General features: G+C 43.7%; 1 protein-coding gene across 1 annotated transcript; it reads left to right on the top strand.

Annotated features, from left to right (window-relative positions):
- Positions 1 to 369: 369 nt before the first annotated feature.
- On the top strand, positions 370 to 30,045 carry SPARC (secreted protein acidic and cysteine rich). Its single transcript, XM_063120895.1, has 10 exons — positions 370 to 481; positions 16,689 to 16,749; positions 19,024 to 19,074; positions 20,496 to 20,580; positions 21,456 to 21,577; positions 22,892 to 23,012; positions 24,733 to 24,866; positions 24,983 to 25,131; positions 27,073 to 27,221; positions 29,252 to 30,045. Exons 2-10 carry the CDS (start codon positions 16,693 to 16,695, stop codon positions 29,278 to 29,280), a joined length of 897 nt encoding a protein of 298 aa, XP_062976965.1. The 5' UTR covers positions 370 to 481; positions 16,689 to 16,692; the 3' UTR covers positions 29,281 to 30,045.
- Positions 30,046 to 60,948: the final 30,903 nt, after the last annotated feature.

The following is a 60,948-nucleotide window of genomic DNA, read 5'->3' as shown; positions in this document are numbered from 1 at the left end:
GAACAGGAGCAACCATGCGGCCATCTCCCAAAGCTGAAAATATTTTTTGGAAAAACCCAGGAGAAGAAAGTAGTCTCAATGGAATCCTGAAACTGGCAGTATCTGCCACAAATGCTGCAATCAACTCTTAATCTCCATTTATTCCACTTTAAAGACTTCTCTGAAAGGGCCGTGTTTCTCCCTCTGATGCTACTTGATTGCTCTGGTCTATCATTTAGCTTTTGGCTGCTGCCTCAGAATATATTTCGAGAGAAGGGAATGGTGGTGGGAGGGGGGGGGAGAGAGAAGGTGAAAGCCAGCCCACTTGTAGAGAAAGAAACAGATATGGAAAATAGAGGAGGAGAAAGAAAGACAGCCAAAGAGAAACCCAACCCAGTAACCCTCTGAACGGTTTCCTGTTGCCACCTTCTAAGACATTTAGATTCCTTCAGACCCTTGAGAGAGCCTGAAGTTTTCTCAGCTCCACCGCCTTGTCCTCGAGGTATGGCATTAAATCCATTCTTTTCCATTCTCTGCTTTCAGTGATTTCTCATTCCTCAGATTCCTCTCTTTATTACTAAGCAGCCTGGTCATAATTTGAAAAAGATCCTAACTTCAGCATCTGAATTATATAAACAGGATGAAAAAGGCAATAGTATTGATGTGTGGGGATAGCCTGTGTCTTGTTGACTTTCCATTGCTGGGTATTCCTGAGAATTTTGCTTGTTCTGCTTTGCTTCTGTTGTACAATTCAAAAACTATTTTTTCCCTTATAACCTTATTATCAGCATGTTAATAGTCTTAGTTCTACAACATTCAGAAAAATGGGATTTTTGTCGCTTATTTCAACATTTTCCTCTGCTGTGTGTGTATTTATTTGAAGGAGACTATAGTAATTTTTGGAGGAGTACAGTAATTTTCAAGCAAGTAGTTACTCTGTCTCTAGGATTTCACAATTAATTCACTCCTAATTAATTAGGTTTGGCACATGGAATGCACCCTGTCATTGGACACTTCAGGCTATAGAGCTTTGGAGGAACTGAATTTGTCAAGTGAACTTTATCTTAGGGAATTTAGCCCAGCCAAAAGTCCATTGCAAGAAGAAAGAAAACATAAACGTGCTCCCACCGCCTTCTCCATCCTTACTTCTCTCACTGTTTTAAGGCTGACAACTTAGCAGAAGGAGAATCAATTTCAAGCGAGGATATTGTGAGCCCTTAAAAAAGGACAAGTGGATGTTCAGAAGAACTCTACTGCCTTTGAAGTTAGCAGCTGGCCTCGTACACTTACCATGGAGAGTGGTTTAATTGCTTCCCTTCGCGGAGCAGTGTTTTACTTCCCAAACCTTGCAAGGACAGTTAACGTCAAAACTGATGTTGAAATTTAAGTGCCAGCATAACTTCTATCTGGGGCAAAGAGAAAAGAGCTCCATCTCTCTCGAGCACTCTCTTCTCCAGTGACAAAACATAGAAAGCAAATAATGCAACAGATGTTTAGCTAGGAATTCTTAGTAAAGTTGAAGGGGAGGGTGTGTGTGTGCTGGGATTAAAGTAAAGGCATGCACCGTGCCATGAACTGGTTCAAACAAAGCCATTGTCTGCCACATAGGCAGAGGCAGGAGATGGCGGCGGCGGTGGGGGGAAGGGGGGGGAGAGGAGAGATATCAACTTTTCAAACTTTTGCCAAGCCCCGCCTACTGGGGGGGGAACCCTCTTCTCTTGTATGACTCTCCCACAATGGAATGTCGGCTTCCATGGAAACCCTTTCAGGGTCTTCTTATTCAAGAGATGAAGGGCCTTGATGGCCTAAGATGTGGAAAGGGAAGGATATGTTCAGCTGGAGCGCTTTTCTTTTTGCAGCATTTATGTACTGGAAAGTTCAAAGGTTGATTTTGAACGACTGCTGGCTTGGCTCTGTGTTGCCCTACTACGCAGCATCCAAAAGGATATAAAACGGCATAACAGAGACTTTTCTTTTCCCCATATGTTCTCGAGAGATGTTTCTGCCTATTATTCCTAGACACATTCTGTCCATCTGGATCACAAAGGTAGCCTTAGAATATGCACAGTATTTCTTCTTCAAGTCAGCCAAAATCTTCTTTTTGCTCAGTATCATTAAGCCCCAGAGCTTAGAGCTCCATCACACCAGTGGTTTAATGCTCTCTTGCCACGTCTGGTATCTGGTATTGCAGCACAGGACTCACATGATGTCGTCCCTGTCCTGCACCCATCTCACCTCTTTTCCTCCATTTTGCGTATTCTTTTGGTATGGGGAAAGACTGGATTATTTTCCCCAAGCAGATTTAATGTGCCCTTAAACTTCCATGTATTGCTGTCCTTTGTTGGGGCCAGGGGTCACCAAATTCTGCCTCCCCACCCCTAATCTGTGTTTAACACTTCAGCTCCATCCTAGAATATATGAGGTAAAAATAAAGAAAAAGTGGCCCTGGAGCACAAATGAAGTATCTTTGCCAGCCTTCTCCAACCTGGTGCCCTCCAGGTGTGTTGGACTACAATTCCAGCATCCCCTGACATATCCAGTGAGCACCAGCTTGGTGAAGGCTGAACCATAGCTTGTTTCCCTGCCACTCGGGGTTACGTTTACAGCTTCCTTGAGTCACAACGCAAAAACAAGCTCCTTCCAAGCAGCCACTGTTTTTAGACCTGTATATCAAAAGAACGGCAGTTAAGTATACACAGGCACACCGAGTCATTTATGCCAGATGTTATACTCAAATCTGTTTATGTCTTAAAACAAAGGACTATGATTAAGCCAACTTGCCTTTAATTGACTGTGCAACTGGTAGCTTTGTCATTCTTTGTAACGAAGAAGGGTGTTGATATCTTTTTGGACTATGAGTGTGTGTGTGAGAGAGAGGGGGGTGGGGGGTGTTGTGGGGGGAGAACTGAAGTTTCACAGGTGGTGACCCTCTGGGCTTCCATCCAATCCAAATTTCCGGCCACTTTCCTTTTGGGATGCAGTGCTGGGAGTTGACAACATGACTGTTGAACAGCTGGACTCACTTTTATGGTGCCGCTGAATCCATAAAATAACCTGACTAAATTTAGTTGGAAAATTACAGTCAAAGCAAGCCTGACTTTCCGGCGTTGGATGGGTTTGGCCTAAATTCTAACCCTCTAGTGGTAAATTTGTTCTGGCCTGTACCATTTCAGTGTGCAGGAGGAGAACTTGTGTAAATGCATGTTTGCTCCCCATTACAAAAAGGTGTCTTGCACATAGAAAGCTAAGCCTATCTGGGTGAGGTGTTCTAGCCTAGCCTTCTCCCTGACATGCTCTTTTTCTATGTACAGGGAACTGCTTTTGTATACAAGAGCATTCAATCTTGTAAGCATTCAATCTTCTGAGTCAGGCCCAGTATCAGCAATCAGGATGATTTGGCACATGCCAAGGCCAATGGACCAGCTGTTCGGGGGGAGGACACACCACCGACCAGGGACATGGGGAGAAGAGTGCCGCCCCTCCTCGTACAAACTTGCCTAACTCTCACAGCTCACAAATCCTGAGCAGGCACAGCTGGGCCAAGGTACCCTCCCATTGGGATACAGGGCATCTCCCCACAGGCCCTTGTGGTGATGATGCAGGGAGGGCTGCAGCACCTGCAAGGAGCAGGGGCACAACTCCCTGGTGTACCTTTCTGCGCGTGAGCCAAGACAAGAACGTTGGCATTGTGTGGGCCAAAAGGTGGCCACTCTCCTGTTGCTGGATATCATTTTCATCAGGAAATGGGACATCATCCTAACAAGCCCCCAACAGGAGGAATAGGAGGAACAGAAGCCAACGTGGCTTCTTTTCCCCGCCCTGCACAACCGCCATTTCCCTAATTAGCCACGATGTGGCATGGGTTATCGTGTCAGCCGAACCTGGCGAGGTGTGTGGCAGAGGTGGCTTCTAAACTGCACCACAACCCCTACAACAAGCCATGGTTGTGAGATGGTTTGGAAGCCACCCCTGCTATGCACCTCACTGGGTTTGGACAACGCGATAACCCGTGCCACGTTGCAGCTAATTAGGAAAACTGCAGTCATGCAAACAGCACAAGAGAGGCAGGGAAAAGAAGCCACTGTGGCTTCTTTTCTCATGATTTCCTGATCCTGGCCTATGGGTTGGCAGCAGGCCCATTGGGTAGAGACGTAAACCTGCTACCAGTCCACACAGAAACCCAGCTTGCCCTTCATAGCCCATACATTTTAAAGGGACCTGAAAAATAGTGGGACTTAGCACTGCCCCATTTGCAGGCTGAGGGCCAAAACAGACATTATTTTAAATCTGTATCTAGTAGCTAAGTCTCTTCCAGCCCCCACTGCCTCATTTTTACTTTGGAGTAAGTGCAGGTGACCGGATCTGGACTGTAGTGTGGAGGTAGGGGTGCTTTTAAGATCTGGATGGGGTGTGTGTGCATCTACTCTAGAGTAAAAATGAATGAAAAGAAGTCATAGCTGCTAGATACAGTCTAAAGTAATGTCTATCTTGGCCCTGAAGTGGTATAGTCAGGGTCAGGTTTACCACCTCAATGAGAATTATGCCCCAGTTCATTAAATATCACAATGGTGCTTGCAATCTGATTTTATTTCAGAAACGATTTAGAAAGCGTTGGGCTTATGCAGCTAAGGACTAGCAATGAACAGCTCTGCTAGATCATAATCCCGATGTTATGATTACATAATACTTCTTTTTTCTTCTTATCTGTGCCTTGAAAATTGCTTGCTGCCTTCCTCTGCCCTTAAGCAATGGATATTTTGACAGGCCAATACCTGTATCATATTTTCTCCTGATAAAGCACCACATTTGATACAGAAGAGTAGATTCGGAACAAACTCTTCTTAAAAAAAACACAAACACTCAGCAATAAAATAATACTATATCTACAAAGCACTTCACACAGAAGAGCCCATTGCACAGAAGGGGAATGGAAATCTATTCCCATTTCACAGAGGAAAAGGTAAGATATTAATGTCACAAATCGAATCTCAATCATGGCATTTACCCAGCTCCTCTTTGCCTTTACTATCACACCATTTAGCCAGTGTGGCCACCGAAATATGGCGTCACTCAACAGCCTATAATCTTGGACAAGTTGTTTCATTGTCTTCTTTTATGGTTTACTGCATTTGCCAATCTTTCCAGAGTTCTCACATCTGCCTCTGAAAATCCTAGTGTTCTAATCCATAGGAAGAAAAAATTCTGAAGTCTTGTCCATCACTTCTGTTGCTTATTTGAACATAAGAAGATTCATTCTGGATCAGACCAAAGACCTATGTAGACCTGCATCCTGTTTTTACAGTGACCAACCTACAGGAAGCCCTTAAATAGGATGTGAGTGCAATAGAACCCTCCAGCAAATGGATTCCATACAGCATGGACGGGCAATTTGTGTCCCTCTACATGTTTTGGCCTACAGCTTCCATCTCATCCCTCATCACTGGCTATGCTAGGGTGACCATATGGAAAGGAGGACAGATCTCCTGTATCTTTAACAGTTGTGTAGAAAAGGGAATTTCAGCAGGTGTCATTTGTATGCATGCAGTACCTGGTGAAATTAATTTTTCATCATAACAGTTCAAGCTGCAGGAGCCCTGCCCTCTTGGCCAGATAATTGGGGATAATTACAGGACTATTTATGTATTTATTTTATTATTACATTTATATCCCACCCTTTTTCTTCCAAGGAATGCAAGGTAGCCTACATTATCCCCCCCCCTCATCATTTTATCCTCACAACAACCCTGTGAGGTAGGTTAGGCTGAGTCAGTGAGTGGCCCAAAATCACCCAGAAAGCTTCAAGGCAGAGTGGGGACTAGAACCCAAACCTCCCAAGTCCCAGTACAGTACTCTAAACACCATACCACACTGGCTTTTGTAATGATTACTGAGATAATGTACATGGATTTGCTAAATACTAGCTAAATATTATAGTTACTACATATCCTATGATCCATGTTAGTATACTGCTAATTGATGCATTATTTACTGTTCCCAGAAAGAAAAGGCCCAGTATAAGCGAGCAGACTGATGATTGTATATTCACTGACAGCTTTTAGATGCAAGAATTGGCAACTGGTAGCCTCCTGTTTAATACCCCCATGATGCCAACCTAGAAAGAGTGGTGGATAGGTTGTGAGAAAAGGGGGTGTGGGTTGGGGTTTTGACCCATGGGCTCTGGCCTGCTCCTCAAAGTAGCCCTGTAAAGACACTTGCAGAGAATCAGGGCAGAGTTGGAGGCATAGAAAGGGTAAATGACCTAATCAGAAGTGCCCTTTCAATCTGTGACAGAGCACAATTTGGAATCCAATTTTCCCTCAAAGCTTTTCCTGGATATTGAGACATGCTGATACAAGTGTTCCAATCTTAAAACTATTGGCCAGACAGACATTATTTTAATGGATGTCTAGCAGCTATATCTTATTTTATTTTTTACTCTAGAGTAGGTGCTGGGAGCCCAGTCTCGATCTTAAAAGACCCCACAAACCCCAAGTTAGGATTCCATTTCAAATCAGGGGCCCTGCGCCTATTCTGAAGTAAAAATGAAAAATAACGTAGCTGCTGGGCATGCATTTAAAGTAATGTTTGTTTGGGCCCAAAATGGAAGATGAATGCAGTGCACTTTAATATGCAAGGGGGAGGGATAATAAGTTTAGGAACATGAACAAAAAAGGATAGCAGAGAAAACGGAGCTTACAGACATTTAAAGGGCAGGAAATGAAAATTAGTCTTCCCTGGGGAAAGGCAGAGAAAGCAGCTCATGCAGTACAGAAGAAGTAAACAATGCTAATCTTAGTGAGCTGAGAGAATAGAAGCCCTGTTACAGAAAGAAGTGCATGAGATATAAAGCTGACAGAAGTCCGCTGTTCTTGACACCTGCACCAAATCCACCTATATGGCCCATAGAAAACATCGAGAGAGTATATATCCTTTTAAGGTCATCAGTAACTCAGGTCATTATGAGTTTCACTTTTTATTCACTCAGAATTTTAACACTTAATTTTAACACTTAATTTTAACTTAAATTTAAATTTTGCTGTTTTAACTCTGTATTTTAATCTTATATCAATTTTGCTGCGTAGTTTTATCCTGGTTGTGCTTTTTATACTGTATTTTGTATTTGTGCTTTTAACCTGTTGGTTGTTTTATTATGGTTTTAATTTTTGTGAACCGCCCAGAGAGCTTCGGCTATTGGGCGGAATAAAAATGTAATAAATAAATAAATAAAATAATAAAATAAATGATGATGGTGGTGGTTGTGGTGGTCACTATCATCATCATCATCATCATCATCATCATCATCATCATCCTCTGCAGCTTGACAGTGTTGCATATGAAAAAAAGAAGGTGACAGGTGTATGTGTGGATGGAGTTCCATGCATTAAAGGCAGCCTAGAAAAGTGGGTGGAATTGGCCAAGAGAGTGGAAAACCTTAGGGCCATGAGGTGGTAGATCTGGAGAAAAAGGGTCGTGGGCAGGGATGCTGGGGAAATAAGGATCAAGATTGGGTGAGTTAAGGTCATGGAGGGCCTTAAAGACATTTGTCTTAAGGGGGCACTGCGGAGCTAGCCCTGTAACTTCCTGGGGAGAAGAGACATCTGCTAATTTTTGTGAACCGCCTAGGGAGATTTGGCTATTGGGCAGTATAAAAATACAATCAATCAATCAATCAAAGTCAGGGGTGCTTGAGCCTTTCTTAGCTTTATAGCGGCTGGCAATATCAGGCCCATAGAGATGAAATTTGTTTTAGAGTGGGGACTGACTATTATGCTGTTCATTGCAGCCTCTAGACCACAGGTGTTGAACCTCTTCCAGCCAGAGGGTTTTGGAGAAGCTCTCAGAGGGCTCATTCCAGCAGTGGGTGGGGCAAAAGGGGGCAGGGCCAAAATACCAAAACATAACAATGTGTTTTAGCTTAAAGTTCTTACTACCCGTAACTAAGCCTTAAGTCAGGAGAAGCACTCCAACCTTTTAGAATGGGGTGGGGGGACAGTGCAAAAGCCATGAATCTACCAAGATCAGCTCATAGGTGGCTTTTTCATCCATAAAGCCAGACCACTCATGGAGGGGTGAATGAAGGGATGCCGTCAGGGGCCAACAGGAAACAGGAAAAGCCTGCATATACATGTATATATCAATGATTTAATTTAAAACACACCTATTTGGAGCAGTATACTTTGTACTGAGCCAATGGGTATAATACTGCCTGCATGCTTGTCCTTATTTCTCTACAAGTAAAGGGAGAGGTTAATATAAGGTTTGTATAATGCAAATTTAGAAATAATTACTTTTAAAAACACTCCCAGTAAGGTGGTCATTTGTCCTATATGATGGTTGGTCAGAAGACAACCCTCTGTTTACAAACAGGGCCAGCAGCTGCAAGGGCCCTAGTGTCTGGTAGGACCCACAGTTAACACCTCTGGGGCCCACTTTTAATTCTTTGTCCCTGGCCCCGTGCTCTGAGGAGCCTCAGACAGCTGACTCTGGCTGCCATTTTAATTTTCCATCATGCTCCTGATGTAGCATTGCTCTGGGGAGCTGTGCGGAATTAAAATGGTGGCCCTCAACCATCTGACTCCACTCAGAGCACTGCTGTTGGCTGCCTCCATGGTCATTGCCCATCAATAAAGTCAGCCGAGTGCACTTTTGCCCAAGGTCCCCTCAAACATGGAACCAACCCTGCCTGTCAAGACACCAATACAAATGCCTCAATCTGGTTTGCGTATTCCAGGTCTGAGCCTTAGCACTGAAAGACACATTCTAGGGCTGAGTCCATGTCAGACCTGCCTGTGGCTCAAATTAAGCCCCAGACAGCCTGTCTTGGGTCCTTCCTGTCCCGGCCCCCCAACACCACTGTGTGCCACTGTGAAGCAGGGCCTGACTACAAGAGAATCACACTTACGTATTCAACAACTTGATTTCCAAGCATCAAGGAAACGGAGGCTGGAAGCTTCCATGCCAGTCCTCTTGAAAATAAGTCGGTTAATGAGGCTTTTCTTTACATTCTGTTTTTAAAATAAACTTGTTTCCTGTCTCCAGCGACAGACGTTTATGTGTAAGGCTTGTTTGCTCAGAGGGTTTAGCCGTGTCCCTTCTACCTCCAAGCACAACAGTGGCAGCGCAGAGTGTTTGCTGGCTTGCTGTCAGGTGGACTCAACAACCCACAGCGCAATCCCAAAGGCTGGATGAAATCTGATCTTCTCTGGCCCAGGGGGAGGGGGGATGCTGCCGGGATCGTGGTCCCACTATTGACGAAGGGTATTTGAAGGGGTGTCGTTTTCTGAAGGTGCTCACACACACCCTTGACAGCCCTCACTCAGAGCTGCCGATTACCATTACTGTACCTTGTACACAGATGGAGCTGGAAAGCAAGGCAAAGAAGGAGCCCTGCTAGGCAAAGCACACAAGAAAAACCCTTATAAATCAGGGAGGAGGGGAACGGCCAGATTCAGCTGTACTTTTCCACCCCAGAAATGCCCTTTGAAAGGGGAAGGTCTGTTGACCTCAGCTTCAAGTCTTGGCAGTGGCGGAGGATGCTTTCACCAGCCTCCAGAACAAATAAAGGAGAGAGAGAGAGAGAGAGAGAGAGAGAGAGAGAGAGAGAGAGAGAGAGAGAGAGAGAGAGAGAGAGAGGAAGGGACTTGGTGTACTGAACAGGAGGAGGGGAGGCGGGGTAGGGGAAAGGACTGTGTGTGTTAGCCACTGGCCAAGCCAGAGGGAAATGGATCCCCTATTCTAGATCTACCCACTTCTCACCAGAAAGCATCTGCAACAACGAAATGTCAGCCAGGTCTATAATTTGATGGAAAACCATTCTGCGTGGTTTCCATTCAGACCCTGTTAAAATCCATAGGGGTGGTTATGTTTCACTTACCATCCTTCATCCAACCTGGCGCCCTCCAGGTATGTTGCACTACAACCCCCATCATTCTCAAACAGCATGACTTTTGGGTGATGGGAGTTGTAGTCCAACACATTTAGAGGGCGCATTTAGAGGGGGAGATGGCTTTCACTGTTTGTGCAAAAGCATACCTTGCAAAAGAAATCAAAACTGAGCCAATTCTCCAGACACCAAGCCCCCGTCTTGATGGTGGCGCTTTAGTGCTGCGAGGCCTCCGGCTCCCGCACTTATGTTCCTTCCTGGCATTTGCACAAGAAAGAACACAAGTGTGGACTTTACGCCGCAGCTGCCCACTGCGCTGAGCACTGGGAGGGATGGGGGAGGGATGAGGTGGCCAGAGAAGGACGAGGAGAGGGACGCAGGGTGCCCGAACCACCTCTCCTCCCTCTGACCTCCCTCTGGCTGCCCGTTCTCCCCCCACATTTTTTTTTTATTATTATCTGTATCTGTGCAGCTTCGCAGATAAAAATTTAAAAAAATCGGGGGGAGGAACGTGCCCTGTTCCTCTCTTCTCCCCCCCCCCCCGCATTTTTATTTTATTTACCATGGGGCTCCTGGAGGTCCACCTCCTTCCCTGTCCAGCCAATGGCAACCATTCAGGGGGCGCCATCGGCTATGACACGCCTCTGCAGACAAAAAAGTTGGGATAAGTGCCTGACTTTTTCAGCAGAGTTTATGGGGTTTGCCCCTGGATGGCTTCGCAATGGCAGCTGCATCATGTAGATGACCTGCCGCTACTGCGAATTTACCCCGGGGCAAACCTATCGTTTAGATAAGCCCTAAGGCTGTGCAAGGCCACCTTTAGAAAGTTCCAGAGTAAATATTAGTGAAAGACTGCTACACTTAGCATAAACAAAGGCTGAACTGAAAATTTCGGAGATGCTGCCCATTTGTAGTTTGTCATAGAAGTGTGAGGAGACACGTTCATATTATACTGTGGGATGGCAAAAATTCACTCACCATTGTTTTAGATTTCATGTAGACATGAAATATGCAGGTTAGTGACTACATTTCAAAGTTCAAATTTTGAAAGTCTTAAACTGGAGTTCAAAATTTGGTATTATGTTAACTGGTGACTTTTCTGGTTTGGGGGCAGATTTCATCTTTAAATGAATAAGGCTTTAACCCTGTGCATGCTTTCTTGTGGAAAACTCCAGTCAACTCAATAGGACTTATTTTCAAATAAATATTCATAGGATTGCACATCAAAGCTTAATTCCACCCCTACCTCTTGCAAGATGAATTGATCTTCAATATTAAACAGAGCATTTGAAATTTAGATCTTTTACATTTCTCTTCAGTATCATTTATTCCGAAAGAAATGCATCTTTGTAATATTTTGAGTCCTTGCTCTTCAAGGAAGTAGAGACATGTTTGTTATTTATCGTGTGATTTGTTTGGTACTCCAGTAATCCAGCCTAGTCTTAGAGCTCATGTTTTTAGGAAGGAAATATTCATTTAGATTAAAAATCATTTGTACTTTACTTTATCTCTGTCTGTGAGTTGCTCATCCACCTTCTGTGAATTGTGGAACTTCCTAGGTCACTGTAGGGCAGCCTTGCCTAACCTGGTGTCCTACAGATGTTTTGGACTTCAACTCCCATCAGCCCTAGACAACATGGCAAATAGTTGGGCATGCTGGAAGTTGTAGTCTGGCATCAAGATTGCTGAAGAGACACTAATACCTCATCCTAACTTACAATGGGCTCCTCTAAATGAGCAATTTATTGCACACTCATGAGTGGCCACTCACAGATGTTTTGGGGTCAGTTTCATGATGTCATCAACAAACAGGACGTCTCCTGCAGAATCCTCTCAAAATCCCAGGCTAAAAAGAACCACTTTTAAAGTGGTAATAGCTGGGAAACAGCAGGATCTTCTACCACTGGATGGTGCTGTCTAAATAGAACTCAATGGAACTGAACGGAAGGGAAATATTCAATTCAACCCCCTTGTCACTCTCTCCTCTCATGTAAGGCAGCCCAGAACAATTGCACCAAAGAACCAGGAAGCAGAAAAGTCCCGGGTAAACAATGCAATTTCCCTTAATGTAGAGCTGCTCAATTTCAAACAGGGGAAGGTCAGGCTGAAGACAAAAGTAACATTTTAGAGCAGTGGGGCCATTCTCAAAGTACTTCACTATATTCTAAGACGTACCTTTTTGCTCCAGGATCATGATCTGAAAGCTTGCAGCATGATCTTGGTGCTCACGTTATCACCCCAAACCATTATCAGAGCAGCTTTACACTGTAAATAAACCATTCCCTTTTGTAAAATTCACAAGGTGAGGAATGTACAGATAAGGCATCCATCAGATGCTTTTGCAAATAAAATATGGACAGCCCAGCTGAAATGTCAGAGAGGCAAGACCAACAGCTGAGCCCGTGTTTGATTCACTAATACGCTGGTCATACATTTCAGTTGAGGAGCCGTCAAAAGCCAAGTTTATTTATTTATTTATTTTGTATTATTATTCATTTAATTATTTTCAAGCCGCCTTTAAAAGTGGAACCCACTAAAGATGGCGTTCAAGATCTTTAAAAATACAAATCAAATGCAATAACAATTCAATAAATACATATTAATGAAATAATAAAAACAGGAATTACCAATGAAATCAGCAGCCCAAGAAATATGGAAGGGCCAGCAAAAATAGGTGGGTCACTGCAGCTTTCTTGGAGACTTGCAAAGAAGGGATCAGACAAACCCCCAATGGAGCAGAAGCTAATTGCAGAAATGCGGGCCCAGTATTGAAAAGGCCCTGTCCCTTGTATTCTCCTGTGTAAGGCCTAATCTACACCAAGCAGGATATTGCACTATGATAGCAGTATATAAAAGGCAGGAGCCACACCAAACAGGATATAGCACTATGAAAGTGGTATATGGTGAGTGTCAATGGGCCCCAACAGTTGTCAGTGCACTTCAATATAAAGCAGTAGTGTGGCTCCTGCCTTTTATATATCGCTTTCATGGTGCAATATCCTGCTTGGTGTAGATTAGGCCTAACTGTTCCTGGCAGCAGACAAATAAGACACGCTCTGCTAATTATTTCAGAATGTGAGCAGGCTGGTATGGGAAGGTGGTCCTTCAAGGAACTTGTCTCCAAACTATTTAAGGCACATACTACACCTAAAGTATTTGCTGTCATATTTTTTTGTTTTTACATTCCACCTGTCATGTAAATCTACTACCAGCAGGGAAGATAATTTCTGAACAAATATCCAATTCTTACGTACGTATTGGTCTCATATTCTTATGAATACAAAATCCACATCCTTGTGGATTTCCTTTCCTTGTTAAAAGAAGGAAGTGATTAATGTGCAATAGATGCTATCTCAACAGTTACAGAGAGACACTGGGTAATATAATTGCACGGCCATAATTCCAAAAAGGTGGGCTTCGACCCATCAGTATCCTGCAAGTGGATGTTTCGATTGTCAAAGCACTCCCTCACAGAATTCGTGTGTTATTTTGATTCTTGGCTGCACACTAGACATAACAGACATTTCTTCTTCCTCCTCGCAGTTCATTACCATTTTACACTGACGTAGATATCCAGATTTTACAAACTGCATGCAGAGGAGATAGCAGCCTATAGAGGAATTGGTCCTTTAGAACAGCAGTCTGCCCAGAGGAGGGGCAGGAGTCAAGGCCCAAAGACCCTCTAAACATGAGATTAGAAGCCTCCACAGCTGCCACCTCTCCTGTGTGCCAGACTGCAGATAAGCAAAGAATTTCATCTCTCAGGATTTCCTTAGTTTGTTTTCCCAAGACTTTTTGGCAAGGTCTCAGCTGGGCAATGATGGGCAAGCCTAGATACTATTGCAGGAGTTTGAAAGCCAGAATTTTGTACCAGCAGCTAAGAGGGGCTTTGACCATGACATAATACGGATAACAGGAAGCACATGAAATTCTGACTTCCTTTTTTCCACACTTATTTGTATTGTCTGAAATTGAACTTTGTATTTCCCACAGTGGTCATATATACAGAGGTTTTCTACACAAGGCATTTATTGTATGCTCATCATTTCTTACTCGCAGTTGTTTATGTGACCCTCCAATTTTGCTTCTGTTTTTAAAGAGCACTTCTGGCTAGTTTTTTTAAAAAACAAAAACACAGGAGAAATGCAATATTATTTGTAGAAAAGCCCATAAACTGTGGAAATGGAAATAAATAGCGCATCTGAAAACAAGGGAAGATGCAAAAGTGACATTTAGAACATTGCAGAGTGGAGAAAGGGCAAGAACTGCAAATCAATTCACAAACATCACATTACATTGTATTTAATGTTGTTCCCTGCCTCGATCCAGAGAGAGAGGTGGGTAATAAATAAATATGTTATTATGCACTCTAAATTACTGTGAAGTTCAAAAGAGTAGGCAACCTGATTCCCTCCAGCAGTTTTGCACTATAACACCCATTGTCCCCAACGACTAGCCACGTTGCCTGAGGCTGATGGGAGTTGTAGTCTAAAACTTTCAGAGAGCACCATGTTGCCTCCTCCTTTGAACTTCACGTTGACACTAACATTTTGTATGTTGGAAAGCTTCACTAAAACCTAAAAAGAAACAGAGTACAATTGTGAGAATGGGAAAATATTTCTGCTTCTAATAAAAGGTGGTTTTCAGACAAACAGATTCTTTGATGATGATTCCCCTGGTATCCTGAGAATAAAAGTGACTTAATGGATTCTATTTCTTTGTGCGCTGCTTTACAAATCAATGAGAACAATTGCATGATGAAAACAAGCCCATGAGTTTGGAGATCTCAGGTTTCTGAACTCCATCAGTTGATACCAGAGATTCTTGGCTGGATTACTGAATATGAGGAATGAACATTTGTGGCTCAGAAGCCAACAGGGCCAGCCCTACCATGAGACAGAGTGCAGTAGTCATCTCAGGCAGCAGGTTGGGGTGCCCTGAAAGGGCAGCAAATATTTAATTATTTACTTTGTTTTTAATTGTGTTTCTACTGCCAGTGATGGGGAGAGGTGCTGATGGGTTTTTCTTCCTCATGTACCAAAATAATTTTATGGGCTTTGGAGACTATTCACCTGACTTGGGTAGGTATGTGAGGTGCCCTTTGCTGCTCTGCCTCAGGCAGCGTAATGTCTTGGGCTGGCTCTGGAAGCCAAAATACTCTCCAATAACTGTGCAGATGCAAACATTAGTCCCTCGCTGCTATGCATCACATTCTGTTCCACCCCTGAAATATTTTGCGAGTACTGACAAGATTGTTCTTTGCCTGCTCTCCTGGGCTGGTCTCCTAACATAAGGACATAACATAGGAAGAGCCCTGCCGGATCAGACCAAAAGCCTATCTAGTCCAGCATTCTGTTTCCAATGTATCTAACCAGATGTCTTTGGGAAACCCACAAGCAGGATATGTGTGCAATAATCCCCTCCTGCTTATGTTACTCAGCAACTGGTATCCAGAAGCAAACTCTCTCTCTCGTACTGGAGGTCATATGTTGCCATCTTAACTAGTAGCCATTGATACGCTAGTCTAATGACAAAAGAATGTTCACTACATATTGAACTGCAGGAGATTACTGAAAATGTGAATACCCACACTCCCTCCGCAGCCTTGGGATAATGCTCTGTAGTATTGTGGCTATCTTTAAAACTCTGCCATTTTTACAGGGCTGTGTTGTTGTTGTTGTTTTTGCTTTGATTTTAATCCCCAAGATATTAAATTATTTTCTCGGTGTATGTTATGCTCATTTCTGCATTAAAATCCAACTTGTCCATATAGCCGGTAAGAGAAAACCCATTTGAGACCCTATATTTCCCCCCTGCAGTGCCCAAAATAGAGAGATCACACTACTATAGATACTTTCAAATGAAAGGGTATTACTTATGGCTGCCAGGTTCTGGCCTGGGGACAGTGTCTCTGCCTTTAAATGTACAGAGGTATTGAGGGTCTCCAAATTGCTTCTCCTGCCCTATTTCTGTTTGTCAAGATTAAAGTCCTGCTAGTCTCAGTAGGTCAGTGGACAGGAGGATCAGTTGAAAAATAGGATGGACGTCATGATGGATGCAGCCTCACAGTAGGTTTCTCCCAAGGCAACTAAGATCAATGAGATTTACTTAAGAACATCAGAAGAGCCCTGCTGGATCAGACCAAGGGTCCATCTAGTCCAGCACTCTGTTCACACAGTGGCTGAACAGCTGTCAACCAGGAACCCACAAGCAGGACACAGGTGCAACAGCACCCTCCCACTCATGTTTCCCAGCAACTGGTGTATTGAAGCTTTAGTTAGCAGCTCTATGTATTTTTAAAGTGCAGGTAGGTTCTCTAAGGGAGCAAACTCTAGGTATAATCCTGCCATCAGTTATCTTCAACAGGGTTCAGCCATCAGCTAAAGGCTCAAGTCATTTTAAAGATTTCCATTTCTTTTTCTTTTTGGAAAGTCCTAAGAGATCATCAGTGCCAGCACTGTAGAAAGCCTTATGCTGAGAAAATAGCCAATTCAATTCCCATAAAATTAATGTGAACCAATATGGGGTAGTGTAGTGGTGAGAGTGTGATACTAGGACCAAGACTCAAATCCTCGCTCAGTCCTGAAGCTCACTTTGTGACCTTGGACACCATAACCTAACCTACCTCATTTTTGTGTGTAAGGGGTGGGTGGGGAATCACATATGCTGCCCTGAACTCCTTGGAAGAAAAGTGGAATAAAAATGTATTAAATGAAAATAATAATCTGACCGTCATACAATATAATACAATACACAATCTATACTTTCCCATAATTGTAAAAAAACAAAACCCAAAACCAACAATTCATTTCTCTCCTCTTCACAGAAAGATGCGTGCTTGGATTTTCTTCCTCCTCTGCCTGGCAGGCAAGGCCCTAGCAACACAGGTAAGAATTATACATAGCCTTAAAAAATCTCGCTTTCCTAAGATGATTTACCCATTTGGTAAATCATGAGAAAGGTGATAGTTTCAGGGTCAATATACACAATAGAAGCTGTCTCCTTTGGACCTGCAGGGTTTTGCACCCTTCCCTGAATCTCCAAGCCAAGTAGAAAATTTCTGCCTGTCATTCAGCTGACCACAGAGGCCCTGCCCAGTTAAGGTGGCAACCAAATGAACAACCGATGGAGTAGTTAACTTCACATTAACTGTGTAATGTCACGTTAACTGGGCTTCTGAAAGTTGATATCCCAAACATCTGAAGATCTACTTTCTCTCACTCCTGCTCTAAAAGACAGCTTGTTCCTGGACATTTTTCCTCAGAAATATGTCCCACTATATTCTGTGACTCTTACTTGCAACTATGTGGAGCCCAAGGGTTGGTGCACACATAAATACCGTGCAACGTGTCCTGTGTGAAGTGACCCTCAGGTTACAATCCTAAGTGGTCCGTGTCTTCCAAACACATGCAAAAAAGAGCCTTGCATTATTTTTCCACATGATGGCGCACGTCAGTCCAGCATCCACCCTTTATTCCTGTCCTCCTTTGTATACCCATGCAGGGGGAATATCATATGTGAAGTCACCCTAACCAATGTCACCACAGGCAGATCAGACTAGACTGAAGCAGTACAAACAGCAGCAGGAGGTGGAAACTCAGGAACTTGCTGTGTACCTCAGAGACTGGAAATTGGCGTACTTTGATTCCTAATATGCTCTATTGGCAATATGCAATGCGACACTACCACTAATGTAAATTATGTTGTGGTAGCATAAACAACCTCTAGTACAACACCAGTAGCAGTTGCTAGAGCGATGAGTTTCCCTGGAAAACCCATCCTGCTAGCAAGCGCTATTGATGTTGCACTAGAAGTTACTTACATGAGTGGTAGTATTCCATTGGATAATTCCCTATGTCTTTAGCACAGGGGTGAGCGACTTTGGGATGTCTGGGGGGCATTTTTCCCTCCAGATCTTCATCTCCCTTGTACTACACCCCTCCCACCACAGGTGCCCAAAAAGGGGAGGGGTGAGAAAAAAGGGGGGAAATGAAAAAGAGAATGGTGTCCAGAGCTGCTATGGAATGCCCAAATGGTCAACATTAGTTTGTTTACATGCTAATTTTGACTCTTTGGGCTCTCCGTAGCAGCTTCAAATGCCTTTTTTTTTGCCAAAGAAAAGTTTTTTTAAAAATGAGTGGGGTCCCCTGAATTTCAGGGGTTGGGGAGGCTATATTGAAGGCTGCAGGGGCTGCACGCTTTAGCAGTGGCACAATAGAGATACAGTACCACAGCTCCCACCTTTCTACTCAGGGCCAGCCTTACTAGTAGGGAGAGTGAGGCAGTCGCCTCAGACAGCAGATGCTGGGAGATGGCAGCAAGCAGTTGGAAGAGAGAGCCATGTGCCACGCAGCCTGCCCAGTGTCCCCTAAGAGAGCCTGTTGCCTCTGGGTGAGGTGGAGGAAGCTGTCTCATAGCTAGAGTCAAAGAAAGATTCGACTGCTAGTAAAGTCAGCTTTTGTACTTGAAAGTGGAGGGAGCGCCATCTTGTTCTTTGTCTCAGGCAGCAGGCCATTCCAGTTTCCACCTAATGAAGGTGCTATGTTTAGCAATAGTACAATAAACATAAAGTCAAGAGATGCACCATTATAGTTTCTACCTTATTTCTCAAAAGAAACTCTTGCAGAGTTATATTTATTGGTTAGATTATGCCCCACCCTTCAAATACACTACCAGAAGTTTAAAAAACAAAAGCACACCATCACCACACCACCACCACCATACTAAGCATCTGTACAAAAGCGGGGGCGGGGGGGACTCAGTAGGCACAGCCTTCTTTACCACCATGCTAGCCACACACACAAACCATTGTTGACTTTCTGCTTATTAAAGACATGTTACCTCTATGAGGAGTAAAGGTGGCAGACCAAGGCCTGCTTGTCACCAGCATAGAGGGCAGCGTGGTGGTGGGGTGTTTTGTTATGTCAGGCCAAGGATGCTTGAAGGCCTTCAACTCTGGCTGTGTTGGCCTGTAAGGAATGAGATAAGGGAAGGCAGCATTCCAAAACAAGGTGGTGAGATACGGAACTCCACTGACTAGGAGAGGGCCTACTTGGTCCAACTGTGGCAAAGGGAAGTGTATATAAAAAGTGGAACACTTTCCTCCAGTGCCCTGCCAGAAGCATCCATACCTGAATTCCTTCTTTCTTCCCTTCTTACAGCAAGATGCGCTACCAGATGAGATGGAAGTCATAGAGGATCTTGCAACAGAGGTATGCAGTAACACAGCATGGACTCCCTTCTTTTTCTCTTTAAAGTGCTTTGTGGGAGCAGCTGGCAGACTTCACTTTCTGAGTATGCAAGCACAGTTTTTATCCATTTCATCACAGGTTGAGAGACTGCAGATGCTGCTGCTGGAAGCAAATGGACAATCAGTATCTCTTGGCCACAAGTCCAACCTCTTTCTGTCTTTTCTCTCAGGCAGGCCTGGGAGGGTGGGAAGAACACAGTTTGCTCCCACATCCTTGGGACAGTGGGGTCAGGATCTATGTAAGGATCCACACTTGGAGAATGTCCAGGTTCGCATGGAACAACAACCCAGCGGTGGTCAATTTGCGGCCTTCCAGATGTTTTGGCCTACAATTCCCATCACCCCTAGCTAAGATAGCCAATAGTGAGGGATCATGGGAACTGTAGACCAAAATACCTGGAGGGCCACAAATTGTCCACCACTGGTTAGGTGAGCGCAACAGTATGGTGGGGCACACTGCCCAATCAAGTGGGTTTAACCCTGAGTTCCAGCTTTGGTTTGTCTCTTGCCCAACAAGCCAGAATCCCTGGTTTGCACATCATGCTAAACAGTGTCACGCCTGCAGTTGGAAGGATAAGGTTGCATGCACTAGCATGCTCGCTCATTCCAAGCAACCCAAGGTTTAAAAAACCCTGGGCTGTTGTGATGTATGAACTGGGCCAATGGGTTTGCTATTGGTCTCTCTCTCTCTCTCTCTCTCTCTCCGTATACACATACTTCTTCACACAGCACATAGTTAAACTATGGAATTCACTTCCACAAAATGTAGCAATGGCCTCCACTTTGAATGGCTTTAACAAAAGATTAGACAAACTCATGGAGGGTAGGACTATGAACAGCTACTAGTCTGGATGGCTATATGCTACCTCCAGTATCAGAGGCAGAATGACCAGTTGCTGGGAAACATGGGTTGAAGGGTGCTGTTGCACTCATGTCCTGCTTGTGGGTTTTTGGTGGGCATCTGGTTGGCCACTGTGGGAACAGAATGCTGGACTAGATGAACCGTTGGTTTCATCCAGCTCTTCGTATGTTCTTATATCATACACCTTTCAATCATTCATACACACACACACACACGTGTATATATGATAATACAACAACATGTGGGAGGAGAAGTGGCAACATTTAATTCTTCCCTACATCAACAAAACAGCTCAAGCTTGGCCCTGATTTCATGACAAGAAACTAACCAATTGTCACTAACTTCAGCATCACCAGCTAAAAGCTGAATCAATTCCCTGATGCTTGGCTTCGTGGGCTCTTACTGATGTGGCGGTGTGTCTCTTTAAATTGTATCTTCTAATGTCTAATGTCTTGGGTATGAAAGATCAGTCACCGATCAGAGCACAACTGTAACTGACCTTATTCCATCTCTCTGCTCAGGAGCCTGTGGGGATCAACCCAGTGCAGGTGGAGGTTGGAGAGTTTGACGAGCCCACTGAGGATGTGGAGGAGGTCATTGCTGAAAGTAAGTGCTTTTCACTCCCAGTACTTAACACATAACTATATAAAATTATTTTATGTGTAATATAATGTGTGCATGCAGGAACACATATTTTATACAGGGGCAGATATTGGGGACCTGAAATTGGCATTTGTTGCTATGTAATGTGTTAGGAGATCCTTCTTGCAAGAGCAAGATAACCACATAACTTCAAAATGGCACAGGAAGAGAACATACACATATAACATATATGGCTGTTCCACACACAAAAAAGTTGGATTTTTTAAAAAAATTCTGAATCTTTTAATAGGAGCACTATTTCAGATTGTACACAGACCACCAGTGGTCCATGAGTTCCATTCAGCCCAATATCTCCATTGGATGGTTTAAACTGCAAGTGGCATTGCTTTAAAGGACCACAGATGGAAGGAAATGCTGTGCCCCCCTCCCCCGCACACATTTCAACCAAGCAGTTATTTCACAGACATCCACTTTTTAGGCTTTATTAGCCAACTCAGTGGGAAAGACTTGAAGGACATCAGACAGTTCTATGAAGGCACCAGGTAGTGAGAAGGTACCGTTCTAACAGAAGAAATTGCTGCCATGTACTGTACAACTTAATAGCCAAATATTAGCTGAGGGGCTCTGGCACTTTCCTGGTTGCTCCAGCCAGTGGCAAAGGTAACTGGCCTTAACTTTATATGTCTTACTCCATAAACATTCTTGTTAGCATCTCCTATGCCTGATGAGCCAAGCAAACATCGAGCTGGATGGCCCAGGCCCTGCCGTGGGTAAAAAGGTGGAGTTCATCTCTCCATGGCTAGTCTTCCAGGTTCTTATGAAGCACTGCTGACACCATTTTGGCTTCTAAAACAACTTTTCTGGTCTTTCTTGCTTAGACCCCTGCCAGAACCATCACTGCAAGCATGGCAAAGTCTGTGAAGTGGATGAGAACAACACCCCTATGTGTGTGTGCCAAGATCCCTCCAGCTGCCCAGCCAGCACTGCAGTGTTTGAGAAGGTGAGAAGCAGGGATGAATGAATTCAGGCCAGTACTGCAAACAGACAAAAGCGGAGGCCTCAGGGACACACTGATGGCTTAAAGCCCCATTTTTGCTAGAGGTGGAGCAGAGTGGTTACTGCATATCTGGGGTGGCTCTCAGTAACAAGGGCAATACGTAGTTAGAGTGGACAGGATTAGGTGTAGGTCACATAATTATGTACCATGCTGGTATAATACCATGTGCAATGCCAGCAGTACCTGCCCCAGTAGGGGGGGTGTTGTGAGTATGGAACCCTGTGATGATATCCAACCTGACCATGTCAGTGGAAACTGCAGATATTACTGGGAGAGGCATGGGAGCAGCAACAATACCATTGTAGGAAATGCATAAACATGACTTCAGTTATAGGTTTAAACATCATTCAGTTTAGAAGGTCCAAGATGATCCAAATAGATTTGGGAGAGGAGGGATGTATGCTGCCAAAAACATTACATCAGATTCTTGAAGATTTGAAGCTGCCCAGTTGCTTTTTTCATCTGGCTAGGGAAATTTGTCCAGCCAGTTACAGATAGTGCAGTAAATTGATCACTGGAGGAGGGTATTGAAGGAGGAGTGATTCAATTACTTCCAACCTTGCTGGACATCGGCTGGTGTCAACTTTGCCTTTGTTGGGCCAAGTCATTGAATGATCAATGGTGGGACAGCTCCAGGAATTCTAGGACAAGATGGATTTTTCTGGACCCATGCCAATCAGGGCAGGGTTAGGGATTGAGCCCACACTGGTTGCTCTGATCAATTATATAATCTAGTGTTTGTCAGAGGGAGAGTAACACTGCTCATTCTCCCAACATGACAGCAGTTTTTGATAACCATTGACCACCAAGTCTTTCTTGACTATCCAAGACCAATGGGTGTGGGAGGCACTGCTTGGCAATAATTTTTCTTCCACCACTTGGGTCATTACCAGAAAGTAGCAATGGAGGACTGCTACTCTGTCTCCTGGGATTTATCCTGTGGAGTACTGCAAAGTTCCATCTTGAACCTGGTACTCTTTAACATTCTGCGTGCAGCTGCCGGCAAAGATCACTGATCAGTTGGGGATGCACCTGGTTCTACTTTTTATTTTCTTCAATTCTAGAAGCAGCAGTTCAGTCCCTGAATAAATCCTAAATGCTGTTATGGCCTGATGAGGATTAATCGGTACATGACCGGCATTTAGCTAGCCTAGGCCTGAAGGGTTGTAGATTTGCCTGACCTGGATGGGAGAGAGTAGAGTCCATGCTACACGGCAGCACTTTTTCCTCTCTAATGCAGCTACCCTTTCCCCAAAGGTATGCGGCACTGACAACAAGACCTATGACACCTCCTGCCACTTCTTTGCCACCAAATGCACTTTGGAGGGAACCAAGAAGGGACACAAGCTCCACCTGGACTACATTGGACCTTGCAAATGTAAGTTTTCATGTTCACCCTTAGGATGAGGAACAATCCAATCAGAAAGTAACTCATCAAGCAGAGCCTATATCCAACCAAAAGCACTTTGATCTTCCAACAACTTAGTATATCTATCTCTAACCATCCGCCTGATCTGAAGTGGTATGAGACAGCTTCTAATTAGCAAGTATTTCCCTGGCTTTTTCATGCCATGGCTCAAGGTATCTTCAGCTGCTCCATCTGTTTGTGGAACACACCGTGGCTACAACAATTTCCTGTTTCCCGGTGTTCCACTATAGCTGTCCTGTGTGACTAACAAGCTCCCAAAGTTTGAATGTGGCAGGAAAACATGTTGAATAAATCATAAACATCTTCCCAGCCAAACCTTTTGAGCATGCGGGACGGAGTTAGACGAGGTCAGAACTCAAGAATGTATGATCAAGGCGGCTTTACTAGGTTAGATGTTGGCAGGATATTTTTTTATTTTTGGCTTTATGTGGGTCCTAATTTTAACGCAAGAAGCAGTCCCTGCACCCAACATAAAGAAATATATTAAGACACCACACAGATACATTGGACTATAGAACAGTGGTGGCTAACATTTTGGCAAGTATATCACTAACCAAATTAAACCTACACCTTTTTTTTTTTTTAAGCAACAGCTTAAGTAGTGATCCCACCACTGACGGGTGATTGAATTAGATTAGCCTTCCAGTCTCATCATTCCCCGTCAGCATGCCCAGATTGAGGAAAGCTTGAGATGAACAGCTGCTTTCCTCCCACCACGGGTTTTGATATCTATGACCTGGGGACTGTCTATGAGTTTTAAAAGCCCTGTGGTGGCTGCACAGTGGTGCTGCTTCAGTTAAACGATGCAGCTGCACCTCACAGCCCCCTGAAGCTGCGCATTGGAAAAGTCGGGGACTTACCCTGACTTTTCCCGCCGCAGCGAGGTCACTATGGCTCTTCCACTGTCTGACCTCGCTCCGTCATTGTGCCAGGGGCATTCCTGGGCAGAAGGCAACCTCTGATTGGTCACCAGAAGCTTGGCAGGGGGCAGCCTAGCAAGCCAAATGGCTGGTGGAAAGTCTGCACTGCCTCCTCCAATTAGGATTACTCACCACCACCCTGTAGCAGTGATACTGCAGGGTTAGGCGGCAGAGTGGCGCCAACAAGACTCTGTGAAGGCATTGTCCTGTTTGGTCAAATGAATGGAATTCAAGGGGTCTCTCCGAGACTAAGGAAAGTAGGATACTCTCGCCTGGAAGGTTAGATGCAGCTGCTTGGGGAAGATGTTAAACCTGTAGTATTTCTCGTTTGTTATATAAAATGGAGGGGAAATGTGAAATGTAGTTGTCTGAAGTTTCTGATAAGCCTTAAGCTAATGCAGAGTGCAGAAATTCAGAGTACAGAAATAATGCAGCATTGTCTTGAAGAGATTTTGGGGATGTTTATGTGGGAAAGACTAGACTGACCACTTGCAGAGTGGACCTTTTTGCAGTGTCAGCGATAGATATAGATGTATTTAAATGGGAGAATAGTTTTAACTGAAGTCGCTGTAAACTGCACCAGTTGTGTCACGGTCTCACATCTGACTTTGTGCTATATCTAATACTCTTTCTGCCGTTATTAGGCAGGGTCAAGGGTTTCTTTGCAGTAGGTCTTTCTATGTCTGAATACAGTAAAATGACTTGTCTTTTACTGTGAGTGGACTGATGGGCCTCTGGTTGGATTTCAGTCATTCCTGCCTGCCTCGATGCTGAGCTGAGTGAATTCCCCCTGCGTATGCGTGACTGGCTGAAGAATGTACTGGTCACCCTGTATGAGCGCGATGAAGACAACAACCTGCTGACTGAGAAACAGAAACTTCGGGTAAGTTCTTCTTTGCCTTCCCCAGGATGAAGCATGGACATCGTTTTTCTCCAGGGGAGGCTCCAAGTGCAATTCCAGACTAATTTAAAAAATGCAAACTGTGTCTTGCTGAACAGGTGAAGAAGATCCATGAGAATGAGAAGCGCCTGGAAGCTGGCGACCACACAGTGGAACTGTTGGTCCGTGACTTCGAGAAGAACTACAACATGTACATCTTCCCTGTGCACTGGCAATTTGGTCAGCTCGACCAACATCCCATTGATGGGTACGTCCCTGTGCGCTTATCAAGAAGACAGCTTTGTTTCCCCGGCCTAGTGCAAACCCTAGTATAGCCAAGTCAGATTTCCATTAGGTCACAGGCAAAAGTCTTAATCTGATACCATTTGTTAGCCCATAGCCAGCGACGGTTGACATAGCAACCTGGGATAAAGGAACCAAGTCCCCAGTCTATCTTTGATGTTCAAAATACATAGTCTGTACGTGACTTTGCATTGTAAAAAGGAGATGCACTGAGCCTGGTACGGATTGTGGCAACTTGTTGACCCTGGCAGATGGGTACCTTCACTTACTACACGACTGTGACACAAATCTAGAGTTTGGCTTCCAGCATGGTAAAGACTGCATCCTTCAGATTCCCAGGATATGTAACTTTCATTAAAAATAAATAAATCTTATGATCTCAGGGTGAAGGTAAAGTCTGCTAAAGGCCCTGCTACATGATGGACACACAACCATTTTCAATCAGAGGGCTGATTACTATTTTGGAGCCAGTGGAAGTGGGCACGGCTCCTGGGAGGACCCCAGATGGCAAGATTGGGAGCCCAGGAGGGCCAGATTTGGCCCCAGGGCCTGGGGCTCCCCACCCCTGGGACAGAGGGTGCACTGCAGCCTTATAGATTCAAGTTGGGGTCATTCTCAGCATTAAATTGCCATATCAATAATGTACTTCAGATCTGGATAATGGGAACTTTGGTAGGAAAGGAAGTCGCTGTCTTTTTTTCAGTTTCTCAAGTAGACAGAAAAGCTTATGCCCGACAGAATGAGAGATCTTGGGTGTCGCTTGCTGAGGCTTGATTCATACATTAACCAAGTGCTGCGAGTGCTGCTTCCCAATGGCTGCAACCATCCCAGCTACCCTCGTAATATCTGAAACGGGGGAAATCATGACAGAAGGATAGAACATATGGAAAGTTCCTAATTCATATCCACTTCCTTTCATAAAGTGGCATGGGTTGCAGATGCAGAAAACTGGAACCAATGTTTCTCAAGTAACATAAAAATCAGGCCTCTGCCCTGTACAAAAAGAAAGCCTTGCTATGAGAGACACAAGAGGAGACAAAATGGCTGATCCCAGTGGCTTGAATTGCTGCCATGATTGATCCAGCACTCCATAAGGCCAACACACAACTGGCCATTTTCTTAACTGGACAATGAACCTGCATATGCAACTCTTCCAACTGAACAGACGTGGTAACTAGTCCAATCATATACAGGAAGACTATGAGTAGGTGGAAGTAGTAGACCAGAGCGAGGGGATCATTGCCTCGCCATTTCCTACAAGTTCTTTTCATGGCTAATCCTGCTCCAGCTCACTTGTACAGCAATTTTATTCAAGGGAAATGAAGAACGAGATTCTTTCCACTCTGGTGGAACCTGCAGGCTATAATAACTGTCCCTAGCCTGGGTTCCTTTGGATTTTTTTGGACTGTAACTCCCATTAGTCCCAATCAGCATTCTCAATGGTCAGTGATGATTGGACTTTTAGTCCAGAACATCGGAGGGTCCCAGGTTGGGAAGGACTAGTCTATGGCATATAGAGCTGCTCCAAATGAGCCATTTATTTATTGTGTACTCATCATTCCCTACTCACAGTTGCTTATGGTTTACTTTGATGTCAACATGACCCTCCAGTTTCACTTCTATTTTTAAACTACTTTCGGCAAGTTTTTTTCACAGCAGGGAAAATAAGGCATTATTTAAAGAAAATGAAAGAAAACACTTTTTTTCGCTTCTGTCATTTGCTATTCCACTACTCCACATCGCCACCTAGAGCTTGTGTAGTGGAAAAGCAGGAAAGGAAATGCTCTTTGTGCAGTGCTAGGATCTCAATTTTGCGACAAAACCAAAAGTAGACACAGCGGATTAACAGCCTTGTGTAGAAAAGCTCAAACTGGGTGTTGTTGTGACCCTTTGATGTTTCTTTCAGGTACTTGTCCCACACTGAGCTGGCCCCATTGAGAGCTCCCCTCATCCCCATGGAGCACTGCACCACTCGCTTCTTTGAGGCATGCGATCTAGACAACGACAAGTACATCGCTCTGAATGAATGGGCCAGTTGCTTTGGCATTAAGGAGAGTAAGTAGCACACATCCATTCCACACTATAGCTGAGAAGAAGTTGGAGGAGGAAAGCATGACTCCAATTCCAAATATCTCAGGATGGTTCTAGGTGGCCAAGAACACTAAGCAGATGTGTCACAAACAAAAATTCCTGCCCACAAAGTACTATCAATGGCTAACAGTGCAACCTTAGGCATGTCTACTCAGAAGTCAATGCCATTGCTGGGGACACACTCCCAAGTACAAATGTATGGGACTGGAGCTGGAGTATCTTCATAAACTGGCACAAGTAGAGATAAGTTTGATGAGCATTGGGCTTAGTGAACACTCTGGAAATACTTGTCACTCTTCCCACGGCAGTTTTATTTCACTCATAGCCCACCATTCATTCAAGGAGCTCAATTGATTGCCAGACTGTCTCTCTACAAAACGGAGCCAAACCTGCTTCGTTTTAGCAGCAGAACTGGATTCAGACCATCTAAAGCAGGAGTGGGGAACATGTGGCCCTCCAGATGTTGGACCGCAGCTCCCATCAACCCTCACCATTGTTTACACTGGCTAGGGCTGATGGGAATTGCAATCCAACATCATCTGGAGGGCCATATTCCACACCCCTGATCTGAAAGACTCAATATGCTTGTTTGCGCATCATGACAAGACACCCTGAAAATAAACTACGGCAGGTTGGAGTAACTCATGTTACTCCTGACAGATGAGCAGGTACTCTGCAACTTGCCATGGCTCGTTTCTCCCTTAGTTCTCCAGCTGTTCCTGGCATGGGCCCCATGGGACTTTGTGCCACAAACTCTGCAGCCTGTTAGCACTCATTATTTATTTATTTATATTTATTTTGGCATTTTTATCCCACCCGTTAGCCAAAAAGGCTCTCAAAGCGGCTTACAGTCTTAAGACAGTCCCTGCCCACAGGTTTACAATCTAAAAAACATGACACAAAAGGAAAAGGGATTGGGAGGGAGGAAGGGGGGAAAGCAAAGCAAATTCAGGCACTAGATTCTTAGCAGAGCAGTTTATTTTGTAGAAATTTCTTTTCATCTTCAGAGAGTTTTGCATGTATTTACTTCCCCACTACCACCTTCATGGAAATTTGTGCATATTTCACCTCTGCGAGATTTGCACTTTTTTTTTTCTTCTTTTTTTTAACTTTTGGGGAGATTTGTGCAAATCTGCTGAAGTGCCATAGTTACTGCACTTTAGTGAATTTGCACAAGTCTCCACAAAAGTTTTTAAAAAGTTAAATTTGTGCAAATCTCCCTGAAGGTGTATATAAAAAATGTCAGTGTTTAAGGAGACAAACTAAGTGGAAGGATAAATTGGTTAGTGTCATTTCAAGACAGAATAGAGAGGGGATTTCATTAGCAAGATCACAAAGAGTGACTGAGGTTTTCACCACTCTTACCAGGCAGCCCTGGAACCCTTTCCATCAAGCTAGGCAGAAGCCATCATGACAGGTTCGGACATCACAACAAGCCACCCTCATCACAAGCCACCCATCACAAGCCACCCTGAGCTATGGGTTCTCAGGGTGGCTTGTGCATGGTTAACCACAGAGGAAACTGCACCTGTTCCGATGTCATGACTAGCCACCCTGAAGGAAGTAATCAAGACTTATAACCCACCACGGGTGGTTGTAGCGTGCAAACCACGTCAATGTCATTTCCATAAACCGGGCATGGGCAACATGTGGTCCTCCAGATGTTTGGCCTACAACTCCCATCATCCCTCCCCATTGGCTATGCTGTCTAGGGCTGATGCGAGTCAGCCAAATGACTGGAGGGCCACAAGTTGCCCACACTTGCCATAAATCAACCAGCTCTATGTAAGCTAGTGATCTTTCCAAGTAGTCTTAGCTTTCTCATCTCTCAGTATGATTGTATCCAGCACTAGACTAGAATCTTGAATCCATCAGCCAGTGAATTATAGGTAATAGCAAATCTAATAATTAGAAAAGAATCACATTGTTGACTGGTTTCATGCACAAATTAGAACAGCTGTTCTTATGTGATGTTCTTTCTTCTTCTTTTACAGAGGACATTGACAAGGATCTTGTGATCTAAATTCAGCAGCTTCTTCATCTGTTGCCTACAACTCAACGTTTTCTTTCATTTTTAACAATTTGATGGGGTTTTTGGTTGTTTTACCAGGGACAAGGTGCTAATATAGATCTAAACTTATATATTAACGGTGCTAAAAAAAAAAGAGAGACAGAAAATTGTTAGTAGCCTAATCTGATCACGCACTCATCTTGTGTGCTTCTGTTGACCTTTCAATTTGATACTATTAGTACAGTGAAAAAATCTACTTCTTTTCGAAGTATTTACCCCTTCTCTTGACCCATTCTTTTTCTAACTTTTTTTTTAAAGCTTAGTATGTTTTGGGCTATTTAAATCTCAGGCAAAGGAACACCAGACTAAACTCCCTAATTTCTAGAAGGCAAGTAAAGGAAGGTGTACCAAAAAAAGGCGTTGGGAGACTGGGCTTTACTAAGTCAAGTGGTGCAATTGTTTTAAGAAAGTTTAGGCAGCTGGGATTCTGTTCCCTAGCAGAATGGCAAGAAAGGGCAGTGGGAGAGGCCTGCAAAATTCAGAACGGTGACAACAGACATTCCACAGTTCTTGAATGCAACAATAATTGGGCACAGACTCACACAAAAGTCATGAAAACAGAGAGGAACTGAGATGTATGGGGGGAAAATAAGTCTCAATACTCCCCCACACCTTTAAAAATAAAAAGTTAAAAATGCTACCTGCTTCATTACTACTCAGTGACTGTATTGTTTGTTGCTGTGTTTACCATGCCTTAAAAGTTAGATTTGGTGCTTATCTATGTTTGGTTGTTGTTTTTTATTGGGTCTTTTTTCCTTTGAATTGTTGGTAACTGAAACACATGCTGAGGCACAAGTGATTTATTGCATGCTCATGACTGGCCACTCACAGTAGTTTGCGGGTTCTTTACATGATGCCGTCAACCTCCAGGACGTTTCCCATGCCTTCCCGCAATAATTTTGCTTTTAAAAAGATCAGAGATCATGCACTATTTTAAATTGTTGTGGGATATAATACAGCCACTAGATGGCACTGTTTCATTGAACTTTATGGGGAGTGGAAGTTTTCAATTACAAATCATGTGATCACTGTTTGTCTTCAAGTAAAGGAGCCATAGGCTCAGTTCTGGCAACACATTTCTCTACGGTGGTTTTAGAACTCCACTGTGGAGTTTTTACACCACTGTTGAGAAATGTGTTGTGTGGAGGGAAAATTCCACTCCATGGTGGAGTTCCTTTAGAAAACACTCCACATTGAATATCCATGCTATACAGAAGAGAGTTCCTGCACAACCATTGTGTTGTGTGGAGGACTCTGTGGAGTTTCCTGTTGCATTGAGCTGACTTTTTCTACTGGCTACAGAGTTCTCTGGCAAGAGTGGCGAAAAGAGGGAGTGCTGCTCTAGGAGAGATGCTGGGTTGTTGTTCTTTTGGCAGCACTGACTGATTGGATACCATCGGGAGGACTGGGGGAGGAGAGAGGGCAGAGGAACTGCCAATCAAACATCGCGTTGCCTTTTACTAAACTTCACAGGAACCCACAGTCACACAATGGTGGAGTCAGAACATATTGTGTGGTGAGCACCCCCTAAAAACTCAAACGTTGAGTGGAGTTTTCCCACTGCGTAGAGAGATGCATTGTCTGAACTGAGCCTAATCAATGCAGAAAGATCCCAGAAGAAGAAATTTGGTAAGGGTGCATTAATATAAAGATACTCAAAGTTTAGAGTAGGAGTGTCCATGTGAGTAGATATGGTCTCTACTTATTACACACACACACACACACACACACACACACACTTTTGACAGAAATGATTGAAAGGAACACATGGAGCTAGAACTGACTTCTGAAAAGAACTTGTTAATACTATTGTCAGATGATTTGCCAAGATTAGAATGAGAAATATATACATAAGGCTGGGGTGTAGTTCAGTGGCAGAACATATGCTATGCATGCAGAAAGTCCCAGGATCAATCCTGGCATCTCCAGTTTGGACGAAGAAGAAAACCTGTCTGAAGCCTTGGAGAGCCACTGTGAGACAGTGTTGACAGTACTGGGCTAGATGGATCAAGGGTCTGACTTAGTAGAAGACCACTTTCTATGTTCCTATGATATAGAGTGTAACTATGAGCCAATGATTGGAAATTGCTATGGAAAGGAAAAGCTTATTTTGTCTTGGGATTATTCACAAAGAACAATGCATAATAACTTGTTCTTTCCTCACGCGCATTTCACAAAGAAAAGTTTCTAAAACCAAACACAAGCCTCTCATGGAAAACAAGGTACATCCCAAGTTTCGATCAAACATGCAAAAAGTCTCCACCAAGACCACACAATCCAATGGAGATTTCTACAACAGAACACGGCAGGGTGATGACAGATTGGTCCAAAGAGATCTTCTGCTGTGGCATGTAAATGGGGAGGTTACACACTTCCCTAGTAGAGAATGTATGAGGGAAGTTCATGACCCATGGGAAAGATGACATTGGACGTCTACTTCTCACATTACACCAAGAGTGCAAAAAGAGGAATCACACCTTGTTAGTTTTTGCCACATGTGACTCTGGAAGGGTGGAGAGGAGAACTTGTAATTCAGGCAGCATTTCTTTTCATGTTCTCCGCATTCTGATTTTCATGCATACTAAAAAGTCACTGGAAAAGAAAACAAACTCAGGAGTTATACAAACAGTAAGTTGGCTCTTTTGGTCAGTACCAAGACCTGGAACGTTTGCTTGGGATCCCCATGACCATGGTAAACCATTCTGCCACCACTAGTTAGTCAAGGATATAAAACTGTCAGGGTTCATTTCCATCTACCTAAATCATCTCAATTTCATCTGTGCTGGCATTCTGAACCTGGACTGTGAAGAGTTCATTCACGAAGTCTGCAGGTGCTCCCACACCAGGCGATCACTCTGGAATAGTCATACATTAGTAACTCTTTTATTATGGGGCATCTATAGGACACAAACATCATATTGCCCACCACCCTCCTCCAGTGTTTTCCCCATGGTTCTTACTTCAGACTGCAGAAAAAAACAACTTGAAAAGAAATATATATATAACAGAAGTGGAGACTACACAAGTGCAGAGAGCTTGTAGTGCTACTCTTCTATTATTTTTTATGAGGTGTGGTTTTGATGTGTACAACGAGATTTCATGGATCAGGGCTACCACACATCCTCTTTAGTAAAAGTGAAAACAAGACCTTGCTTCTAGGCACACCTTTAAATTCATGTCTGTTTTTATTGGGCCCTAAAGTTATCCACATCCGCAGAACTTGGATTCTCCTCTGTGATCCTCAGAATGAGATCAGTATCAGAGTTGAGACAGGCATAAGTGATATTCTTCAGCTGGGATATATTTCAACATCATCCTGCAGTTTATCAGCCATAATACCAGTGTGCTGAGTGGGGCGGGCAAATGTATGGCGCTAGCAGGGGAGAGGCCCAGGGCAACATACCTCGCATATTTGGGTGTTATCAACAGCAGTCATTTCTGGTAAGTTTATAATTCTGAGGCTAAGGAATTTTGCTCCTGGGAGAACAGACCTATCGAAATTAATAGGCCTTATGTTAGCCATGATTAGCTTGTCCCATTGAGGTCAGTGGGTCTACTCTAAGTATGATTAAATCTGAATCCAACCAAGTAAAATTAACCCGTGTCCCTTGGCAGGACTGAGACACTGGAATGTCTTTCTCTTCTGTTCTTACAAGCAACCCCCAATCCTGTCTGCAACTAAGTGGTCTTAAGATACAGACAGAACAGGTCCATGACAAGGAATTTAATTTGATTCTTGAAATTACACATTTCAATATTAATTTAGGAATTAATTTGATTCATAAACACGTATGCACACATGTATTAAATGCCATATAAAGCAGAATAAAGTCCACCAAACCATTCTTTTTCTCCCACTGAATCTGAAAGGGAATGTTATTACAGAGCAAACGCTAATAAAAAAAAATCTTCTATTTGCCAGCACTCCAATTACAGGAGTGGGCCAGCCCCTTTAGCGACCCTTTTTGGAAGCCTACAGGACATGATTTGGCTAAAACTGGGGAAAGCCAGGGAGAACAGGTTCCATTAAGGGCCTTCCTACCTCTCCAACCCCATATTTTGAGCACTGCTGTTTGCGCTAAAGTTTAGACACCAAGAATTTGTTGTTGAATTGTCCCTTATTTCTCTTGACAATCACTTTGAGCCTTCAAAGGTAAGATGGGAAATAAAGGGATTCAGTTAAAGAAATCCTTAGAAAAGGCAAGCATAAAAGACAAACATTCCTTGACAGACAATAATGCAGTAAATGAGTCTTGAACTCCACACTTTTAAGTATAATACTAGCAGCAATCTATTAGAGACAATGAAGCCTAGAACCACACTTCTGCCTGTTGTTCAGGATATATTAGCACCCACTTCTACCTCCAGAAACCCTTCAGATGCCTGAGGACCTGGCCCCAGGATTCTGGGGTCCCTTAGGCATGACACCCTAGCCTGGAAGAGGCACGACATGTTAACTGAAATTGCCTTGGGGTGCATCTGATCTTCTTGGAACTAAAGAAGTGTGCAAAGTGGAAATACTCGCACCCTTAGGACGGTGGACCCTCTGCTGTTCTCAGGGCCCTGGCAAATGGCTAACCTTGCCACCCTCTGGAGCTGGCCTTGTCAAACTGGGTGCTCCCCAATTCAAATGGTGCAACGACGAGGATTTCCTTGGGTCTAAAAAAAGTGGCCTGAATGTTGAGGAGCATTATAAAGAAACTGAAGGGGAAGGGGGGGGGGGAAGCCGAGAAGGTGGATACGTCTCCCTTGGACGCCGTCTCCTCTCGCCACATCCACCATGCCGCTACTAAGCGTAACTGTGTTTAGAGAGCGAGGGGAGGAAAGACAACGGAAAAGAGCGACCTGGTTACCAGTCGCTCCCTCACAGCCTAAAGCTCCCTATCTACATCAGCAGTCAAACACAAGGGCTGCATTCCATCCAATTGAGCTGTTCGCATCTCTCCCTCCGAGCGTCTCCCAAACAAGCGCCTTCCTTCGCTCCACCCACTGCTTAGAGGGAAACCTTTGCAGGCCTCCGTCCCCCTCGCCCTCCTTCCCCCTTCCCTTCTCCTGAGTCAGCTTTCTGGGGACGTGTGGAATGAGCGAGCAGTAGCAATGGGGAAAGCGAGAGACCGCCCTCTGGTGGAGTATTCGTTCAAGGATCTCTCCTGTCAGCCGCTTCCAAAATTTGAAAGCCAAGGAATTCACATACTATAGTTAAGGTAGGGGCTGGCAGTTTGTGGCCTTCCAGATATTGGGGCCTAAGACTGCCCTTACCATTGACTGGGACTTGTAGGTTAAATCACCTGGACTCAGGAGAAGGACACTGCCCTGGAATCAATGGGGATGAAGAATAGCTTATCAATTTAATAGCAACAATAATTTGCAGCACGTTATTATTGTCATACCTTTCCTGTATCTCCCCACATTTAATTAAACACACACACACACTTCAGGAAAAGTAGCAAGAAAAACAGCTCTCTTCACTTTAAGAGTAAAGAAGACAGAAGAAGACCTGTGCCCCGGGAGACATGGGCTCACACTCCTGCACAGCCATGGACTCACTATGAGCAACTATCCCTTCTCGTTTGCCACATGAGATTAATTTCACAGAACCGGTTTGAGGACAGACAAGATAAAATGATGAATCTCATCAGGTTCTCTGTACACTGAACAGGCGATATATCTGAAAAATATGAATGGCTTGCACAGCAGGACCTGCGACAAAATATTGAAGTGTGTCCTCATCTCCTTCCCATTTTTCTTTTCCACCAAATATTCAACATTCCATGGCTCCTAAGTGTGCCAAGTCCTCGTTTTGGGGCGGGGGTTGGACATATTTCCCAGATTTGAATCCTGAAATTGCTTGCTTTTGACAGACAGTGGCTCTAAGAACACAGTTTTCAAAGTATAGGCCAAGCTTGGTTGGAAATGCATGGATAATTGTAAGCAGGGATGTTGGTCTCATAGTTCACTTTAAATGGGCAATTTCACCTGTCTAACAGCAGCATTTCAGAGGGGGAGGGAAGGAGACTGGGCCGGCCAGAGGAAATGACCTAATGCAGCCAACCCGGTCTCCTCCCCTCTTCAGCTTGGGAACGCCCCCTTTTCCTATTCCCAGTGCTCCGCTTTCTGTTCGAGCTCGGAGATGGGAAACTAATCTATCCCCACTCCCTCCAATGCTGTCTAGTGGGCATAGGGTTGCTCTCTTATTGTTTATAAGCAGCATGCTTATACAAAGAGCCTGTTCCCACTGCAAAAGAGAACAACTAACAAACCATGGGACTTCCATACGCAGATTATCGTTACAAGCAAATTGGGAACTCTGTCTTGTCTGTCCTCCAACAAGACAGAGACATAAGTTTGTTGTGTTCGATAATGTTACAAACTCACATGCATGTACATACACAAACACACACACACACACACGTATATAGAAGGAAACAATGTAAATAGTGGCACCGAAAGACAATGAATTGCAAGGGGCCCAGCCTGGGACATTCATATTCAAAATTCTTGATGTATACAAGATAAGCGCAATGACCACTCACGACAGCAGCAATTGGTGATCAAAACTCTCTTGCTAGCTCTGTTTTGCCAATTAAGCTCCTATAGTGGGAGAGAAAAGCCTAGCCTCAACTGAATCCTAAACTAATATAAACAAACTTGCTGATAAATTCTAGCTCAGTAATTTCACACTAGTGCCTCCCTTCTGAGTTCTTTGGTTAAAGGGGAAAAAATGCTGAGTTTCAGGTCAGCAGCAGTGTGTCCTGGGCACCCTATGCCAGCTCCAATGGGGAAAACCACGTCTGCTCCTAGGAGCTGTCTTGGGAGGCCTTGGGCATCTTCAGCCCAACCAAAGTCTAATGGGTTGTACAACAGACAGGAATGGGTTGTAGAGAGCTCAAGGTATAGGATAGGAACACAGGAAGCTGCCTTAAACTGACTCAGGCTGGTCCATCTAGCCCCATATTGTCGACAATGGGCTCCATTGTTAGATCAATTGTTCTAAATCAAAAGAACATTGATCTAACAAATCACATCTTTTTCTCCCTGGTTTGTCTCTGCGATTTCCACCTTCGTTCATTAGCGCATCAAGCTAATGGTCCCTTTCACATGTGTTTGTGGTATCACCACTGAACCAGTGAAATCACCTTTCACTTGTTTGCTCTCCCCCTCCAGTTCATTGGTTCTTGTTGTTGATGGACATTGTGATTGACAGGCACATCCCCCCCCCACTCTGGCTATGTTGTCTAGCATTTTACCAATTTAACGTTTTATCAGCTGGGTGCTGTTTCTGCAGGCAATGAGTGGGGTTGGAGCACCAAAAGTCTGTTCAACTGAGTCAGCACAAGCCTGTTCATTTGACACGGCGTGCTGGAGAAGAACCACCCCTTTCATCAGCAAGACCTTCATTCAAAGCACACGCCCCCAACAACGGACATAGCCTGAGAACAGCAATACATGGGGGCAGAAGAGCACTTTAATCCCACACGGAGGAAATAATCCAGACTTCCCCCGCTCTAGGAAAATACAAAAAATGGAGGGGAAGAGGAAGGGTGACTGCAGGACAGGCACGTCATGTGAGTGTGTTGTTTATTTGTTCAGTCGCTTCCGACTCTTCGCGACTTCATGGACCAGCCCACGCCAGAGCTTTCTGTTGGCCATTGCCACCCCTAGCTCCCCCAAGGTCAAGTCTGTCACCTCCAGAATATCATCCATCCATCTTGCCCTTGGTCGGCCCCTCTTCCTTTTGCCTTCCACTTTCCCTAGTATCAGCCTCTTCTCCAGGGTATCTGCGCTGTAAAATGGCAAACCAAGCATGATCAGAGTGCGATAAAACGCTGGTGTGATGGAGCCCAATGACTGACAGCAACGGCTCTCCAGGATTTCAGGAATGATGTATGGAGATGCCAGGGATTGAATGTGGGGCCTTCTGCATGCAAAGCATGTGGCTATCACACTGAGCTACAGGCCCTCGTATTCAAGCTATAGTGACAGAACACCAACATTGTATGCAGAAGGCCTAGATTCAATTTCAGGCATATTCAGATAGTTCTGGACCTTTCTGAATCGCAAGCAGCAGATGATCTTATCACTAAGCTGTGCTTAGCTGAAAAGGAGGACAGGGCTCCTGTATCTTTAACAGTTGGATAGAAAAGGGAATTTCAGCAGGTGTCATTTGTATGCATGCAGCACTGGGTGAAATTCCCTCTTCATCACAACAGTTAAAGCTGCAGGAACCCTGCCCTCTTTTATATCTAGTCACTCCTTTTCTATACAACTTAAAGATAGAACAGCCTTGTCCTCCTTTTTGTATGATCACCCCACGTCTCCCACGGGTTGTCCATAACCGCTTATAAGTGACAAAACTGAGCATGGCTGAGCATGGTTTTCACACACATTGGAGAAACAGGAGAAATTAGGGCCAGTGCAAGCTGTTGAACTGCCAGAGGTGGAAGAACTCTCTCCCACCACCACCACTTTTTGTTTTGTTTTGCTGCTGCAGCTGGGCTAGAAAGAGCAGCACAGGCAATCTGGCCCATCAATACTTCCCTCTGAAGAGTCCTTCCCGTGCCGCTTTTGCTTTATCGCAATGGCAGCAAATACTGTTTAAAGCAACTTTAAAGAAAGCTGACTGGCAGGGGATCTCTGGAGCCCCCTCTAGGCCCAGTGGCTTGATCGGAGGAGTCCTTCATCAGAGTGAGGTGCTGGGAGGTGCTCCGCAGCAGGTGGGCCTCTGCAGCCAGACAGTGAAATGCAGCCAGAGGTGGTAGTGGTGGCAGGCAGCCCTCCAGGCAGTAGATGGAGGGGTGTTTTGATTTGTTGCTGCTCCCAAGCTGCTGCCTGAGCCTAGGGGCTTACTGTGGCTCATAGGAGGGCCTGGCCCTGGGAAAAATCCAGGATATCTACTCATCTCACTAGGATTCTCTTCTTTGCCCTAATCAGTGACCTGGAAAAGGCTGAAAACCCACCAAACAGTTGCTGGAGAAGCAGTGTGCTGATAACGTTATCATGCCAGCTAATGTGGGGGCATTTCCAATCTCTGCATTTGCTAAGCTAACTTTAAAGTACATTTTCTTTGGAGGGGGGGACAATTCTTATTCCTCTGCCTGTTTAGTATGTATGAATGCAATTATTGGACTGATACAGAAATCTGAGAATTAGGAAAAATGCCCTGCGTAGATGTTACACTCATTGTCTACACAGTATCAAGAATGGTGTCTGTACTGAATTCTTCCTCATGCTATCTATTCCTGGTCTAAGAGGTACAATATGCCCTACAGGTCTTCCTCCCACCTTCTCTGACATTGGATCTGTGGGAACTGAATATACGTTTTTTGTACCTTACATCCATCTTATCTGCTGTGACAAACCTAAAGCTGCTTCATTCTAAGTCAGAGATGTTTTCGGCCAGTATTGCCTTCTGTGATTAGCTGTGGCCTGCTATCTTTTAAACTGCTAGTGTCAGTTTAAGGTCCTGGGACCTCCTGAATGCAAAGGATGTGCTCTACCACTAAGCAAATCTGTGCAGAAGAGCAATGGAGTAATATGGCAAACATGCCCCTATTTCGTCAAAGACAGCCACAAGATGTCAGTAGAACGCTAAGAACCTACATGAATGCACACTTGCTCAAGAAGTGGATTCTGAAAGTTTTGTGTGCTCTGGGGTCTGCTAAGTTTACAAAAAGCCTCGCCTGTTACAAAAGTGGTGAAAAATTTAGGATAAATGCATCACTTTATAGAAACTCAAGGGAGCAGCAACATCTGAAATGCAGCCTATTTCTGTATGGTGAAGAGGCTTGACTTTGTCAACGTCACCTATTCCCTTGTGACTTTGAGCCTGGACTGCGATATACTGTGCCGTGGTATACTGCTAGGGCTTTTTAGTCAAACGCTGCTTTCACTTGGGATGCCGTTATGGTAGCACACATTCCTTGCATGTGGAGAGTCCCAGGTTCAGTTCCTGGCATCTTTTGATTGGGCTGGGAACAGCTCTGTCTGAGGCCCTGGAAGTCGCTCCAGTAAATGGACCCAGACGTTTGACTCTGTCTAAGGCAGTTTCTCATGTTCTTAAACATACCATTTCATAAGATAATATCAGTTCTTTGTGCACACATCATGCATCTGTTAACAGAAAGTAATGGTAAATGAAAGGTACATTGCAACTCAAACAAAGATGACAAAAAAGAGGTGGGAAACGGGAACAGAATGGAAAGAAAAGTAACTATGAGAACAAAGATACCAAGTATAGAATGTCAACGTGTCTTTCAGGAGGTATCAATGCACTGGAGAACAAGCATAAAACTAGAAGGGGTTCCTTTTGTTTTATTTAGACAATCTTAGATGCAGCCCAAATAAGTAGGCCCTCCAAAAGTGCTCCCACTTTCTGGCCCATAGGCACTACTCTGCCGGTGCTGTCAGTCCAAAGAACATCCAAATGGATCCTTTGTCCAAGTCAATGGAATGGCAGGGAGGACTTTACAGTTAGTGTACAACTAGAGGATATGCTCACCCATCTTCGGAAGAAAGACACAATGAACTCTATCGGGGGTACCCTAAGGGAAAAGGCATATTTGCCCCGAATTTGACATCTTCATTCCTTTGCATATCTCTACAATTGCAGAGAAATATCCTCCGTGAGTAGTGACATAGGGGGCTTCCAGATGAAACTTTTGTGGAGCCTGCCTCATTCACGGAAGTTGGGGAGGGGGGTAGGATGATAAGGTCTTCCACTTGTGACCCTCCCATATTTTCTTACCACTTTTTGCCTCTTTTTTTCTTAAAGCAGAAAATTTGTTAAGGAGAAGTCAGAACAGCAGCACAACAGCGCTAGGAGCTGTTCGTCCAGAAGTGTCCACACAGCTTGAATTCTGCAACCGTAGCTGCATTCCGAGCTGCAACTGGAAACCCCACCTGCCACAATCCAAGGATTGTTAAGGCACATGAAGGGAAAACTCCCATGCAGCAGTAGCTTGCCCCGGTTTTCAATTTGCCATCACAAATGCCCACTTTCCCAATCAGAACCTGCTCAAAGCAGATGAAGAAAGCAAAACATGTGGGTGCCAGCTGGCTTGGAGGTGGAGGGCTGTGGCTTTGGTAGGTGAGGAGCATCAGTGGGCAGAGGGTGGCACTGGCGGGGATCCACCAGCAGTACTATGCCAAGGGCCCACTGGAGTCCACCCCTGCCCCTGCCTCCCATAATCCCCCACCATCAGCTATGCTGGGAGTTGTAGGCTAAAACACCTGGAGACCCACAAGTTGTCCACTCCTACAGTATGCATAGTGCCATTGGAGGCTTTCTACCATCAGAAGCTGGGGAATATTAGAGGGAGGGGGTTATTACACTCATATCCTATTTGTGGGCTTCCCCCAGGAATCTGGTTGGCCACCATGTGAACAGAATGCTGGACGAGAGAGGGCCAGCAGGCTCTTCTTATGTTCTTGTGAATCCTTGTAGGTCTGAACCTCAGAGAGGGCACGGCTGTTGTACCAGGTGTACACACACACACACACACACACACACACACACACACATATATATATATATATATATATATATATATATCAGCACTGCTAAACTCTAAGCTGCTCTTCTAAGTACAAAAGATCATTTTCTGTTTGTGTAGGGCAAGCTAGAACTGTGGCTGGCTTTCCCTGCATTTAGCCTCTGGCTGCACCTTTAACATGTGTGGGCACAACCCAAAGGAGTCTGCAGAACACAAGCAACTGAGTTCCATGTTGAAAGAGAGGGCATACTTTGCACTGAGAGAGTAAAACTGCAATGCTGCACTTCCTTGAGAGTGAGCCATATTAAATCCAGAACTTTACTACTGAGTAAGCACTCGCATAGGATCCGACAATGCATGGGGAAGTTTCGGCTCATGCCTGCTATGTAATCAACTTCCCCAAAGACCATGGAGCATTTCATTGTTCTGTCTTTTTGGAAATGGAAATGGGTAAATCAGTCTAAAGAAAGTAGAGGAGGAAGAAGAAGAGCAGGAGGAGGGAAAGGAGACATTGGAATTATCCTGGCCCAAACAAAAATGGGCATGTTAATATCTCAGCAGTTGTTTGCCAGTCATGAGTAAGTACCAGTGTCATAAACTGCGATGACTGCAGTTAAAATGTTTACTCTTTTCCCCCCCTTTGATACGTTACAGCAAACATTTCTTTTCATTTCTTATTTACCCACATAAATATATGCATCACACACACACACGTTTTCATTCCTCACTGTTTGCTAACAAGTTCTCTCTTGTTTCTTTCTGTCTTAAGCCAGCAGAAAATGTTCTTGTTCACACACTTTCTAAATTATCAAGATTCAGTTACATATTTCTCCCTGGTACATTTCTCCCTTCTCTCTGCACAGTTATGCTAGAGTTATTGATTATTGGGCAGCTCCTGTACACATGACTCTCAAACTGCAAATGTTTAGCATTATCGTGGTTGTTGTTCTAAATATATTGTGCTTTGCAAAGAACAGGGGTTGCAATCTTTTTAAAAAAAGACACAAGGGAAACAACAGAGGAATAAATATCTCTGGAGGGAGCTCCTCACGAATAGAATCAGGCAAGTAATTGGGTCCTTCAGACACACTGAAAACAGAATTTTCTGTTACGTTTTCCCAGGACTTGCGCAAAACATTCTGCTCCCTGAAGCTAAGGCCAGGCTGGATCCCTTTGCTTCACTTCCATGTATGAAAGCTGACCAGACTGGTTGCTGAATCTTATTTCAACACTGACAATGGGACAACATCCTCTGCTACACCCGAGGGCAGCAGGCTAGGCTAAGAGATGAAGGACAGGATACAGGACACACACCGCCCTCTCCTCTAATAATTCTCAACCACTCCCTGTCTCCCGGCATCGCCGCCTGAGGTGGCTGCTTCACTCTACCTAATGATGCGGCTGGCCCTGCATTCACAACCAACCAAGAGAATTAAAAAATGCATTTGGGGGAAGGGAAAACACACTCCCAAATAATTGTTTTCAAATATTGACACTCCAAGCTGAAACATATTTATTGGTAGTAAGGTCTTATTTTCACATAAATGTATTTCTGATTGGGATGCAAGATATTGAGTCTTAACCTCAAACTACGAGCTTTATCACCAGCGTTATACTGTGCAATCACTGTGAATTGCATGCAAAGGACTCAAGAGTTTTCCACTTTATAATCTGCTTTGATTGTGAAGTACTCCCATGCATCCTGCCTTAATTGCGCAATAAAGCAAAAAGATTCGCTGTATTTAGCCCCTACTTTTTGAGCGTATCTTCTGAGCCGCCGCTGGGGCGCAGGAGCAGGATTTTAAAGAAATGCTTACACCTGCGTAAGCTTTAAAGATAAAGACACCAAAACTGGCACAGTAATAGATATTAGGGAGGGCTTTAAGCATACCAAATTTGAATTGAATTGAGTCATCCATTGATTTTTTAATGATTTTTTACATTTCCCCCCCCTTAAACTCACTTCCTGGTATGCAAAGGATCGCTGTCGCCCAGTAGCAAAAACAACAACAACCACGAAAGCTTAGCGCTACGGGGATAATACGAGGGAAGCAGGTGTAATGCTACAGCCACTAGACACTGTCTAGAGGACCATAGGATTTTTCGGTTTCTGGGAACCAGGGCTCAGACTTCCGTTCCCAGAAACCACATTCCTTTCCCCATCATAGCTGGTGTGGTTCTTCCCATCTCAGTACTTGGAAACGGAGAGCAGAGATAGAGAAAAGGGGGCAGTACCAAGGCAGGGAGGGGAGGAGAGTGTGGAAGCCACTTCACACAGCCTGTGTCCTCCCTGCATCCCACTCTAAACCTTCCTGGCTAAGCAGGTGAAATCAGAGGCAGACAACTATCTCCATAGGATGGTGCCCTCAATGTATGGAGATAGCAGGCAGGACTGCACCCCCTGGTTGTGCCCTGACCTCTGTGCATTCCACAGGTGGTGTGAATGGAACTCCACATGCATTATGAATGTCGCAGAAATCCACAACAGATTGAAATGAGTTCAGATTTGTCTGAATCTGACTGAAGATTCCTTTCCAGACTGGCTTTTTCTGAGTTGCGCAGATTCCTAGGGCTTGTTGGCTGTTTTGTGTTTTTTAAAACTTTTAGGGGGATTTGCTCTAATTGGCATTAATTCACATTAACTAATTGCGCTAATTCACACTAATACTTATTAGTCCACGTGCACATTACCTCTAATGTGTAAATTAGCATAAGTAGGTTGAAATTCTGGTAAAAACATCCTATTCTGTCAGTGAGCGGACAATGGAACAAAACACGGCTGACAATCCATGTTTTGTTAAACAGATTTAACAAAATCCATACATCCCTAACACACATACAGTCATATGGAGCTTCTTCCCTTTGCTTCTCTGCTCCAAATTTCCCTCCGCACAGAATGACTTTTCTGTAATAATAATTTTAAAAGCAGTGTGTCTCTGTTACAGTGGGGCTCTGTGGTGTATTTTCTGTTATTATCGCCTCAGACAGAACCATCATGCTGTGATATACCAGTATGTAACTGTCAAAACTCATTTTTAAGAAGCTCATTTAGACTTCCCCTCCAGTCTTTTTATACTTTCCCGGCCTCAAACACCAGGGGTCCCCAACCTTTTTGGGTCAATAGGCACATTTGGAATTTGGAATGATTTTCTGGGCGCTCTTACAAAATGGCTGCCATGCAGGAGGTTGCCAATTCATAAATCGTCTGCCTTCATGAGCATGGCCAGTCCCAAAACACACATTTCCCATAATGCAAGAAAAACACTCTTTGGACCCCAAATAAAGATAGTGCTGGAGGGCAGCACTTTGCTTTGCAGCATGCCAGCCCCCCTAGCACATTGCTGCCCATGGGTACCATGTTGGAGCCCCAGTAGTGCTACACTCTAGTCTAGTTTTATTTCAAGAGGTCATCTCAGGTGAGCAATATCTTCTTGGAGACAAGGGACTTATGGCATTCTACAGATTAGCCTCTGTGAGCAGAGATAGACTGGGACTGTGCTTGTACTCAAATATCTAAATATGCATACATTCTTGAAAGCGAGTCCCACAGTTTTCAAGAGGACTTCTCACCAAAGCAGTAAATAAATATGTGTAAAACAGCAGCCTTTAATGCATGAGAGTGCTGGGGAACATAACTACAAACTGGCTTTTAGGTAGTAGCATCCAAAACACAAAAAAGTTAGGCTCCAGCTATATGATCAGCAGCCTCTATGTGATGCAGGAGTGTACCACTTTAGACCAGGGGTGGGCAACCCCAGGTTCAGAGGCCAAATGAACCCCTCTGGGGCTTGCCAGATGGCCATGCTCTCTTCCTCTGATACTGACCTCTTTTCCCTAAACAACCCTCGTTTGGCGGTTTCCGAGCTTTTTGTGCAACCTCCCCCCACCCCCATTCTAAATGGTTGAAAGGCCTCTCCCAAGGCTCAGCCACTGGCAGTAAGAGCTTTAAGCTAAAATGGGCTGCCTTTTTTTTATTTATTTATTTTGTCCTTGCCTTTTTGGGAATGTGGCCCCCAAGAACTTCTCTCCATTTCAGAAAACCTCTGGGAGCCACATTGGAAATGGTCAACGGCACTTGTTGTTTGTTTGTTGGGCCAATGGGAGGTGGTGGTTGAGGTGGACTTTGTGTTCTTCTTGACTAATCCTCTCTCTGGTAAATAAGGGGTTAACTTGATTAAACTTCCTTTATTGTCTTCATTTTTTTTAGTTCTGCCCTTTTCTTCTGCTCCTATATATGACCACTTTCCTTCTAATCTGGCTCCTCCCTTTCTTTTATCTCTTTCCTCCTCGCTCTGCAATGAGGTTTGTTTCTTTTTATCGCCAAAAGCTGAGATTACGTATGTTTTTTTTAACTTGGAATAGTTTTTATGCCGTTTTCTTTTCTCCAGACTGTTTATTGCAACTCCCGCCTGCGAACTTATCAAACTATTCTCAAATTACCCACAACATTGTAGAACAGGACTTCTGTGTCCTCTTCTGCCCCCCATAAACCCCTGCACACTCACAACCACACTAAATCTGCTCTGGAAGGCACATCTGTGCTGAGGAACAATTCTGGATCAACCTCCTGCTCCGGAGGGTTGGGGAACCCTCCAGAAGAGATTTGGAAGGTGAGTGGGCAGGCTGCAGGTGGGAGGAGAGGACACAGAAGTCCCATTCCACAAGTGATTATCTTCCACCAGTGGAATGTTGGTGCTGGATCCAACCTCAGATGCCTTCAGGAATTCCACAAGTAGGACATGAGTTCAATAGCACAAACTGCATGTGTGTCTGTTTGGCTTTGACTGTACGTGTCTGAACACCATGAGCTTTTCCTCCATCATTGCATACATCTTGGGTACATGCTTCTTTCGTACACAGATGTAGCAAAACTGCCTGGTGTGAAGAAGCAGCCCTAAATGCTAGGGTCCCATCTAGAAGACAGAGACACTTTTAGGGTGGGGAATGTATGTTACAGAGAACAAATGCAGTTCTCCTGGGATTTTACGCTGATCTGGATTAAATCCAGGTACACCAAGTCGATGCCTGTATGTCAAGTTAAAGATTAGTGGCAGGATTTCAGCTTTCATCCAAGTAGATTAATTTTGATCCTGACTTGCTGGTCTCAGCCTTTATTTAAAACATTGAAATCATACATTTGAGGTTAATTTTATTTATCTTTTGGAAAAAAATTTTAAAGTCTTCTGGCTGGTGAGGAGGAAAAAAGCATTGGATTCTTGGGCTGTCTTTACAACCAGCCCTATTCCTCTCCAGAGTGCAGTGCGCAAACACCGGCATGATTTTCTATCAGGACTATTTTTCCAGCCTAAGCAATTTACATGGAACTGGAAATACACTTTCCTCTTCTTAGCAAGTGAGTTGGGCCTCACTTGCTAAGAAGAGGAAAAATTGGCCCTGGCTGCTCCTGTTCGTTTACAGGAGTCTGTCATGCACAACAGTTTACGGGTGAAGTTTTTCCTGGTCTGCAGAGATTTGCCCACTTCTACATTTTCTTTAATTTTTTTTGGTAATTTTCCCATTAAACAGATAAAAAACAATACTTGCGAGTACATGTGCTTATTATACTGAATAAACATCCACATTTAATTCTGAAGTGCCAACATTACACTGGATATAAAGAGTTGCACAAGCTATATGCTCAAATTCTTAGACATTATGGATGGATCTACATGAAGGAAAAAATCCCGCACTCTTACTGGGGTTTCTAGTTCTGGAGTCTTTCCATGTTTGCAACTGGCTTCTTTAGATGGCGACCACTTAATTTTGAATTGAAAACTTCCTCTCTCGGCAATGCTATTCTGTTAAATGAAACCTCACCATCTAATGGCAGGATTATAGTGCTATGCTGGCTTTACCTGCTGGGGAAATCCTATGATAATTTAAATGCTGCATTATCTCAATTTTTTTTAAAAAAAGCGAGGTAATTGGGGGAAAGTGCGGGTCTCTTGGAGATTGATGGCATCATGTAAAAGACCCGCAAACTTCCATGAGTGGATAATCATGAGCATGCAATAAATCACTCATGTAGAGAAGCTCTACATCTCTCCAAAATTATTGCTTTGCATTCTGAAGGCCTGTTACTGAAAGTAAAACGTGGACACCATATCTTTATAAAACTGTCTAGCTTGGTCCTCACTCTACTGCAATGAGTAAGCTTCTTGGCTAGTGCTACTTGCAAAATCCTGGTATGCCGCCCCTGGATTGTATATCCTCATTTCAGTGGAGGCTGGTGGCTCCAATGTCAGTAGAGCTGTGCATCCACTCTGTGTTTCAGAACTCTAAAGGAGCTAGCAAAGGCGCTGAACTTATTTTGGGGATAGGTTTACCTTGGAAAGCTCCAGAGTGGATTCATAGCCTGACTGACTGCCGGACTTGGTTTTCCAGCCTTTGGCTACCTGCATACGTGCTGATGCCAATAATAGAGAGATGAATTCTTTATGGCTAAGGGGACATTACATCATCACAAATGGATAAAAAGTGCTAATAAAGGCTTTGCTACAATTTGTTGTTGTGTCACATCTGAGATTGCTTTAAAGGTCTTTATCTAAAATGCTTGCATGTGGATATGTTCCCACCACATGTGAGTGTTCCACTGGAATGGTGTCCCCTCCAGCATAATAGTGCTAGCCCTTGGCTTATGCAGGGTAATCTCACTGGGGTGAGATGCCACCTATATACAATCTTAACCATTTGTTCTTTTAATTTGGTCTGATGTGGTTTTTAACAGATGCTTGGACCACATTAATTCCCAATTTGCTTCCGCTATTGTTGTTCCCAAATCATTCTCCCAAACTTTTTAAAATCCCTGTGAATCCCCATACATGTCTGCTAACTGATATGCCCAGCTCAGGTATGTGAATAGTGTTTATAACATAAAGCAATTTTCAATATCTCCTGAAGAAATTTTTTTTATGGAATGTACTGGTCATGACCATGAGTCATAGTTTGGTGGCAAGAGAAGACTCATGGGAGCTTCACTCAAGGAATGCTGGGAGTTGTAGCCATAAGCCTTGGTTTTTTATTAAATTCTTTAAAAAATATATTTTAAATCCAAAATTTAATGTTTTTAATTTTTTTCTGGTACATTGTACAGCCAGACCTATCAGCGCGCCAAATTTTAAGTTTCTACTTGGTCCTCCTAAGATATATGCCTGCGAGTTAATCATCTTAAAGTAGCAGGCCGGTGAGTTAATCTTTAAACAAATTAAATTTATTTATTTATTTTCTCTCTCACCCTCATGACAACCGTGCAAGGTAGGCCAGTCCTAGGCCTGTTAGGTAACTTGAAAACAAATTAAATTAGTTTCTTCCCCCACCCCCCACCCCACCTCTCTCTCTCTCTCTCTCTCTCTCTCTCTCTCTCTGAGGAAGCTGGCTGACTGACTCATGGGTAGCTTGGTCTTTGCCATCAGCGACCTCCTTCCCTACTGCTCCAGCTGGCCCCAGGTGCTCTCCCTTCAGACCCAGGATGGCGAGCTACTTTCAGATGATGGCCGCCAAAGCCTGATAAGTCTTCTCTCCCTCCCAAGGTATGCTGGGAGTTGTAGGCGCAAGCCTAGCTCCCTGAATAACATGTTAATCTTTGAAAACATCTGAGGTGTGATGGGAGAGTGGGCCTTCTTAGTTGTAGCACCCTGCTTAAGGATTTCTTTTTCCCAGGCAGGCTTGCCTAGTGACTGCATTAATGGCTTTTAAGTGCCAAGTGATTTTTTTAAAAAAAATAAAAATAAAAATTCCAAGGCCTTTTAACTTGATGAGATTTTTTATGCTGCGGTGGTTTTTTTCCTGTTATAACTAAACCACAACATGCCAAGACAGATGCAAGAATTACTGAATACATTTTATGATTTTTGTGTAAAAGCCTGACTTTACCATTGAAACAGGAGAGTGCATGGAGGAATGACTGATAGCTGAGGTTAGAATGGAATGATGGGCAGGGTGAGTAGCAGTTGGGGAAAGTCAGGCCTTAGCTAGACCTAAGGTTTATCCCGGGATTGTCCCGGGGTCGTCCCTGCCTGCTCCCGGGATCCCCTGTGTGTCATTTACATGAACAGGAATGACCCCGGAACGATCCCGGGATAAACCTTAGGTCTATCCCGGGATAGGCCTCAGTTAAGAAGGAGAACAAAGACTGTTAGCAAGAGGTCAGTGAAGTGGGGGCTGAGTTAGGACTGAGGGATAGTGACATGCCAGTACTACCCCTCCCAGCATGCCTTTGACAACCCTCAGGTGCCCATGTCCTCAGCTCTTAGTGGATGCCCACAACTCTGGCCAAGTCGTCCTGGAACTGCCTCAGCCTGCACTTCTCACCCACAAAGTGCCCCATCAGGAGCTTGTACTGAAGGGCCAGGACTGGGCTGGGCACTTGCCCCCTTCATCAGGCTTGTTTCTGGGCATCTGCAGAGTGCTTCCCTTTCCTCCCTCCCTCCCTCCCTCTTAAGGGAGAAGGCTATGCATGTGCTTCCCTAAGTTTCTGAGAAAACAGTGATATCAGGATGGGTGCCTCTGAGCATATCCAGAATTCGGCCTCTCAAAGACACGCTGTTGTATCTAGCTATGATTTTAAAACCACGCATGGCAGGTGGGAGGAAGCACCGCAAATGGATGCAGCCCATTTATGTGGGTTGTTTACTTTTACGTGGAATTGGGTTGACTGGTTGAGACTGACCTTAAGAATCGCAATGGCCGCCAAAGGCCAGTAAATCTGGCCTTCCACCCAAGGCACGCTGGGAGTTGTAGGCATAAACCTAAGTTTTTATTAAATTCTTTAAAAAATACTTTAAAAACCCAAATTTATGTTTTTAGATTTTTTTCTGATCCATGTACACAAAGACCTGTCTAGGTGAACAGCATTAAAGCAGTACCATATGTAGAAGTGGGTAAACATTTTAGGACATACATGACACACACATACTTTCCACTTTACAGGTAGAGGTGTGTGCGTGTGCGTGTGTGTGTGTGTGGTGTCCCTTTTTCAGAGTGCTGTCAAAACCCACGAACAGTACTAGTATTAAAAAAAAAGCTGGCAACTCTGCATTCAAGCAAACCTCCTTACCTTTTCTAGGAATCTCTTAGGGCCAGCATTTCAGTCTTCCTTTATTTCTCTATCCTACTTTTGAGGTGTTTTGTGCTCATTCATGCCACCCACATACCTCCAGCTGCTGAAAGATTTGTGAGATGTTGTACATCTAAGACAAAGAATATTCAAGCACAATTTTAATTTTAATTGCAGCTTTCAAGACATGAAAAGCCTGAACAAATCGAAAACTAGTCAGGCCTGCTTTGGACTGCTTATCTGTTTGTTTTTGGTACAGCTGTCTTTATGCTTGTACTCCTTCTAGATAGACACACAGATTTTCAATAATCTTGCATATGTTGTGACTGATTGTGTGGATCTATGGATGAAATTTGCATATAGGTTTCGGTACGGGCATTTGATTGTCATAAAAAATACACACCTGTCCTAAAACCTAGCTGTAGCCATGTGCCCGCTGCATTTTGAATATTTCTAAAGCCATTTATATACACCTTACCTAACCTCTACATTGCACTGCTATTCTTTCTGTCCCCAGCAGACTTGTCTATAGTTGTTAAAGAAGAGAAAACCTTAAGGAATTTTTAAGTTAATACAAAGGGACCTTTCATCACTTTTGACAGTGAGATAAGCTCTCTCTGTTCCATTCCTATTAGCAATCTCAGGTAGTTAAAAGAACAAACAAGATAACTGGGAGTTTGCCAGCACCTACATATTCTATTATTCCACAAAGAAATATACCAAAGACTATAGGGATAGTGCCAAATGAGAAAGACTGTAGTTGGTTGCAGGCTAGGGGTGGGGAACCTGTGTGTATTGATGTGCACAGGTCTATGCACATAAGATATAATACAAATCAATGGAGTAGTTAAGCCAAACAAATCCAATCATTTATCTTCATATTTTTAGTTCGTGCGCTGCATGTTTCATCAGACACAATGCAAGCCACTTACCTGGTTTGGACAACACAACAGCCCATCGTGGGTTAATTAACCCTCATGGCACTGGGACATGTGCCACCCACCATTATGAATATGCAAGCCCCAGCCTGGAACTGCTGTGGCTTGTCGTGTCTTCTGAACCCAGCAGCACAGGTTATTTGAGGGTTAAACAACCCTTGCATAACTAGCGGTCTGTTTTAGGGTTATGCGAGAGTTATTTAACACTCAAATAACCTATATTGCCTGGGTTTGGATGGTATGACAAGCCATGATAACCCCCAGCTGGGGCTTGCATATTCATAGTAATGGCCGGCATGTGCCACATCTCCTGGCAGGTAAATTAATCCACAATGGGCTATCATGTTGTGCAAACTGGCTCACTGTCACTGACCTTACATATTTGCAGCATGATCCAAGGCTGCAATCCATCCAATACCCACTTTCCTGTGAGTAAACTGAATTCAACAGGACTTATATCTGAGTTAACATGTATAGGAATGCGGTGTAACATACCTAAGGATGGTTTTGAGTATACATAATTACCTGTAGATACAGGCAATCATTGGTAAAGAGGTAAATTTATCTGTACGTCACCCTGAGATTTCAGTGATAATAGGGTGGGATACAAATGTTTTAATAAATAAATAAATAAATAAACAAATTTTAAAGTGTGTGTGCTCATCATCACAGTCCCCAGAGCCATGCCCCCTAAGGAGAGTCCAAAAATTCAGGCAGCTAGGGTTGATCCTTATCATCAAACCAGCTCTAGGTTCCTAGCAGTTTTCATCTCGACCAGGAACAAATCTTTTGTAAAGGCAATGGGCCCACATTACATACACACTCAGGGGCTGTCTATATGCACTGAAAGCCCCAGGGTGGCTGTGTTGTGGCGCTGCATCAATTATACAGCACAGCAACCATCTCACAGCCATTGCAGGGCTCTCCCGCAAAGCTGTAATGCAAAAAAGTCAGCGTCTTCCCCACTTTTTTCTCCATAGAGAGGCAAATATGGCGCATCCGTCATCTATCCTCGCTCCGGAGTTGTGGCGGAGGTATGGCCGGGCAGATTGCAACCCCTCATGGGTCACCGTCCTCTCAGGCAGAGGACAGGCCTGGATGCTGGAAATCCCATGCATTCGCTGCTGCATCGGGATTAACCGTTGCCACCCCAATGCAGCAAAAGCATGGAGTTTTATTTATCATAGCGGCAACCCACTGCCATATAGGTACCCCCAATTAACGTCGGCACTGGTATGCCAAACATCTGCAAAGGCAGGGAGCAAAACCTCACCTCTGGAGCCAAATCCAGTCCTCCAGGATTCCTCAATGGCAATGCCCCCTTTTCTCTGACCACCAACCATTTGGTAGTTTCCCAGCTATTGTGCAGTCTTTTAAAGTCTCCAATCAAAAAGGGTGAAATGCCTCCCCAAGGCTTAGTTACTAGCAGTAAGAACTTTAAGTTAAAATAAGCTGATATTTTTGGTAATATGCCCCCCACCTCTGGAACGCCCCCCCCCCCCCAAGAACTCCAAAACAGAATTCAGCATTGGGCTGAAAAGGGTTTGACAGCCCTGTGATAGGCAATGGGTGTAAAGACTTGATCAACTGCAAATTCCCGGCCATATGTACTGGATGTAGAGCCTGGCCACCATACAACACCCTTCTGTGAATGCAAAGCCTAATCCAGAAAAGGGAATGCTAGCAGCAGTCATGTTATTAAGGCCCACAGCTCCACTATCACAGAGGAGATGAAGCCATAAAGCTATCAGGGTTTCTTAATTTATTTCCTTTCTTTATACACCAAGAAACATTTTTTTAACACAAGGATCAGTGAGTATGAGCAACAATCCAATGTTATGACTATTCAAGAGACCCAGGGGCTGTCTTTCTGGTGCCAGGTTGGCACCACCTCCCTCCAAAACCCCATGGTTTCCCTCTCCCGGGGTGGCATTGTGTAATATTTATTTATTTATTTATTTATTGCATTTTTATACCGCCCAATAGCCGAAGCTCTCTGGGCGGTTCACAAAAATTAAAACCACAATAAAACAACCAACAGGTTAAAAGCACAATTACAAAATACAGTATAAAAAGCACAACCAGGATAAAACCACACAGCAAAATTGATATAAGATTAAAATACAAAGTTAAAACAGTAAAATTTAAATTTAAGTTAAAATTAAGTGTTAAAATACTGAGAGAATAAAAAGGTCTTCAGCTGGCGACGAAAGCAGTAGAGTGTAGGCGCCAGGCGGACCTCTCTGGGGAGCTCATTCCACAACCGGGGTGCCACAGTGGAGAAAGCCCACCTCCTAGTAGCCACCTGCCTGACTTCCTTTGGGTAATCCCAATGCCGAGGAGGAAGCGCAGGGTTTCCTACAGCCACCCCCCCACACACACCTCTTCCAGGTGAAAGGCGACCAATCACCAGTCACCTTCCATCATTGACTGCTCCCGAATTGGGCCCAGGGCGACGTCAGATGGCGGAAGAACCATACTGACGTTACTCCAATTGAAAAAGTCAGGTTAAGTCCCCGACTTTTTCAATATGCAGCGTTGCAGGAAAGCCCCATGGTGGCTGCAAAGCTGCACCACACAGATCTGTAGCCACCACGGGGCTTTCCCCACATATAGACAGCCCCTCAGTGACCTACTGGATTCCAGGCACAGCAAAGCAACCCCTTCCATTAATTTTTCTTCTATAATAATACAGATACGCTGACACCCATGATTTGATCAACCAGCCACACAGCTAGTATAGCAGTCACTCCATTAGTGTCAGTGTATTCCATTTCTCTGGATGCCAATGGGTTGGATCCAGATCCATTGTTCTGCCAGTACAAGGACACCTCTGGTGGAACAGGGATTCTATGTCCTCTCCCCTCCCCTGCAACCTCCTGCATACCCTCCCAATCCACTTCAGAGAGTCATCTTCAAGGTTCAGCGATAAAATGGGGAAAGAGCTTACATTCCTGCCTCTCCATTTTATCCTTAAAGCAGCTCTATGAGGTAGGTAAAACAGACAGACAGAAAATGGCCCAAGGGCAGTCCTAAGAGCTTCATAGCTGATTGGAGATTTGAACCCAGGCCTTCCTACTCAGGCACTCTAACACAGGCTCACCACTAGTTGTTGCATGATATTGTATCAGGTAGAGCACCTACACACTGTATTGGTTAGAGCAACCAGGTACCCTCTGGATGTGTTGGACTGCACATCCCAGTGATGGGATGGCCAGCATGGCCAGTGATGGGAGTTGCAGTCCCACATATCCAGAGGGCATCAGATTAGAGAAGTCTAGGTTAGAGTGCTGGACTAGGGGCTCATCTACACCAAGCAGGATATTCTACTATGAAAGCAGTATGAAAGCGGTATATGAAAGGCAGGAGTCATTGACACAGACCCATATACTACTTACATATCACTATATCCTGCTTGGTGTGGCTCCTGCCTTTTATATACCGCTTTCATAGTGCTATATCCTGCTTGGTGTAGATAAGCCCTAGGACTGAGAAGATTCAGGTACAGCTCCCTACTCCGCCATGAAGCTCATGGGGTAACATGGGTGAATCACTCCCTCTCAGCCTAATCTACCTTACAGATAAAGGTAGATCAGTAGCTGGTGACAACTATGTATCCTGCCTTGAGATTCCTGGAGGAATGGCAGAGAGTAAATAAAAAGAAGCATGAAAGGTCCTTCCAGGTCACAAGCTATATTTTTGATATGATTCTAAAATAGTGCACTGTCAGTCAAAGTTAACAAGGCTAGTGTTTCACTGAAGTTTCCATTCTTCAAGCCCAGTGTTTCATCAAAGTTTCCAATTTGAATCCAAACTTGCAGGTTATTTATTTATTTATTACATTTTTATACCGCCCAATAGCCGAAGCTCTCTGGGCGGTTCACAAAGGTTATCGTGTGCAACAGCACCCACATCACTTTAACACAGCAAATCCATACGCAGAAGCCTGTTTCCACATGTGGTGCGGATTACCTGTAGTGAATCAGGGTGCTGGCATTTTGTCTCTTTTCGCTTCTGTGAAGACTGGCCCGTTAATTACCATTTCACAACTGAGGTTTCTCAAAGAAGTTTGCCGTAAATCTTGCCATGTGCCTACTTGTTACAATATATAGGCAGCTAGGGTAACTGTTTATGATGTTCATTCAAACCTGTCATATTCCCTCTGTATCATTTAAAAACTGAATTTGCTTGTAATCCTATTATAATAGATATCCCATTAATGTATTGTTTTCTACTTGGAAAAGAAAATCCTTGGAATTGCTGACTTTCTGCAAAAGAAAACCACATAATTTCCTACTCATTCAGAGATAACAGTACTTATGCTTCTGAATGAATGCTCTGTAGCTTCTAAAATGATACTCCCCTAACTAGTTGGCACAATATCAGCAACTTGATTACTACACATGGCTTTGCTTGAAAACAAAGTCATCACTACCTCTGGAGGACTCACAAGCATGTTCACAAATAAATTACTTTAAATTTACTCCATTTTTTATTTTTGCAATATATTTTTCCAAGAAATATGGAGAATGTTTAAAATGCTATATCTTGTAAAACAAATTATGTCATGGATTGGATCCAAGTACTTTTAATGCTCATTGGGCCTGTTCAGACAACACGCTAAGCCATGGTTAGGCTGCTAACCCTTTTGCAGCAAATGGTTAGTCAGCACGTTTATATCCTGGTTATATAGCCACCCTGGTTATGAATAATTCACATGTCATGCTAAGTTGTGGTTCACATGACATACTAGCCATAATGTTTACCTCAAAATGCTTAGCTACTGTGTCTTAGCATGTTGTCTGAACAGGGTCAATGAAATCAATCAATGGGGCAAGTTAATCATGACTTAACAGAAGTTCCATTGATTTCAGTGGGAACTACATTGAACTAAATTAGTTTGGAGCCAGCCCAATTTGTATTTATGACCATTATTTTTATTTAATTTATAGCTTGCCTTTCCTCCAAGAAGCTCAAGGCAGCATGTATGCCCCACCCCACCCCCAATTATCCCCACAACAACTCTGTGAGATACGTTATCCGCTTAGGAAAAGGATGGGCAACTTGTGGCCCTCCAGATGTTTTGGCCTACAATTCCCTTCAGCCCCAACCAACATGGCCAAGGGTTAGGGATCGTGAGAGTTAAAGGCCAAAACATCTGGAGGGCTACATGTTGTCCACCCGTGTTTCAGAAACTAACATGGGAGACATTTACCAATGGCGGAGGGGGAAGCAGAGAATGAGATGTAGATAAATTTAGTGTAGTATGTTTGACATTCAATCAAGTGAAGCTCATTATCAGGAAATGGTGGGATAATTTGTATGTTACCACCATACTGTCTACGACTAATACCCCAAGATTATTATTCTATGTGGCTGAGGCTCTGTGTTTGCTGCGGTAATATATACATGTGAAAACCACATTGAATATCCTGAACTCACGGTGGTCTTGATAAGAAGACCATGTGAAGTAACCGCGCAGACTGAGGGCCACTTGCACATCACTACAACAAGAACATCCTTTCCACGTGGATGTTGGCAATAATGCTGCTGACACACCAGGACCAGATCTACACCTTGTGTCATATCAATACGATTCCGTCATGGTGACGCTATATCCCTTTTGCACATTTATAACTTGTAGCACACACAACAACATCTGTTGTGGAATTTTGGATAATATGAAATAAAAAGCAGAAAATAATGCTAGAAAGTATAATGTGCTCCAACAACTATTCATGCACTTCAATACTGATAAAAAGCACTAGTTGTAGATCTAACCCAATAATGCTTTGGATCCAAATCAAAGCTACATTTCTGCATCCTATTTCTAAATGCAGTTTAGACACATCTAAACTGCATTTCTCCCATTGCATTTTCACCCACCCAATCCTACTTCATAGCATGATGGGAGAAAGAAGCAGGGCCTGCCCAAGACATTCTGCTGACTGAGGCAAAGAACACAATGCCTCCCCCTCGCATTCCATGTTCAAATGCTGGCTGGACTGGCAGTGAAACTTTCTTCAACACTGTTATTATTATTTATTTATTTATTTATTTATTTATTTATATAGCGCCATCAATGTACAAGGTGCTGTACAGAGTAAAACAATAAAATAGCAAAATAGCAAAACCCTGCCACATAGGCTTACATTCTAATAAAATCATAATAAAACAATAAGGAGGGGAAGAGAATGCACCAAACAGGCACAGGGTAGAGTAAAACTAACAGTATAAAAGTCAGAACAAAATCAAGTTTTAAAAGCTTTAGGAAAAAGAAAAGTTTTTAGCTGAGCTTTAAAAGCTGCGGTTGAACTTGTAGTTCTCAAATGTTCTGGAAGAGCGTTCCAGGCGTAAGGGGCAGCGGAAGAAAATGGACGAAGCCGAGCAAGGGAAGTAGAGACCCTTGGGCAGGTGAGAAACATGGCATTAGAGGAGCGGAGAGCACGAGCGGGGCAATAGTGTGAGATGAGAGAGGAAAGATAGGAAGGAGCTAGACAGTGAAAAGCTTTGTAGGTCATACCTGAAGGCTAAAGGCAGGCCGCTTAGCACACAACTCTCTCCTCAAATTCCTTGCCGCTGCCTTCTAGTATCTGCCACTTGAGGCAACCACCTCACCTTACTTAATAGTTGGCCTTGGGACTGCCTCTAGGGGCCATTCTGCCAGATGGAGATGACTAGGAAGTAGCACATTTCAGTTTTATATACTTAGCTTGACTCCTCTGAGGTATAAGAACACTTATATACAGCTTAATGGTCGCATGCTATTGCCCTTATGGCAGCATGAGAGAATCAAGACTAGGATCTGATTCAATAAATTCTAAGCTCAATAAACCAAAATAAAATATCTTTGCATCATATTATTATTATTATTATTATTTATTTATATAGCACCATCAATGTACATGGTGCTGTACAGATAACACAGTAAATAGCAAGACCCTGCCGCATAGGCTTACAATCTAATAAGTTGTAGTAAACAATAAAGAGGGAAGGAGAATGCAAACAGGCACAGGGAAGTGTAAACAGGCACCGGGTAGGGTGAAGCTAACAGTATAGAGTCAGAACAAACTCAATATTTGAAGGCTATAGGGAAAAGAAAAGTTTTTAGCTGAGTTTTAAAAGCAGTGATTGAGTTTGTAGTTCTCAAGTGTTCTGGAAGAGCGTTCCAGGCGTAAGGGGCAACACGTTTAATGCAACACTTCACTGTGTTGCATGAAGAAGGAGCAGTCCTAAATTTAATAGTGATTATTATACTTGAGTTGGTTACTCAGTTCTCCTCATTGCTCATGCACATCTCATTTGCATAACGATTGTCCTGTTCTTGCACAACAATAACCATAACCATCATGGATAAGCTTTCCTAGTTGACAGATGTTAGAGGGCATGTATGAAGTTGCCTGTTCAACTGTCTACTGACAAAATCTTATCACTACCCAGCCACAGACAAAAAAATTAAAAAATAAACAAAACATGCTACTTTAACAAGAAGGTGATCATAGTATGTGAGTAGATCACTCACATGAGCTTGATAGGGTGAGATGTTATCTTTGAAATATGCATTCCTTCAGCATAGCGAAAGCGTGTAGTTGGTACTTGGATGTCATAAATGTTTACATTTTTTGTCATACAGCATCTCTCTCCACAAATACCAGAATATCCACAAGTTCACACTGGTGAACACTAGCAAAGTTATTTCAGATCTCCAAAACATAGAAAAAGATAAATAGACTTTGTGCCAAATAAACACGTAGAGTTGGCAGGTACATACTGGTAACCTGTACAAATAATATACACTGCATTGAATATTTACCCACCCCTTCAGTTAAAAACTCATTTTGGTTTCTGTTTATACTTAGTGTTAAACTGCCTTTTTGTGGCAATTTTATTGCTTTTCTTATTTGACAAATGTATACAATATGAACAGGAAGGGGGGGGGGATACTCACCATACCTACAACTGGGAAAACTGAGAAAAATATTGCAAAGAAAGAATACAAGTGAGTGAAGGGGGAATGGGCTGGCTACGGTGGAGGGGGAAAAGAGTCAACCCAGATCTTTTCTACATAAGACATTTATTGTGTGCTTACTGGTTCTTTAAATGATGATGTGACCCTCTAGTTTCACTTCTATGCCTAAAGAGCACTTTCAGCGACTTTTTTATTTTTAGAGCAGGGAAAATGAGGCATTTATTTTTGAAAGCAAAAGAAAATACTTTTTTCACTTGTGTAATTGCACTATTCCTTTATACCACAGTGTCACCTAGAGGTTATGTATCAGAAAAAGAAACATTCTTTGTGTAGCGCTTGGATCTTAATCCTGAAACAAAACCAAAATTAGATACTGTCAACTGACAGCTTTGTGTAGAAAGCTCAAAGTGAGAGGCTGGGTGGATGGGTGTGGGCAGGAGGGAGAGGGTACAGGTACAGTCCAGAATTCTGCCATCTCAGTCTCCTGCCCTTCCACTTTATCCTCCTTGCCCTCATTTATTTTCTTTTTTCTTTTCTTATATTTGCAAGCTATAACTGGCAAATTATATTAATTCAATATAGTTTAAAGCATTATTATTATTATTATTATTATTATTATTATTATTATTATTATTATTTTGACTTGAAATTGTTGACTTGAATCCCACCCAACAGGACTTCCCCCTCCTCTTGGCAGGAGAGCCAAGACCGATGAAAGGAACTACTTTTTCACACAGCACATAGTTAAATAATGGAATTCACTACCGGAAGATGTAGTGATGGCCACCAGTTTGGATGACTTTAAAGGGGGGGTTGGATATATTCCTGGATGAGAAGGCTATCAATGGCTACTAGCCCTGATGGTTATGTGCTACCTCCAGTATCTGAGGCAGTATGGCTTTGAATACCAGTTTCAGGGGAATGTGGGTGGGAGGGTGCTGTTGCACCGTGTCCTGCTTGTGATTTCCCCTGGGTGCTTGTTCGGCCACTGAATGAATAGAATACTGGACTAGATGGACCCTTGCTCTGATCCAGCAGGGCTCTTCTTATGTCTCCTGAAGTGACTGGCTGCTAACAAATGCTACAGAGAAGGTGAATGGAGCAATAGAGGTATATTCTTTTCCTACTCATTCACACATTGCTTCCAGCAATCCAAGGTCTGGAGACAGAGCATGCACCTCCTGAAATTTCTGGTTAAAAGCTATAGGTCAGGGTACCTTCCAGGTGTTGTTGGACCCCAACACCAATCAGTCCCAGCCAGCATGTCCAATAGTCATGATGGGAGTTTTGTCTAACAACATCTGGAGGCCCACATGTTCTCCGCCCCTGCTATAGGTATTCCTGTTGTCTTTGTTTTGGTAGCTCACATGATACTCAAAGTGTGGGAGTGGTTCTATGCAGAAGAGGTGGCAAACTGAGGGGCAGAAGTTTGGACTGTCCCGCCTCCCACATCTCCACAGCCAGCCTCTCTCTTTGAGCTTTTCCACACAAGCCTGTTAGTCCGCAGTATCTTGGTTTCGTTGCAGAATTGCCACCGAAGCATTACACAGAGCATTTCCTTTTCTGCTGCATAACCTATAGATAGCACTGTAGCAGAATAGCACAATTACACAAGTGGAAGAAGTGTTTTCTTTTGCTTTCATATATAAATACATTTTCCCTGCTGTAGAAAAACTTGCCAAAAGTGCTCTTTAGAAACAGAAGTGAAACTGGAGGGGCACAACATTGTTCAAAGAACCAGTAAACAACCACAAGTAGGGAATGACTAGTGCATGATAAATGCCCTGTGTAGAAAAGCTCTTTCTGTCCTGCTTGGTTCAGTAGGATGCAATCCTCCATCTCCTGTACACAAGAAAGGTGGATCTGGGGTCCTTTCAACAAAATATAAAAACTCCATGTAAAAACTCCCAGAACGTAGTAAACTAGCATATCTGGGAGAAGTCTATGCCAACCTTTGTCCCTAAGGTGCTAGTTTACTAAATTCAAGAAATTTCTAATTTGGTAGAGCATTCAAAAATATCACATACACACACGGCAGTCTGAAGCGGCAGTCCAGAATTCTACTAGCTCACAATCCACCACCTCATGCTACATCATGCACCAATTTGGTAAGACAGGTCAAGGCATTGCCACCAGTGGAGGGCTATGACCTGTTCACAGCCTAAG

The sequence above is a fragment of the Elgaria multicarinata genome, chromosome 3 (genome assembly GCF_023053635.1).
Source record: "Elgaria multicarinata webbii isolate HBS135686 ecotype San Diego chromosome 3, rElgMul1.1.pri, whole genome shotgun sequence".
NCBI lineage: Eukaryota > Metazoa > Chordata > Lepidosauria > Squamata > Anguidae > Elgaria > Elgaria multicarinata.
This window is presented reverse-complemented; position numbering and strand designations above follow the sequence as displayed.

Coding starts and splice junctions, on each gene's coding strand:
- SPARC (XM_063120895.1), top strand. CDS start 16,693: ATGCGTGCTTGGATTTTCTTCCTCCTCTGCCTGGCAGGCAAGGCCCTA. Junction 16,750..19,023: donor GCAAGGCCCTAGCAACACAG/GTAAGAATTATA, acceptor CCCTTCTTACAG/CAAGATGCGCTACCAGATGA. Junction 23,013..24,732: donor CTACATTGGACCTTGCAAAT/GTAAGTTTTCAT, acceptor GTTGGATTTCAG/TCATTCCTGCCTGCCTCGAT.